This window comes from Capsicum annuum, chromosome 11, assembly GCF_002878395.1.
Source record: "Capsicum annuum cultivar UCD-10X-F1 chromosome 11, UCD10Xv1.1, whole genome shotgun sequence".
In the NCBI taxonomy this organism is placed as follows: Eukaryota; Viridiplantae; Streptophyta; class Magnoliopsida; order Solanales; family Solanaceae; genus Capsicum; species Capsicum annuum.
Window position 1 is genome coordinate 232,546,474 of NC_061121.1, and position 70,605 is coordinate 232,617,078.

At 34.8% G+C, this 70,605-nt stretch overlaps 8 protein-coding genes across 11 annotated transcripts in view; 4 read left to right on the forward strand and 4 right to left on the reverse strand.

Moving 5' to 3' along the window:
* The window catches only part of LOC107848567 (vacuolar protein sorting-associated protein 24 homolog 1), a 9,936-nt gene extending 5,263 nt beyond the window's left edge, over nt 1-4,673 (forward strand). The window contains exons 3-6 of the mRNA XM_016693358.2: nt 203-305; nt 3,023-3,144; nt 4,132-4,323; nt 4,412-4,673. Of these exons, the coding sequence (XP_016548844.1) occupies nt 203-305; nt 3,023-3,144; nt 4,132-4,323; nt 4,412-4,468 (474 nt within the window). The 3' untranslated portion in view covers nt 4,469-4,673. The remainder of the gene's footprint in view (nt 1-202; nt 306-3,022; nt 3,145-4,131; nt 4,324-4,411) is intronic.
* Nucleotides 4,674-15,655: 10,982 nt separating this feature from the next.
* LOC107847728 (serine carboxypeptidase-like) lies at nt 15,656-19,802 on the forward strand. Its single transcript, XM_047399936.1, has 8 exons — nt 15,656-16,149; nt 16,858-17,026; nt 17,750-17,869; nt 17,970-18,113; nt 18,562-18,712; nt 18,844-18,932; nt 19,043-19,304; nt 19,407-19,802. The coding sequence occupies exons 1-8, from the start codon at nt 15,791-15,793 to the stop codon at nt 19,628-19,630; spliced, it is 1,518 nt and encodes a 505-aa protein (XP_047255892.1). The 5' UTR covers nt 15,656-15,790; the 3' UTR covers nt 19,631-19,802.
* Nucleotides 19,803-19,953: 151 nt separating this feature from the next.
* LOC107848066 lies at nt 19,954-25,323 on the reverse strand. The gene is made up of 3 exons (XM_016692724.2): nt 24,828-25,323; nt 21,730-21,850; nt 19,954-20,369 (listed from the first exon to the last, which is right to left on the reverse strand). Exons 1-3 carry the CDS (start codon nt 25,299-25,301, stop codon nt 20,197-20,199), a joined length of 768 nt encoding a protein of 255 aa, XP_016548210.2. The 5' UTR covers nt 25,302-25,323; the 3' UTR covers nt 19,954-20,196.
* A 1,656-nt stretch (nt 25,324-26,979) lies between these two features.
* Nucleotides 26,980-32,963, forward strand: LOC107848399 (protein N-lysine methyltransferase METTL21A). Its single transcript, XM_016693164.2, has 11 exons — nt 26,980-27,125; nt 27,281-27,311; nt 28,937-29,003; nt 29,578-29,643; nt 30,065-30,158; nt 30,250-30,366; nt 30,540-30,640; nt 31,319-31,393; nt 31,474-31,566; nt 31,892-32,212; nt 32,598-32,963. The coding sequence occupies exons 2-10, from the start codon at nt 27,298-27,300 to the stop codon at nt 32,201-32,203; spliced, it is 939 nt and encodes a 312-aa protein (XP_016548650.1). The 5' UTR covers nt 26,980-27,125; nt 27,281-27,297; the 3' UTR covers nt 32,204-32,212; nt 32,598-32,963.
* A 368-nt stretch (nt 32,964-33,331) lies between these two features.
* Nucleotides 33,332-41,432, reverse strand: LOC107847488 (T-complex protein 1 subunit beta). Its single transcript, XM_016691769.2, has 11 exons — nt 41,255-41,432; nt 41,088-41,144; nt 39,533-39,598; nt 39,324-39,435; nt 38,780-38,908; nt 38,196-38,267; nt 37,846-37,961; nt 37,366-37,442; nt 36,203-36,688; nt 34,608-34,923; nt 33,332-33,711 (listed from the first exon to the last, which is right to left on the reverse strand). The coding sequence occupies exons 1-11, from the start codon at nt 41,258-41,260 to the stop codon at nt 33,568-33,570; spliced, it is 1,581 nt and encodes a 526-aa protein (XP_016547255.1). The 5' UTR covers nt 41,261-41,432; the 3' UTR covers nt 33,332-33,567.
* Nucleotides 41,433-43,022: 1,590 nt separating this feature from the next.
* Nucleotides 43,023-48,438, reverse strand: LOC107847487 (alpha-L-fucosidase 1). 2 transcript variants are annotated; one of them, XM_016691767.2, is made up of 3 exons: nt 47,726-48,438; nt 45,502-45,786; nt 43,023-43,965 (listed from the first exon to the last, which is right to left on the reverse strand). In XM_016691767.2, exons 1-3 carry the CDS (start codon nt 48,289-48,291, stop codon nt 43,197-43,199), a joined length of 1,620 nt encoding a protein of 539 aa, XP_016547253.1. In that variant the 5' UTR covers nt 48,292-48,438; the 3' UTR covers nt 43,023-43,196. The 2 variants fall into 2 exon arrangements, with proteins under 2 accessions (XP_016547253.1, XP_016547254.1); XM_016691768.2 differs by having other exon boundaries at nt 45,502-45,741; nt 47,726-48,436.
* Nucleotides 48,439-51,827: 3,389 nt separating this feature from the next.
* LOC107846087 (putative late blight resistance protein homolog R1B-16) lies at nt 51,828-56,318 on the forward strand. Of its 2 annotated transcripts, none has more exons than XM_047399937.1 (2): nt 51,828-54,925; nt 56,204-56,318. In XM_047399937.1, exon 1 carries the CDS (start codon nt 51,958-51,960, stop codon nt 54,592-54,594), a length of 2,637 nt encoding a protein of 878 aa, XP_047255893.1. In that variant the 5' UTR covers nt 51,828-51,957; the 3' UTR covers nt 54,595-54,925; nt 56,204-56,318. The 2 variants fall into 2 exon arrangements, with proteins under 2 accessions (XP_047255893.1, XP_047255894.1); XM_047399938.1 differs by lacking the exon at nt 56,204-56,318 and having other exon boundaries at nt 51,830-52,071; nt 52,633-55,253.
* Nucleotides 56,319-57,997: 1,679 nt separating this feature from the next.
* On the reverse strand, nt 57,998-63,624 carry LOC107847846 (protein RDM16). 2 transcript variants are annotated; one of them, XM_016692390.2, is made up of 6 exons: nt 63,070-63,624; nt 61,024-61,302; nt 60,342-60,803; nt 60,067-60,261; nt 59,703-59,863; nt 57,998-59,026 (listed from the first exon to the last, which is right to left on the reverse strand). In XM_016692390.2, exons 1-6 carry the CDS (start codon nt 63,454-63,456, stop codon nt 58,135-58,137), a joined length of 2,376 nt encoding a protein of 791 aa, XP_016547876.2. In that variant the 5' UTR covers nt 63,457-63,624; the 3' UTR covers nt 57,998-58,134. The 2 variants fall into 2 exon arrangements, with proteins under 2 accessions (XP_016547876.2, XP_047255895.1); XM_047399939.1 differs by lacking the exon at nt 63,070-63,624 and having other exon boundaries at nt 61,024-61,142; nt 61,219-61,302.
* Between the last annotated feature and the right edge of the window lie 6,981 nt (nt 63,625-70,605).

Below are 70,605 nucleotides of genomic sequence, written 5' to 3' on the forward strand. Positions count from 1 at the left end.
GGTGGTTAAGAAACCAATATGCTTTTTCAGAAACTTCTAAGGAATGCTTATTTTAATAGTTAGGTTAGTACTCATCCAATATTTTCTTTTCAAGTGTGTGTGTTGAATTCAACTTGATACTATATATTGTTATGAGACATAATTCATTGTTTTTGTCATCCCATTGCTTATTCTTATCGGAGTGTTGATGTTTTTGCTACAGTCGCTTGCTAAAGAGATTGTGAGATCTCAAAGAACTGTGAACCGATTATACGAGAACAAGGCGCAGTTGAATTCAATATCCATGCACCTTGGAGAAAGTGTCGGTATGATCAAAGTCTTGACTCACCTTTTGTATTTATGTATATATCCTTGCATATTCAGTAGTTTGCATTTGGTCCTCTAAGTTCTTGTTTATGAGCAAGCTGTCTCAAGAGCAATATGCATCCATCGAGAACGTAGCACCATTAATTCTTGACAGGGATGAAGGGATATCTATTTTATGTTGAACAATGAATAATTTGAAAAGTTTTCTTATTGCCCAGTGTCTCAGTTGCTGGCTTGAAAATGCAATAGCTTACTTAAGGGAGTTTAAAACGTGTCGTCATATACAAGCTCAATCTTAATTTAATGTCTTACTGACTTTGTTCTATTTTTAAATAGGGAGTTTGAAGAGGCATAATGTATGTGTAATTATATAGATGTCCAAAATCCAGAAGTTTTTGTCTTTATGATATTAGTTTTTTTTAGTAAGAGGTGAAAGTTATCACTTATCACTCTATGCTGGTCAACTGGATGTTATTGTGGCGAAACCGACGAAATTCTGCCCTTTATTATGACCGAAAAATCTGTATGGAGCCAACCTTCTGAACCAACAACAGCCTCTGGAACTCGGGATGATGGCCCGCCCCTCTACCCTTCTCCACTCAAATACTGAACTTAGTTCGCTGGTCACAAGGTTCGAATTTGTAACCTAAAATACAAGTGCCCCAACCTTTGCCAACTGACCTAATCCTTGAGGGCAACATATTCTTCCTTTTGAATTGATTATGTGAAATAGTGCGTTCTGCATTTTTCTGGCTGTCTCAAAGACATTGGCATCTGAACTTGTAACGAACCTCCTTCTAATAATAATCTGGTACAAACCCAAGGGTGTGGCCTAGTGTCAATTAAGTGGGAGGAGAACCATGAGGTCCCAGATTCAAATCCCAGCGGAATAAAAAACACTAGGTGATTTCTTCCCATCTGTCTAGCCTTGATGGAGGTAGCAGGTATCCCGTGAAATTAGTCAAGTTGCATGGATGCTGCTCCGGATGCCACAATTATCAAAATGAAAAAAAATTAAAAATTTGGTATCTTACTTGGTTCCTGATCTCCATGAGCTGCCATTACCTTGAATTCAATGATGGATGGCGACTGTAGCAATCTTGATCTTAGTGGAACTGGATCTTGTGTTTAGTCTAGCAGTTGGATATACTGATTGGCAAGGAATTCTAAAGAAGAAAAAGAAAAAGGAGTCATTCTTGTCTTTTCATAGAGGAGACTTCTTCTACCAGTGTAGTTGCTCAACTGATATAGGCCCTCTATGCTTAGAAAATACGTATTCTGAATAAAAAGAGTGCTTATCATCTAATAGTTTCTAACGACTAATTAGTTATGAACTTTTAGCCTCAAGAAATGGAGGCTGCGTTCGGTGTTTTATGTGATAAGAATGTGTTGCCTATAATTAAAGGTAAGTTCTAGTATTCTACAGAGTGGTGGTTAGACCGACTATGTTATGTAGGGTAGAGTGTTGACCAGTCAAGAACTCCCATACCCTGAAAATGAGAGTAGCAGAGATGGGGATGATGAGATGGATGTCTGGGCATATTAGGAGAGATAAGAATATGAATAGAGAGGAGATGTGCGGATGCCCCTGTGAGGATTTACGAGAGGTTAGCCACAAAGGGATTGAGGAGGGATAGCAGTAGAAAAATAAAATTTATTGGGATGAGGTGATTAAGCAGGACGTGACGCGACTTTAGCTCATCGAGGATAGAACCCTTAATAGGAGGTGTACAGGCCGAGGATTAGGATAGAAGGTTAGTAGGTAGTCGAGTGCTTTGCTTTCCCATTCCCAGAGTATATTTGTCTTGTATTTTCTTTTTCTTAGATTTCTATTACCTTCCGTTGTTTTGTTAGCCTTGATTATTAAATTTTCTTCTTGTTGTTCTTGCTTGTTGCTGCTGTTGTCTTTTTCATCTGTTTTTGTGTCGAGGGTCTATTGGGAACAACCTTTCTACCTTCTCAAGGTAGGAGTAAGGTCTGCGTGCACACTACCCTCCCCAAACCCCACCTGTGGGGATTATTACTGAGTTTGTTGTTGTTGCTGTTGATGTTGGCATGTAAACTGCTTTATACAGGAGAACTGTAGCACTGATTTTTCTTTCTAGGAAAATAAACTGTATTTTATTCCTGACGAGATGAAAAACTTCTCAGTTAATTTTGTTAAAGAGAAAACTTCTCTTAACATATGTTGGTTTCGTCAGTGCTGGTAAATCAGGGAGCTTAGTAAAGGCTTGGAATTTTTATAATTTAAGTCCTTTTAGTGGAACGTTTGTCTATTATCATAGTTAATTAAATTTACCAAACAAATAAAAATTGATCAGATTTTCATTTTCTGTTGAGTCGATTAAATTAAATTACTCATGTCCCAGAAGAGAAGAAGTCTCCCTCTTATCCAGCTCATGCTTATCCTTTTTTTTTTAAATAACCATGGCGTACAGTTTAATAAATGAGTAAACGTTGGAGCTTTTAGGTATACATATAACTTAGAATCTTCTATTTGAAACATCGATTGAATTGGTACCTTTCTGTATTCTATCCTGAGGTCGTTAGCAGCAACTAGGAAAGTCACACCTGTTAGAATTTCTGCAGCTAGACATCCTGATATTGATGCTGCTTGGACAAAAAACTGAAGCCGACCCTCTTACTTTCTACTTCAATGTTAGATTATGTGTTGGCTTCTTCAAGTATCCCATTGAACTTCTAATTGGTTTTGCAGCCATTGCTCGCACAGTGGGACATTTGTCTAAGAGTGCTGAAGTCATGAAGCTCGTCAATAATCTTATGAAGGCTCCTGAAGTGGCAATTACAATGCAGGAGTTTAGTAAAGAAATGACCAAGGTATATCAATTTGACTTTAGCTTTTTGAGCTTCAATGATTCTTGAGCTTTCCTCCTGGTCGGAGAATCACCTCTAAACCAGTATTCTGATTCTTGAATAGTGTATTATGCTAGATGATGTGAAAGGGTTATTATTTCTCTTCTTGCTACGGCTCTCTTCTGCATTTGACTATATTTTATCCAAAGTGATTGCGAAGTTTGATCTAAGTAATAAGGTTTCTGACCTACAAAATTATTTTTCAATCTCAAAATATGTAAGAACTTCTCTTAACAAAAGAGCTCGACCACATATAGTTAATTACTAAGCCTGAGAAAACAAAAATTGCGGACAAAAAATCCTCTCCTTCTGGCAGGCTAGCGCTGTGTGCTGTGCCAAATGCTCAAGCTCAGTGCTTGTGCTGTGTCGGTGTTGCTAGCAGACTTTGATTTCTTGTGTTTGAGCGTGTTGTATTGCCTCAGAAGCCTCACCAGCTTGTTGCACCTATGTCCAACGCAGCATGTTCGACATTATTTTCCAGCTTGTCTTTCTCTGAGTTGTTCCACAATCCTTGATCTTCCAAATCTGGTATTCTTTGCATGCATCTTAGAATAACTCTTTTACCTTCTAATTATATCTAATCGTGAAGCTTCTTGACTTGGAATCCTTGGATGCTCTTAGTCTTTAAATGAGTTACCAGTGCTTTGGACTCTTCAAATTCTTCCCTAACTAGTCCTGTGGTATGAGTGTTGCATGTGTAACCCCATGTTGGTTAGTACACAATTTTAAAAAATCACATGAAAGTATTTTTCAATATGTTTGACTTAGTCCCAAAAAGAATGACATCTTTCTATATAACTTTTTAAGTTTAAAATACCTAATTTACGGTTAATAATATGATTTATAGCCACACAAATATATATGACTTATTTAGACCACAATTCAAAAGTCTCTCTCTCTCCTTCCCCCCCTCCTTTTACCTGAAAATTAGTCTATCTTTTGTCATTGCAGGCTGGTGTCATGGAAGAAATGGTAAATGATGCAGTAGACAGTGCCCTGGATTCAGAAGACATGGAAGAGGAGATTGAAGAAGAAGTTGACAAGGTCTTGACTACAATTGCTGGTGAGACTACTGCACAACTTCCTCAAGCAGTCCGAAAGGAGAAGTTAAAGCAACCAGCACAGGCAGTGGAGGATGCAGAGGTATGTCCTCTCATCTATTGTGTAGAACGATCTTTTCTATGATCACGCAAACTAAATTGATTAACCATTGATTTGTTATGTCTTGCAGGACGACGAGGAGGATTTAGAAGAACTAAGGGCACGTCTTGCTAAAGTTAGATCCTAACTGATTTTTAAATTGACTTGCACTGCCACTAAGGCTTCAATGTAAAATATGTTAGCGTGTGAAACTCAAACCTCTTATATGGTCTGCCGAGCTGCATCTTCTATCTGGAAGAGAGGATAGTAGAGTACCTTCTGTATCTTAGAATCGATACTCGTGACATCTTGTATTGATTATCAATGTGAGTTCTAATCTTTTTCTCTTTGCCCACGCTTTTCACTGTATGGAAAATGAAAATCTATGCTAATAACATTTCTTGCTATTTAGTATGATTTGGCTGTTCAATGTATCTGTGTGGGATGCTCTCTTTCTCTCTGGTGCTTCAAATTTTGCATAATAATTTGTGTCCTAGCATGCTTCAGAAGTTTCCTCGTTAATTGCGTATGCAAAAGGACTTGGAATGTTCAATTTCTTTCCGCTCTCTTTTCATACCGCGACTCCATGATGTTGCAGATTTCTTGTTACTGTTCCCAGCTGACTTTTAATAATGCAACGAAGAGCTTCCTCTTGTGAATTAGAGTAGTTTTACACACTTTGTTGCTAATGAACACTTGTGATTTATCATTCATCATCCATGGAGTGTAATCTTAGATTCCTAATAATTGCATTTACTGTTGTTGATGTATTTGTAGTCAAAATATCTTTATGTCCAACTAGAATTTCTGGACAGGTAGATCCAATATAAGGGGCAGCACACGGTGCACTAAAGCTCCCGTTATTCGGCCACAAGGGTCTATTTTTCTCAGCCTTACCTTACATTTCTGCAAGAGGCTGTTTCCACGTTCTGGACAGATAGATCCAATATCCAAATGATAAACTGGTCTAAAGTTGATAAGAGAGTTTGACTTGCTCTCCGGTGTCACATAATTGAAATCGTTACTCCTTCTTGATTGCTAAGTGGATTAGTTTTGAGGCTTTTTGCTGCCCTAGATCTTGTTTTTTCTAGTGGATTGCTGCAGGTGAATGGCTTGAAATTTGACTTCAGATTCTGCGGTGAAGGTAGAGATGCTGGGACTTTGTAAGCTTCTGGCTTGTGAAGAGTCTTTCTTTAGATATAACTTATAGCAAGTTGCTTGGACTCTCCAAATGTTGCCGCGCCCGTTTCAGATTCTCCAAAAATCCAAAAATGGATTACTTTTGGAGGATTCAACACAAGCGGCACTTTTGAAGAGTCCGAACAACATAGACTTATAGGACTTCGTAAGCTTCTGGCTTTCGAAGAGTCTTTCTCTATGGACTCCTGTTCTAAGTGATTATAGAGTGCTTGTCATCTTTGAATTTGTAGAAACCTGTTGTGTCTTTATTCATACATGCTGTTTAAATTCAAAAAGATTGTCACAAGCTCTCTGGAGCAAGAGCTCACGGATTCAAGCCACGGAAACAGCTTCTTGCATAAATGCAGGGTAAGGTTGCATACAATAGATCCTTGTGGTCTGGTCCTTCCCCGGACCACCTGCATAGCGGAAGCTTTAGTGCAGCGGGCTGCCCTTTTTTTTATCTTATACAAGCTCTCCCCTTAATCAATTTAGTTAAGTTAGTATTTGTATCAGTAGTGTAGAAATATGCAAATGTGGCTGTATCTTATCTAGTGCTGCTTTGTAAATGATGTTTTTGGTTTAGCATATGCTGCTGCTGCTGTTATAATAATCAGTGACCTATGTGGCTATGTTGTTCGGACTCTTCAAAAATGTCGCGGAGTGTGTGTCACTTCAAAAGTGGTGTATCTTTTGAGGATCTAACACGGATGCGGCAACATGTTTGGAGAGTCCGAGCAAACATAGATAAACACCAGTTCAACACTATCAACAGCACCACTTACACTCCATATATATATATATATATATATATAATACGATATGTCTAACCAACTCAATAGACAATAGTATTAGTCAATCCCAAAGAATCTCTTGGACCTTGGTAATATATTCGTAAAAAGCAATAAAAGTAATACTAAATAGGGTTTCTATTAAATATACTCTTTGAAGTTTAAACGTACATTTGAACATTTCCTACTTTAATATGGTATTACCAAAAGTCGTACCGAAGTTTAATTTAGCGATTACTGAATTACCGAACCGATGTTTATAAGTATGGTATGTGGTATCTACTTTCAAATATCGATTACCGAATTACCAAACCTGAAATTTGAAAATATCGAATTGAATACCGAACGCTCACTCCATATAATGCTGTTGTGTGAGGGCTTGCTGCAAGGGGTGTCACAGGTTTAAAAAATGAAAAATAACATACACATACACCTTAACTTACCATATTAATACAAATACCCACCCTTACCAAGTAACTACAAAAATTTCAACTAATTATATCTTCGTTGGATTTATTGGAAGCTAATTGTATATCACGATAGACCCAAAGTCGGAAAAATATAGCGAGGGTTAATTATGTATCTTTAAAAAGGAAAAAATATATCTCCGTTGGACAAAGGAAAAAATGTATCTTTGTTGGATGTATCAGGAGCTAATTATGTATCTTGAAAGAACAAAATTGAAAATTTCAATAATTATACAAAATATCAAAATTTTTTGTAATTAAACTCCAAACTATCGGAATTTATGTCATTTGCCCTTAACAAAAAAGGGAATTTCCATGCACATATTTGGGTTGTCCTTTGTTCCATGGGTTACTTGTTTGTTTGCACCCAAAGACGTGGTTTAGTGGTCGATCAATGAGAACTATGAGGTGTCACGATAAAATTTCAGCTGAGGCAAAAACAACATCTCAGTGTAATCCCACCAGGTGGGATTTTGGTTGGTCGAGTGTATGCAAATTTTACGTTCTATCTCGTGGAGGAGGTAGAGAAGCTGTTTTCGAAAACACTGAAAACAACATCATCCAGTGTAATCCCACAAGGTTGGGATCTGGGTCGATAGGGTGTATGCAAATCTTACCTTCTATATCGTAGAGGTATAGAGGCTGGTTTAGGTCGGCAGGGTGTATGCAAACCTTACCTTCTATCTCGTAGAGGTAGAGAGGTTGTTTTCGAAAACACTGAAACAACATCATCCCAATGTAATCCCACAAGGAGGTGGTGTTTGTGACTGTAGGGTGTATGCAAATCTTACCTTCTATCTCGTGGAGGTAGAGAGGTTGTTTTCGAAAACACTGAAAACAACATCATCCCAATGTAATCCCACAAGGAGGTGGTGTTTGGGTCTGTAGGGTGTATGCAAATCTTACTTTCTATCTCGTGGAGGTAGAGATGTTGTTTTCGAAAACACTGAAAACAACATTATCCTAGTGCAATCCCACAAGGTTGGGGTTTGGATCAATAGAGTGTATGCTAATCTTACCTTCTATATTGTGGAGGCAGAGAGACTGGTTTAGTCGGCAGGGTGTATGCAAACCCTACCTTCTATCTCGTGGGGGTAGAGAGGTTGTTTTCGAAAACACTAAAAACAACATCATCCCAGTGTAATCCCACAAGTGGTGTCTGGTCTGGTCTGGGTCGGTAGGGTGCATATGCAAACCTTACCTTCCATCTCGTGGAGGTAGAGAGACTAATTTCAAAAACGCTGAACAATATCATCCTAGTGTAATCCCACAAGGTGGGGTCCGAGTTGTTAGGGTGTATGCAAAGCTTACCTTCTATCTCGTGGAGGTAGAGAGGCTGGTCCCGCCCGGTAGGGTGTTTGCAAACCTTATCTTCTATCTCGTGGAGGTAGAGAGGCTGTTTTCAAAAACACTGAAAAACAACATCATCCTAGTGTAATCCCACCCACAAGGTGGGGTCTGGGTCGGTAGGCTGTATGCAAATCTTACCTTCTATCTCATGGAGGTAGAGAGGCTAGTCCGGGCCGGTAGGGTGTTTGCAAACCTTACCTTCTATCTCGTGGAGGTAGAGAGACTGTTTTCGAAAACACTGAAACAAACATCATCCCAGTGTAATCCCACAAGGTGGAGTCTGGGTTGATAGGGTGTATGCAAACATTACCTTCTATCTCGTGCACGTAGAAAGACTGTTTTCGAAACACTTTTGAGTACTTTATTGCATTCGTGATGATTTGATGGATAAATTAAAATTATTTTAGATTAAACTTTACTAGGTGATTTGAATTCACACGTATCCTTGTGTTATGGACATTAAATTATTTATGTTTACTAGTGGAATTATGAAAATTAGCCTAACACATTTTTGGTCCATGATTAATTAATATATTTGGTGGTTCAATAGTTGTAAGCAACTGAAAAACATTATCTCACAAAGTCAAATACATTACACACCACTAATTAAATTATTTTTGGACAGCCATAATTTGTCTTGAAACCTTAGGATAATGCACTATCTTTGGTATATAATAACTCGTAAATCACACAGAAAATATAAAACATATTAAATAAATTCGATATGACAAACTCAATTGAAAAGGAGTACATTGGCAGGAAAATCGATCCTTATTAGCCTTTAAATCTTATTATTTTAATCTTACGTTTCATGAATTTATAATTTATTAGTCTTAAAATTTAAATTTTGATTCCGCCTTTAAATTTATTTATAGTTGACCTATATATATAAATTCATGCATGCACATGCTAGATTTCCACTAATTACTGCTCCACTATCATAATATCAACCCCCTCCCCCAATCCCATGCCACCCCAGGGGCGGACCTAAGTTCAAGTACGTGTTAAACTCGATACAGAATAGTATAATTATATAGAAAAATGTATAAAAATTGATATAAGACGAAAAAAAGCATGCTCGAAATAAAAAAGATAGTTGGGTACTTTGATTTTCATGCGGAATTTTAAAACTTTGAATGTCAATACGTGTGCCCCAACCTCCTGAAACACCCATGATGCCTAAATTTTGGGTCCGCCACTGCCCCACTCCGACCCTCAAACATATGATAATATGAAAGAAAACTATATGTTAAATTTTTCTTTTTGTAGGATTTATTTATAGTTGGCAGAATAGATACAACAATAACATACTCAGTAAAATCTCATAAGTAGAATCTGGAGAGAGTAGATCGAGCGTACACAAATCATATTACTATCTCGTAGAAGTAGAAACGTTACGTTGTTTTTGATAGACCCTCGATTCAAGTTCAGTATATCCAAGCACAAAGAATTAAGAAACAACAAATACAAAAAAGACAATAAAAATAACAATAAAATAATGCGATAATAAAAATATCGTAAACAATGAAATTGGCAGAGTAGATATTTTCCAATTGTATTTGGAATTTGGCAATATGAATTTATTAAAAAATAAGAAACAATTTTAGAAAATAATAAGGTGGGGCATCCAATAATCAACTTAAGACAACATAACATTCCATGTGCTCAAACATACATACAAAAAAAATATTCCAAATTCGAATTAGTATAAAACATAACTTAACAAAGTAATAAAAACAAATATTGTTAGGTGACTGGTTCAAGTCGTGATCAAATTTTTATGACAAATAAATATTTTTAAATAATAAATAGCAACAAAAAATACTTTTTAAAAAGTTGAAAATAATATATTTTTCAATAAACACTTTTAGAATTTTGATTACGCATCAATATATTGAAAAGAAACATATTTCCAAGTACTAAGCAAATTTTGAAATTTAGCTAAATAAGATATATAGGTTTGATATTTACCTGGAGAAAAATAGAAAATTCGATTTATTATTATTATTGAGTTTATTATTAGACGAATTTCTCAATCATTAGAACCAAAAAACAAGTATTGATAAATCAGTCAAGGGATATTTTATATTTTATATAGAAAAAAACAAAAATCTTTGGGTTTTCCTTCTTGAGATCATTGTAGGCTTCATCAAAATAATAATAAAAAAAAGATATAATGTTTATTTTTTTCTTAATTTCTTTCTTTCTTTCTTTCTTTTTTTTTGGATGGACCACGTTGACGTTTCAAAGAATATTGATTGTAGGGGTAAAGTAGATTTTTTGTAATTAATTAATTTTATCTTGATTTAGTAAGTAGATAAATAATCTGATATATATATATGACAAAATGATCAACTTCGTTTGATTGGGAAAAAAGTTATTCCAGGATCAGTTATCTCACTCTCAGATGGAATAAAAATAACACTATAATTTTGAGAGAATTAATTTCAAGAAAAATTATCTCATACATTATATACTAATAAATTATGAAATAAGTTCGTTCTAAAATTAATTAGTGATGATATCTTGTCCCAAAGACACGTTAATGCATTAGACAAATTAAAGATCAAAGAATCAAAAAAAGAAAATTATCATTTACGTCATATGAAACCAAAATTTCTAATCTCAAGTCAAGCACCATGTGATATTAATAACTATATATAGTTATAATATTATTTTATTAGTATTTAAAATATTATTATAATTTTAAAAAGCATATAATATGGTTCTTTACCTACTTTAAATTAGTGGAGACTCTAATTAAGAAGTGATCATACAAAGCTAACAAGTTGAAATTTGGATAAGAATGTTGATAAATAACATATTAGAAAAAAAAATTAAAAATATTTTTTTTTATTTAAATTGTAAGTGATCACGAGATATTATTTTCCGGTAATAAAAAATAGACAAACAATATTTTTCTTAGGTTTTCCATTCGGTGTTCGGTATCCGCATTGGAGCCTGACTAATCTGGATTGGCGCCGGGTAAGGCTCCATTCGGGGGTAGCGCTCCCAACAAAGTTTTTTCCATGCCCAGGATCGAACCCTCGATCTCTGGTTAAAGTGGAGAAGCCCCATCCGCTGCACCACAACCCATGTTGGTAGACAGGCAATATATTAGTTAGGGAAGGTCAAGTCAATTTTCCCCATCTTATAAGTGTTCATAATTGACAATCCTACCTAGAGAAATAAAGAAAATAAATAAAAGGGACATCTAAATGACAAAGTTAAAATAATTTATTATTACCTCATTTATAGAATAATCCGTCAAATTACAAAATTCATCGTTAAATAACTTTAATAAACAAGATTTTTTAATAATTCGTTCGTTAAATAAGATTAGCAATAATTTTCTTTTAATTTAGAGACAAAAGATATTTATTCACTAAATTCTTTTCTATTATAGTACTATTAGTTTTTCATCCGATGTCTATTACCACTTTAAAGTCAGATTAATTTATCTTTACGTCAGAAAATTTTCTTTGACAATAACAAATTGAGATTATGAGATTTTCTATGTGAATATGAATTAGTCAGGTTTTAAAGTAGGACTGTTAGACACAAATTTAGATTAGTTAAACCCAAAATAATATAAATTTTCAGTATGAATTCATATTAGTCGAGTCCTAAAGTGAATTTTCGTCTAAATAAATTGAGGCTTTATGTATATTTCAAATAATAAAGCCTCAAAGCAGATATTAAATACAATGAACGAAAATAAAATATAATTGAAAGAGTTATGCACTTTTACTTTCATTTATTTTTTCGGAAGAATATTGAAAATTGATTGATGGCTATGTTTAACACTAGATACTGTAGCTCGTGGCAGCACGGGCCCAACATATGTTATTTACGTTATCTCAATTTATATAGCACAAATAACAGTTGGAGTGTCAATCAAATTTTTATTACTAAATTTTTTTAAATAATTTAAGTTGTTAATCATTGTGATTTATAGTAATTACTATCTTTTATGTAATATAGTAATTTATATTACTCGCTTTGTCCCAATTTTAGAATTTAGTGAGTCAGTCAAATTTTTTTTACTAATATATTTTTAAAAATATTTTAAGTTGTTAATTTTTGTGATTTTAGTATCTTTTAATGTAATTTCAAATCATTTATGTTACTTGCTTTATCGCAACTTATGTGACACTATTAAAGTTTCAAAAGTCAATCATATTTTTTACTATATGTTTTAAAAATATTATAAGATGTTAATAGTTATGAGTTATAATTATTTTTTTGCATAATTTTTAATTATATAATATTTTACCAAAATAAAGTAAATAAATTAAAATAAACAAAGTACTAAATTTTTAAAACAAGTTAAATTCAAAAACATTATTTGGATCAACAAATTAATAAATTAAAACAATAAAACATGCAAATTATAAAATGTCAAAACTATCCCAAATTTACGTGACACAAATATAATTTAGATAATCAATTATATTCTTAATATGTTTTTAAATATTTTAAATTGTTAGCTATTGTAATTTATAATATTTTTTATGTAATTTTTAAATAATATATGTTACGCTCCTTATCCAAATTTTTGTGGCATTGATTTTCAATTATATTCTTAAAATAATTTAAGTTTTAATTATTATGATTTATAATACTTTTTCTTCTATTCCAATTTAAGTAGCACTGAAATAAATTCGAGAGTCAACCAAATTTTATGATTGAAGCAGCGAAGTGGATATGTCCTGAATGACTTATAATACCTAATTAGAAGTGACATAACAAAATTACTATGAGAAAATATTTGTAATTTTTTTTTAAAATGAGTCTCATATAAGATGTCATGTTAATTTAAAACATCAAGAATTAATTTATCATTTTATGTCAATTTTATTTATATTAAATATTATTAAATTTTTAATACCTAAATGACTTATAATAATTAATTAGGGGTGATATAATAAAATTACGGTTGAAGTAGCTGAAGTAGACATGTCATAAATGTCTATTTTACCTTTCTTTTATTAAATATGAGTATTAATTTTCTAATATGTAAATGTCTTACAATAATTAATTAGGGATAATATAGTAAAATCATGAAGCAAACATAAGATGTCCTATTAATTTAAAATATCAAAAATTGATTTATCATTTATATCTATTTTATTATTTATTAAATATTATTAATTTTTTAATACTTAGGTGACTTATAATAATTAATTTGAGGTGATATAATAAAACTATGATTGAAGTAGTTGAAACAGATATGTCGTAAATGTCTATTTTATCTTTTTTTAATTAAGTATTATTAATTTTCTTATATATAAATGACTTAAAATAATTAATTAGGGATAATATAGTAAAATCACGAAGCAGCTGAAGGAAGCAAACATGTTTACAAAGAGTTGTCTGCTTCTTCACTTAATACTTTAATTAAATGAAATCAATTATATGACGATACAATTACTTTAACTATATTGGATTCACTTAAACTACATACTTAAATTGTTAATTATAGTATTAATTTTCACAATTAATGGGATTGATTATTGACAGGTCTTAATTTAAGAAATTGTGTACACATTGCCCTTCAATATTCAAAGTTTTTAAATATTATAAGGATATATCTATTTAAATATTTATTTACTCCTTGCGTTCCATATTTATTGGTCATTTTATTAAAAATAGTTGTCCAATATTAGTTGATCGCCTTATGAAATTAAAAAGGCATTAATTAATTTTTTTCTTATTACACTTGCAATTAATTTTTTTTAAAAGTATTCACACTTGTTTGTAAAATTCTCAAAAAATTTTTAAGGGATACATTAGTAAAATTATCTTCTTATTTATGAGATGAAGGGAGTAACATCCTTAATTATTGGCTTATCGCTAATTAAATTATCTAGAACGTACTCTCTTGGTTCAACAATATTTGTTCACTATACTGTTAATAATAATGGCTAAATTTGGAAAATCAACGGATAATTTAATTTTTTAAACCCATTTTCCCCTTGTTATTAAATATTATTCCTAATTCAATGCATTTCTCAAGACATTAAATTTATTATATTATATATTACCTCTCTTATATATTATTTCATAATATATGTGTCAAGTGATTAGCGAACAAATATCATTGGACACAGAGAGTAGTTATTAGTCAAATCAAATCGTAATTAAATTTTTATTTATTCCTCCATATCTTCAATGCTAACTAAAAAAAACTCTCTAATTTAGGATATTTTTTCCTTAAACATAAACTCTTTCTAAGATAAAAGCAATGGTTATTTGGAGTTAATTTTGAAGCTTTTAGATAATCCTAGTATGACAATCCATTTTGCTCTCCAACTTTACTACTTTCCTCGTTCTAAAATAGTTGATCCTCGTTGATTTGATATATATCTCTTAATAAAATATTTATTAGAAGTTTATTTTATCAAATTAGTCTTATTAATTATGCTTTGAAAACGTAAATTTAAGTATATACATTTTATGTAGTCATTTAATTATAGGAGTGAACTGGAAGAACATAATAAAATTCTCTTAATTTTATAAATAAGCAACTAAATTAAAATAAATATTTTTAACAAGAGAATTAACTAAAATAAAATTAGGAAATATTTCAACTAATTTAAATTAGCATCAAGTAAAAATTATTTTTAGAACAAAAATGCATTAGTATATGTGGCTTATAATATATGTAAAGGGAAAAAAAAAGATTATATAATCCAACAAAAAGAAAAAGGACAAAGATAGATAATGAATCATTCCCTTTTTTCTTGTAACAAATTCCTTACCAAAGAATTAGTAATTGTCCAAATTAGTAGCATTGTTACAATGTTGCCAAATTTTATTTTATTTTAAAAAAAATAAAAGTAGGGTAAATATCACTTTTGGTCCTTTTATTATTGATAAATTCTGATTTTATTCCTATAATATCTGATTTAGCTCATTAAGACCTTCGATTATTAACTGTGAATATTCACAAATTTATCATAATTATTAACTGTCTCACCACTATATTATTTACGTGTTATGATATATTTGTATTGTTGCTTCATAATTAACGGTATAATATAGTTCTATAAAATAGTCAAAACACTATATATATATCTCATTTTTTTCCAGTCTCAACTTGTGTGATTATAATAATGTATATATAAGCTCAAGTGACTCTTTTTAATTTTTTTAGCTGACGTGGAACCTTTAACCTGGGTCTTATTTTATGTAATAAAGGTGTCACGTCAGTATAAAATGGTGACAAAAATATGTTAAAATTGAGTTCAGGAGGATAATAGAACCCCTGTGAAATTGCAGTATGTTGTAGAAATTTTGGACATAGTTTGAGAGGATACTGAATACTTATCTTTTATTGTTATTATAAATATCTAACAAATATAGAACTCTATGTAATATGTAATAAAGAAAAATAGATAAAACCCAAAAGGATGTGAATAGAAAATATATATCATTCCCTTTTTCATGCACCTATTTTTATTTTCCCACCAAGAATTGATAATTGTCCAAATTAATAGCATTATAAAACAAACCATTAAATCCCATATATTTCTTCCCCACTTTCTTCCCTCTCACTTTCACAAACACTTATAATAAAAAAATAAATAAATAAATAACAAAAATCCATTTCACACTCACATTCCCTCCTTATAAATATATCTCAAAAACTTTCAAATATTCTTCATTCAAATAAACAAAATGTCTTCGTCTTCATTCTCTCTTCTCTTTATTGCTATATTTCTTGTTTCATTTTCACAAATATCTCTTTCATTATCATCCAAATTTTTCTTACCTTCTCATAATGATAATGTTGAACATGTCATTAGTCCAAAAAAATTTCCAATTACTATGGCTGAAAAATTCATTAGGCAACTTAATTTATTCCCTAAACATGATATTAATATTGTTTCTTCAAAGGAAAATATTTTCAATAATTATGAGGAGAAATTATTCGAGAAGAAATTGAATTTATCTTATATTGGTGATTCTGGTTCTACTGTTCAAGATTTAGGTCATCATGCTGGTTATTTTCCCCTTGTACATACTAAATCTGCAAGGTAATTTGATTTTTTTTATTATTTTCATTGCCATCATTAAGTTTCTTTTTATTTTTTTCGGAGTGAGCCTTGAAACAACGGTAAAATTCTCTTCATGTGACGTTTTATAGTTACGGATTTGAGCCATGAAAATTAGCTTGACTAATGTTCGCATCAGAGTAGACTAATTAAATGAACCTATTCAATACTGATGTTTGCGTCAGGATAGACTCATTAAATAACATCCTCTTGGGGTGCATGCAAGAGTAACTGTTAAAGTTGCTGCCATGTGATCAGGAGATCACGGTTTCAACCCTTGGAAACTGCCTCTGACAGAAATGCAAGGTAAGACTGCGTACAATATATACACCCTTGTGGTGGGCAGTGGCGGAGCCAGGATATTCACTGAGGGTTTCATAAGTGAACATACGAATTAACCGAAGGGGGTTCAACATCTAGTATATATACATAAAATATAATTCTAACCATATATATATAGCATAATTTTTCGCCGAAGGGGTTCGGATGAACCCTCGGCAAAGGGTAGATCCGCCACTGGTGGTAGGGCCCTTCCCAAAAACCTCGCATAGCGATAGCTTTAGTGCATCGAGCTGCTTGTTTTTTTTGGGTGCATGCAATATTATATTCCTTACCCTGACCCTTTATGATTGATCATCATAGGATGTTTTTTTTATTAATGTATATTTTTTGTTTTTTGTTTTGTTCTAGGATGTTTTATTTTTTCTTTGAATCAAGGAGCAACAAGAATGATCCAGTAGTAATATGGTTAACAGGAGGGCCAGGATGTAGCAGTGAATTGGCTTTGTTTTATGAAAATGGACCTTTCAAAATTTCAGACAACATGTCTCTTGTCTGGAATGATTATGGCTGGGACAAGGTTCTTCTTCTTTCCTCTTTCTTTTTTCCGTAATCGATAAAGTTGCTATCATGCTTACTATTCTTTGTTCACTATTCCCTATACGTGGCGTATTTATTGCCTTGTCATCTTGTTCCATGCCTTTTGTAAGGATTTCATTACTATTCCTTATCTTGAGCCGGGGGTCTATCGGAAACAGCCTTGCTACTTCTCCGGAGGTAGTGGTATGAACTGCGTACATCTTACCCTTCCCAGGCCTCACGATGTGGGAATACACTGGGTTTATTGTTGTTGATAAAGTTGCTATCATGTAAACTGACTGTAACGTAACGAACGCTACGTGCATTGTGATCGATCTTTGTACCTCACGTATAACGAAAGCTTAATGCATCGACCTGCCCTTTTGTTTTAAGAAACAAACTTTGGGTTTGTCTTTATTTAATAGTATAAACAAGTTCCTTTCAAGAAAAGTTGGTTAGATATTTTTTTTGATATATGATATTATTATATTAGCAAGTTGTTAATTTTGACTGAATTTTTTTCTTTCATGCAAAGTTTCTTTTCACCAACTAATTAATCATCTTTGACTGTTGGCTATTCATTTGTTGTGACTTAAATTAGTAGAAAATAAGAAGTATTTTCACTAGTAGAAAATAGTAGTATAAATAATTTTTATACTATGGTGTGCAGTAGTTAAATTTGAAAAAATAATATATATTACCATAACTTATTGCGAATCGACAGGTGTCAAACCTTATATACGTTGATCAACCAACAGGAACTGGTTTTAGTTATACTTCTGATGAAAGTGACATTCGTCATGATGAAACTGGTGTAAGCAATGACCTTTATGATTTCTTACAGGTTTGTTCACCTTTCTTCTTTCCTAAATTACATTGGATATGTTGTTGTCATCTCGATTAGTACTAATTCGAAATATACGATGTATTTTACGATATGATAGGCCTTCTTCAAAGCTCATCCTGAGTATGTAAAGAATGATTTCTACATTACTGGAGAATCATATGCTGGGCATTATATTCCTGCATTTGCTTCTTGTGTTCATCAAGGAAATAAAAACAAAGAAGGAATTTACATAAACCTCAAGGTATTTTTATTTTATTTTTTTGAATAACAAGTAAATATTGCTGACATGTGACCACGAGGTCACGGGTTCAAGCCTCGAAAACAGCCTCTGACAGAAATGCAAGATAAGGCTGCGTACAATACACCCTTGTGGTGGGACCCTTCCCCGGACACCGCACATAGCGGTAGCTTTAGTGCACCGGACTGCCCATTTTAGAATAACAAGTTGCTGACATGTGACCAGGAGGTCACGGGTTCAAGCCTCGGAAACAACCTCTGGCAAAAATGCAAGATAAGGCTGCGTACAATACACCCTTGTGGTGGGGCCATTCCCCGGACACCGCGCATAGCGGTAGCTTTAGTGCACCGGGCTGCCCCTTTTTTTTTGTATAACAAGTGGTTTTTTTTCGCGATTTTTCGACTTGTGTTGGTTGGACTTCTTGATGTATTTACATGCCTATTTTGATCAGGGATTTGCCATTGGTAATGGACTCACCAACCCAGAAATTCAGTACAAAGCTTACACAGACTATGCTTTGGATATGAAATTGATCAATCAAGACGATTACGATGATATAAACCAACTATATCCAAAATGTCAACAGGAAATTAAGCTTTGTGGTAAGTATTTATCCCACTCAACATGTAAGTTAAATTCGAAAAAGAAAAAGAAAGAAAGAACCTTCATTCAGTGTAGACCTTGCCCTTACCTCGTAGAGTGAGTTGACATCATGCCGTGTGAATATTGGCAGCAAATGGTAGTGAAGATGCTTGTTCGAGGGGATTTAGAGATTGCATAAGCATTTTCAACAATATAACGGATATTGCAGGCAATATAAATGTAAGAACGCGGAACTTCTTTCATTTTTTTCTCTCTAACGAGACAACGGTGTCATATAAACTACAAGCATGTATGTTTTTTCTAAAGATTTGTGGCTGTTTTACATGCAGTACTATGATATCCGGAAGACTTGTGAGGGTAGCCATTGCTATGATTTCTCGCGAATGGAAACTTACCTCAATGATGCCCGAGTTAAGAAAGCTCTAGGTGTTCCCAGTGTTATTGATTTTGTCTCGTGTAGTTCTTCAGTTTATCGAGCGCTGAAGACAGACTGGATGAAGAATCCTGAAGTCGGTATTCCTTCACTTCTTGAGGATGGTATCAATCTACTCGTTTATGCTGGAGAGTATGACCTTATCTGCAACTGGCTCGGTAAGCTTCATTCACCTGTAACAGAAGAGAATTCGTTCGTGTAATATATAGACAATGTCAATCGACGACTAAACTATTGTTTCTTGAAATGGAACGGAACAGGGAACTCAAATTGGGTGCATGCCGTAGAATGGTCTGGACAGAAAGGCTTTGGGGCTGCACCATCGGTTTCTTTCTCAGTAGACGATGAGGAGAAAGGCGTTCTAAAGAACTTTGGACCTCTGACTTTCCTCAAGGTCTACGATGCAGGTCATATGGTGCCGATGGACCAACCTAAGGCAGCACTCGAAATGCTTCAGAGGTGGACTCAAGGCAAATTGTCCTAGACAAGTCATCAGGAACCACACTTACTGAACAGCTTAACGATATTCCAGCAATATAATACCAGCAAAACATAGAAAATCATGTCGATACATTTCACCTTTTCCGGTGAATGTTAAATCTTCTAAGATATTGGAATAATGTTACAAGATATAGTGAAGCATACTGTTTACTCTACGATTTGTTAGTCATCTTGCATTATGTTCGCCACATAATGCACTGTGGCGTGTCATCCAAAGCAAAAAAGTCTGTTGCGGCTTTAAGCTCAAAGCGCAAATAAAAGGTGCAAAGGAAGAAAAAGTACAAATATATATGTTTAGTCCAAGACTAATAATTATAAGCATGAACGATAAATATATGAATAAAGGAATACAATAAAGATTCACAAGAAAGACACGCTTAATATAAGAAGCGTGCCCATGGTCTGCTAAGCCCGCAATGGGGTTTAGAGGAGAAACTAATGTTTAACGAAAGATGTATTCATGTTCTTTTTGCCAATGGAATAATGGAGACGTACACAGACACATTAAGGCTGCTCAAGAACATCGACACAAACACCTTAACTCAATAGCTATGAACCACCTCTTGCTCGATATAGTTCCCTCAAGGTCTCAATCACAGGCCGAAAACCTGTCCGCAATGGCAAAACTGATACCACCCGGAGATGTCGTGCATTACCATTCTTTGGCTGGGACACGGTGACTTTCAACATCTCTCCCTCCAAAGCTTTACCAGCAGCTGCAGCTGCATAAAAGCATTCTTAAATCAGTCAGCAAAACATTGTAAAATGCAATTATGAAAATTCCTGGACAATCTTTTATGGACCATAACCAAATACTCTCCCCGTTCCGGTTTAAATAACACGTTTTGAATGGATACGGAATTTAAGATATTAATTTAACTTACATATTACATCTAACAATGGTAGCAGAAAATACTGAAGTAGCAGTTAAAGTTTAGTTCAACGGAGAAACATTTCAAAAAATATATGAAATATGAACAAGATTAAACATTGAATTCTATTGCAGTCCAACTCTCTATAGCAGGCAATACTCTATAACGATATTTCACTATAACGGCTGCGTTTTCTTTGGAGCCAGCTTTCATACTATGTTATATTATACGTTCTCTATAACGACATCTGACTATAGCCGCCAAAAATATCCTGCAAACAACATTGTTTACTTATTTCAAGTATAAATGAAATTGCCATTGTAACCTGCAAATTGGAATTCAATTGCAAAAGGTACAACAACAGCAACATACCAGTGTAATCTTACAAGTGAAGTTTGGGGAGGGCAAGTGAGATCACTCCTAGTCTCTAATGATTTACGGTAGTAGTTAAGAGTTGCAGTAGACTAGTAGTTATTTCAGCAGTTATTTGCAGTGCGGACTGTAACAGTAGGATGTACGTAGACCTTACCCCTACCTTGTGAGGTCTATAGATAGACCCTCTGCTCAGAAGAAGTGAAACCAAAACCGGATAGAAAAGAAAATAACGACATGTGTCGACAGCGAAATAACAAACTGAACAATGCAAAAGAAGTAATAGGCAGTAGTAGAAATCGAAGAATATGATAGTCTGTGAATACTAACTAATACTACTAAATAACGAGAAAATGAACACGGGAGACTAGCTCCCGTCTCTCCCACATAAAAGTACGACAACACTCAACTACTTAATACTCTTCTACCTTAATCCACGACTTCCACAGCTTCCTATCTAGGGCAATGTGTCTCTCCCACAAAAAGTATGACAACGCTCGACTGCTTACTACCCTTCTACCCTCATCCTCTACTACCATATCTTCCTATCTAGAGTAATGTGACTCTCCCACATAAAAGTACCACAACACTCGACTACTTACTACCCTTCTATCCTAATCTTCGACCTCCATACCTCCCGATCTAGAGTCATGTCCTCAGTAAACTGAAAATGCATCATGTTCTGGCGTCTAATCACCACCCAAATTCTTCTTCCGCCTAGCTCTACCTCTCCTAAAAACCGTTATCGTCAACCTCTCCCACCTACTCAATGGTGCAATCATAAACTATCTTAAAAAAAATGAAATTAAAAGGAAAAGGGGAAATCAATTTAAGTTACCAGCACAAGGATGAGTTTTGGCAAAATCAAAGAATTCATCAGCAGAACAACCAAACAAAACCCTAGCCACCCTATCAAACATTATCACTACCACCACTCTTTTCTCGGTAGCTATAGACACCTGCAAAAAACCAACATTACCCACAAAAAGAAAATCAAATCTTTAACAAGAACCAATTAAAACAAAAATCAAATCTTTGACAAAACAAATTAAAACTATCAAATTAATCCCACAAGGTGGGGTATGGGGAGGATAAGGTGTAAGCAAACCTATCCTCTCTACCTTAGAGGTAGAGCGGCTATTTCCGATAGACACTCGGCTGCAAAATAAAAACAGTCTATACAAGAAGTACTGGAAATAAAAGAAACAACAAACCATACCAAAAACAACAGATAATAGTAGAACAAGACTACAACAAAATACTACTACAATCAAACTACATGAAACAACAAATAGTGGCAGAAATCGAAGAACAAGAAACAAGAATAATAATACAACTACTAGAATGGACAGTCAGATAATATACGCCTACCCACAAGTATGGACACAATCCTACCTACTACCCTAATCAATTCACTGACAAGAACCAACAAAAAACATGAAATTGTAGATATAGCCACAAAAGAAAATAGAAAAATTTACATACATGGATATGAAAGAGACGTTTGGAACTAGAAGAAGCAGGGTTAAAGTTGCAAGATTTGCAAAAGGGCAAATGTGTATTTAGAGAAGGGTCAGGTAGAGTTTGTTCACAAATAGAACAGACAGTGTAAAAAGGTTGATGTGATCAATGGCAACAATTATGGTATTTAGTGTGGTTGATTGTTTGCCATTGTTAGGTTGTTCTAGTAATGGTCTTCTTTTGGGTTTTGATTGGTTGTAAATGTTGGAGCATAGCAATTAATAAAGGAACAGTAGCAATATCGAAATAACGTGATAATTGACACACAATGAACAACATGTGACGACAGATATCAAAATCAACGACTACAATATACGACTAGTACTACGACAAACACCAACAAGCCTAAACCTTCGACGAGAACCCAAAAAAAAAAAAAATCAATTTTTTGACAAGAACCAATAAAGTGGAAGTACAAGAGATAGTAAATGAAAACAACCAATAGCTGCAGAACAACACTACAACGAAATATTACTAAGACGAAGCTACATGAAACACTAGATAGCATCAAAAATTGAAGAACAAGAAATTACAAGAGTAGTTTTTGGACAAGAACCAACAAAAGAACATGAAATTGCAAATATAGCCACAAAAAAAAGGAAAAATTACATACAAGGACACAAGAGGCGTTTGGAAGGAGAAGAAGCAGGGTTGAAGTTGCAACAACAACAAAAAACCCAGTGTATTCCAACAAAGTGAGGTCTGGGGAGGGTAAGATGTACGCTGTCCATACCGCTACCTCCGAAGAAGTAAATAGGTAAAGGGTAAATAGGTATTCGGTAAAGGGCCAGGCAGATTTTTTTCACATGTAGAACAACAACAACAATAACAAACCCAGTGTATTCCCACAGCGTGGGGTCTGGGGAGGGTAAGATGTACGCAGTCCATACCGCTACCTCCGAAGAAGTAGAGATGTTGTTTCTGATAGACCCCCGGCTCAAGATAAGGGATAATAAATAAGGGGATGGATGACATAACCGAAATAAAGAATAGGAAATAATAGAATAAAATCACAGAAATATGAAATATGGGAAATAAGAGCAACACGGAATAAGAAAATAGGAACTAAGCAATAGAAAATAGGACACCCACCTAGTAGTGACATACACTCCATACCAAAGACACCTATGTACACTGTCCTATGATTACTAAATCCGGCTACACAAGAACTCTCCTGATGCTAGCTACAACCCACACACTTAACACTAGTCTTCTACCCTAATCCTCGACCTCCACGCCTTCCTATCTAGGGTCATGTCCTTAGTGAGCTGAAGCTGCTCCATGTCATGTCTAATCACCTCCCTCCAGTATTTCTTCGGCCTACTTCTTCTCCTCCTGAAGCCAGCCAACGCTAGCCTCTCACACCTCCGAACCGGGGCATCCGCGCCCCTCCTCATCACATACCTATCTCAGCCTTCCATCCCGCATCTTGTCCTCCACCAAAGCCACTCCCACCTTATCCCGGATAATCTCATTCCTAACTCTGTCCCCTTTAGTAAGCCCACACATCCAACGCAACCTTCTCATTTCCGCCACCTTCAATTTTTGGATGTGAACGTGCTTAACTGGTCAACACTCCGCCCCATACAACATGGCCGGACGAACTGCCACTCTATAGAATTTGCCTTTAAGCTTAAGGAGCACCTTCTTATCGCACAACACTCCCAAGGCGAGCCTCCACTTCATCCAACCTGCTCCAATACGGTTAGAAACATCCTCACCAATCTCACCATCCCCCTAGATCATAGACCCAAGGTACTTAAAACTATCCCTCTTACACACATCCTGGGAGTCCAACCTCACCACCACTTTGTCCTCCTGCTTCGAGTCACTAAACTTGCATTCCAAATACTCCGTCTTGGCCCTACTCAACCTAAACCCCCTTAGACTCAAGGGTTTACCTCCAAACCTTCAATTTATCATTCACAACCCCCCCCCCACCCCCCGCGTTTCATCAATCAACACTATATCATCCGCAAATAACATACACCAAGGCACCTCGCCTTGGATACTCTGCGTCAACACGTCCATCACCAACGCTACAACCATGCAATTTAGTGTTTTTGGCTGGTTGTCTTTGGTAGGTTCTAGTTCTAGTAATGGAAGTACAATAGATAATAGATAGTAAACGAAAACAACAGATAGCAACAGAACAATACTACGACAAAAATAATACTACAATGGAACTACATGAAACACTAGATAGCATCAGAAATCTAAGAAGAAGAAACTAAAAAAATCAAATCTTTGACAAGAACCAATGAAAAAGAAAACAAAACATAGTCGTCGAACAATACTACAACAAAATAATACTACAATAGAACTACACGAAACACTAGATAGCTACAAGAACCAATAAAAAAAAACATGAAATTGCAAACATAGACACATAAAGAAAAGGCAGAATCTACATACAAGGACACGAAAGAGGCGTTTGGAGCCAGAAGAAGCAGGGTTAAAGTTGCAATTTTTACAAAGGGGTATTGAAGAAGATGAAGAATTTGGTAAAGGGTCAGGTAGATTTGCTTCACATGTAGAACAAACAGTGTAAAAAAGGCTGTTGTGATCAATGGCTACCAACATGGTATTTAGTGTTACTGGTTGTTTTTCATTGTTAGGTTCTTGTTCTTGAAATGGTCTTTTCCTGGGGTTTGTTTGGTTGTTGTTGTTGTTGGAAGTTTGTGGATTCATTGTTGGAATTTTTCTTGATTCGAGAAATTGTATGGCAATAGTAGAAGGTGAAAAATTGATGCTGGAAGGGGTACTGTGTTGGGTAAGGAAGATGAGTAAAATTGTACTTCCTAATTTGCCTATGGTGTACGCTTTGTATTGGATTTCGACTAATTTGAATTCGTATCGGATGGAGCTTCGTTCCGGAGGTAGTCTCATTCACTACAGTAGATCTGTCAATACGGGTCGATCAAGCCTATTTGGGCTAATTTATACAGGCTTTGAGTTTGATGTGTCAGGCCGGGCTGGCCCATTATTTTGATGGGCCGGTCAAAAAACACCAAGTCCACAGCATTATTCTGTGGACTGCAGGCCTCGTGGGTCAGACCATTTTAAAAAAAATAATATTCTATAATTTAATTTTAGAATGTTAACAAATATAAATATTATCGGATAATATTACATAATGTTAATACTTGTTAATCAAGTTTCCAACACCCTAAAAAATACTCTTAATAGCGAAATTAAATAACTTTTGACATGATCCTTCAAACCAAATAAAAATATTAATAAGAAATCTGAATAGTTCCATATATTTGACTTACGGGCTAGCCCAATCCACATTACTCGAGCCCAATTAGCCACGAGCTTATTCGGGTTGGACTAAAAAGCTCTGTTCTTAAATGGATTGCAAAAACTAAAGTCCAACTCCATTAAATTATAGGTCGAGTTGGGTCAGCCCAACAGGCCTGACCCATATTAACGGCTCTACACCATACCACATACTTTGTGATTTTTTACAAGATACTCTCTCCGTCTCAAATTATTCATCTCAAATTAAGATAACACATTAATTAAGAAAAATAATTAATAACATGACTAGTTTACCATAATATCCCTATTAAATGATATTTACATTTTAATTTGAAGAAAAATAATTAATGCAAAAGGTAAAATATGGAAAAAAAATTGTTTCTTCTTGATTAATGAAAAAAAACAAGTAAAATATGAAATCAAATTAGAAAATTTGGGACGGAGAGAGTACTAGGTTAATGGCAAAAAATTTTTTTGCTATTATAAAATTAAAAATAATTTTAGCAATATATTTTAAAATAAATTTTATATTTCTTTTTAAATTAATCGCGATTATATTTATTGAACAAAGACATAATAAAAAATTAATTGTGATTATATTTATTGAACAAAAATATAATAGAAAGATTTTGTTCAAATTATTTTTAAAATTAAAGAAGCAAGTATTTAGGAATATAACACAATTCATATGAAGCCAATAAAAAATACTGAAGGGGGCATTATATAGTACTTATTATTTTAAAATAATTTATTAAGAGTAATAGTTAATTACAATTTAATTAAATTATCTTTTAATTAATGCTTTTCCTTAACCAATGCGTAAACCAAAAAAAAACAAAAACCATTAGTATAATTGAAATATATTATATTACTCCCTTTGTGTTACTTAAAATAAAATAGAAAAAGTTTTTAACGTATTTAATAAATGTAATTTTTGAAATAGTTTGAATGCACCTTATTCATTTTACAAATATCAAAATTATTAATGTTTCGAATATCAAAATTTTATTTCTGTTGAAATTTGAATATGAAATTTTATTGTGTTCCATCTAATTCATTGACCAACTAAACACACTTTGATAAAAAGGACTAAAATACTAAAGAAGTAAAAAGCACTCTGTTCAATAATACTTATCTAATTTATGAAATTAATATATAATTTATCTATTTTTATTTATTTTATTTTAATATTAAATATAATTTATTATCTAATAGATTTTTTAGAGCATTAAATTTATTATATTTAAGAGTACTGTGATAAAATTACTCATAGTAACATTTACTACTATTTTTTAATTTTTGTGTCTTTTATTATTTTTTAATTTTTGTGTCAATAAAAAAAAGTGGTACAACAACAGCTAAAATATAAAAAGAAAAAAAAATAAGTCCATATTAACTCCGCCACCCCACGGCGAATTAGAAGCTTAGATTAATTCACAATTCAATCAAGTATGCCATATTTAATTTGAGCTCATTAATTATTATTATTATTATTATTATTATTGTTATTATTATTTGCTGATGAACTGATTTTACAAAATTTTCAGCTAGTAAAAAGACAAAAAATCAATTACTGTTTTTTTTTTTTTTTTCCTTTTTGACAGACTGTGCATGGTTCTCTATGGAGGCAGATAGGTATGTAATTGTTCTTATCATTATTTTGATTATTTTTAAATTTATTTGTTGTAGATTTATTTTTTTTTACATATTTTTATTGACATTCTCATTTGATAAATTGTAATAGTACACACTAAAGGTGTGTTCTTTAGTGTGTGTGGTATATAGAAAAATGTTTTCTTGAATATAAGTACTCGCTTTGTTTCAATTTGATTATCTGGTTTTGACTTGGTACAGAGTTTAAGAAAGCAAGAAAGACTATTAAATTTTGTGGGCTTAAACTAAAGATAGGTGAATATGATAGGTGGAAAGTTGGAATGAAAGAGTTGTCTATAAAGAAAAGATACATTTTGTTTTAAACGGACTAAATAGAAATGTAAGACAAACAAAATTGAACGGAGGGAGTAGTTTTCTTCTTTAGTATGTATGGTATATGGAAAATGTTTTCTTGAATATAAGTACTCGATATGTTTCAATTTGATTGTCTGATTTTGACTTGGTACAGAGTTTAAAAAAGCACGAAAGACTTTTGAATTTTGTGGGCTTAAACTAAAGATAGGTAGAATGTACCATAATATTGTTTAATCTTGAATATGATAGGTGGAAAGTTGGAATGAAAGAGTTGTCGATAAAGAAAAGGACGTTTATGTTTTAAACGGATGAAAAAGAAAAGTAAGACAGACAAAATTGAACGGAGGGAGTAGTTTTCTTGCTTATTGTCTGGTGTTTGGTAAGTAAGTCAGAGTAATATCATCGCAAGAACATTTATATGTACTCTAGGAAGATATTATGGGGGCTGGGTGGGTCGGTTGGGAATTGGAGGCTTAGGGAGGGAGGTGAGGAGGGGGGTGGGGGTGGGGGTGGGTGTGTGGGTGGGGGGGGGGTGGGGGGGGGGGGGGGGGGGGACGGGGGACAGTGGGGACGTTGTTGTTGATCGCTCTTACTTAGATACCCAATTTGATAAACTGCAATGCACCTCTCGTTTTCCATGTACCAAACAACTAAAGAGTACACCTTTTGTGTGTATGAAGCTTATCAAATGAGTGGTGGGAAAGACATGATGAACTTGGAATGCCACTTATGAAATGAAGGGAAATGTAAAATTGTTTTTAGAATCAATCTCTCTTGCTTAGACTTGTTTAGAACTGAGGCGTTGTTGTTGATTTCTTTGCTTATATACCGCCATTCAGAAATGCAGTCAATCTGATCACTTAGCCTGTATAGAATTAATCGATAGAACCAAATATAATGACATTACAACAGGCTTATTTGCGCTTACATTTTTATCTTTTTGTTGGTAGAATACACACTATTTTGCTATGGCGATTAGCCAAAACAAATCTTAGCATGACTACAAAATTATGAAGAAATTATGTGTTATCATCACTTAGTTTGTGCTATCTGTAAAAAGAACGTATGCATATTTTTATATTTCCTCAAAATGATTATACCTAAATACAACAACAAGATAAGCAACATAATCTCACAAGTGCGGCCTGGGTAGGATGGTTTGTACAGAATCCTAGTACTTTTTGCTTAAAACTATACCTATATCTGTACATACATACAGATAGTGATCTTTTCTTGCTCATGATTTCTTGTGTTTATGTCATTTGGTGGTCTAAAGTGTAAATTCATGCCAGGTTAAATTCTCCACACACTTCTGCAATTTTCATCGATGTTCTAGGTCATCAACTTCAGTTTTGCCAGGTACTTAGCCTTTGAATATAGTATGTATCCTTTCTTTTCATTTGGATATGTTAGTGACTCCTTGACCCACGGTGATTTCCGTATCTTCATGCCATTTGACTTTGGCATGTCCACTGAGACAATGAATAACATGTTCTCTTGATAGATAAAGAATATGAGAATCATGATTTTCATTTTATTTGACTTGAAGAACGATAATTATGCAGTGAGAATGCAATAAAGAATGAAAGTTATGCAGTGGACATCCATAGACTACAAATAAAGTAGTTAGCTTTCGCTGAAAGTGAAACTTGGCAGTATTAACCGACAGTGAAACTAGTTAACATCTTTCACTGACGGTGATACTTACCAACATTTATTCAGTTTCTCAAGGCATTTTGCGATAACTTGGACAATCTAGAAAAGTTTTGGTTTTACAACTAGTTTGTGGATATAAGTTTTCATAACTTGCTGTTTCTTGTCATGATACTTGTCTTTACTACCTTCTTTGCCTCTGTTTGAAGGTAAGGCTCCACCTTCTTTCCAATATAGTAGCTTGAATTATTGCCTTCTTTTTCTCTTTATGTAATGACAGGATCCTAATTCGAAGCATTTAGGCACAACTGTTTGGGATGCATCTATGGTTTTAGTAAAATTTCTGGTAAGGTCTAAACTCCCCTCGGGTATGCTTCAACTTCAATTTCTTCAACACCGCTTTGGTTTGATCTGCTACACACAAAAATAATATGAGTTTCTATTTTACTGCAAATGTGGGGATACACTGGGTTTGTTGTTGTTGTTGTTGTTGTATTTTACTGCAAACATGAATAACAATACTGTATTCCTTCTCTTTTCTGTTTTTCTTAAACCTAACAGTGATTTTTTATTTGCCTTTTTCGTTTTTGTTTTCCTTTTCTGAGTTGTGGCCGGAATACCGTGATCATTGGCCTTAAAGATTGAGTCTTTTTTCTTCAGTTATGCAAGCTTATATATCTAAATGTACATGTATATGCTTTATTGAGCATTCTTACTCCTTCAGTTTCGACGTTACTTAGCTGGAATCTTTTGATTTGAATTTATAGGAAAGAAATTGTCGAAAAGGGAGGTTTTCTCCATCTAAATTGAGAGGAAAGCGTGTGGTTGAACTTGGGGCAGGTTGTGGCGTAGCAGGATTTGGTAGGTCGCCTTTACTTTGTTAGACTGGTTTCTTTAAGATGCCATCTACAGTTAAATGGTTCTTTGTCTGAGATGGAACAAATCTCCACAGGCATGGCATTGCTTGGATGTGATGTAGTTTCAACTGACCAAACTGAGGTTTTGCCGTTGCTAATGAGAAACGTGGAGCGTAATACTTCGAGGATAATGCAGACAATCTCAGATCCAGGTTTCAAATTAATGTGCCATTTGGATCTTTTTAGCTATTTGAACTGTATATTCTTCATCAGTTGTCGTACTTATTTATGAAAACTGATCTGTCCTGATGATTTCTTCGAATTTAATTTTGAGAGGATGTGGTTGTATTTACTATGATCTAACTAAAAGCTTTATTCCTTGTAGATTCATTTGGTTCCATACAGGCTGCCGAGTTGGACTGGGGTAATGAAACTCATATAAAGGCTGTTGGCCCTCCATTTGACTTTATCATTGGGACTGACGTTGTAAGTTTTATAATCTATAGGGTAGTCGAATTCTACTTGCTCATTTCCGGGCCTTTGCTTTGCACTGAGAAGAAATATTTTTGTTCTGCTAAGAGAAGCCATACATACAGTTTCTGGAACCAATGATCGTACGCACATTGCAGTGCTAGTAAAAAGTATTAAGGAATAAATATCCATGATGATTTTCCATAGGGCATAGTACATCCTTTCTCATTTGGTTTCGGTGGTGTATGGTATTCCGTGCCACAGTATTAAATTCTACCATGATTTTTCAGAGTGGACGGTGAAGGGATTTTCATAGATGAGAACATGATAAAGTAAGGCGTTGGTTTCTTCAGCACACCAGCTATCTTTTATGAAATATTAATTTGTGCACATGTGACGAGGAGGTCACGGGTTCAAGCCTTGGAAACAGCCTCCGGTAGAAATGCAAAGCAAGGCTGCGTACAATACACCCTTGTGGTGGGTCCCTTCCCCGGACACCGCTCATAGCGGTAGCTTTAGTGCACCGGGCTGCCCTTTTTTCCTTTAATTTGTGCACAAGCTGTTATCAGCGTCGTCTCCAGAAATTATCCTAGGCCTTTTTTTTTAATCTCGAAGTGATCTAGTGCTCTGAGACATGCCTTCTTATTTCTCTGATGTAGTTTGTCTACACTAACAATGACCTATCTTTACTAGGTTTATGCGGAGCATCTCTTGGAACCACTTTTGCAGACAATAATCGCACTGTCTGGACCGAAGACAACAATTTTGGTGCTGTATCCTGTAAAATTTTATAGAACTTACAAAATTTATTCTCTTTTTCGTTATTGTTAATGAACTTTCATTTATAGTTGGGTTATGAAATCCGATCAACAAATGTCCATGAAAAGATGCTTGAGATGTGGAAGAGAAATTTTGAGGTCAAAACTGTTCCAAAAGCAAAGGTAATTTCCAGTGCATCCTGCTGACATCTCATGCTAGCGTCAAATAGGCTGTATATTCCTACCATCAGTTATATGTATATTGTGGAACTTACTTACGGTATTTTTTACTTGAGGTAGTCGAAGTAAATTTTGCATTTGCAAATGGTTTTGTTGATTTTGTCGACCATGGATGTCTAGCCGCGTTTTAAGTTCTTGGTTCTGAATTCTCCGACCATTGAGCTGGTTTATTGCATCTCCGATATGTCCTATATCCAGAGTTTATGGTTATAGATCAGTTGAGATGTCTGGACGTTTCTTTCGTTCATTTGAACCTACTTCTGTGCAGATGGATAGCACCTACCAACACCCAAGCATCCAGTTATACATAATGAACTCTAAGCCACAAGGTAGTACCTCGGAAATTGTAACACCGATGGCTCAGCAGCAGAATGATGAGGTTACGGAAACAGAAACTAACCATGGATCAGATGAAGATGAAAGTAAACACGGGTTTAATCAAGATGACGTGACTGACAATGAGGGAAAGGTAGACAATAGTCTGGTTATGGATCTAGAGAACAGAAAACTTAGTGATTGGGAAGCTAGAAGATGTGGCGCGATGGCTGCTAGACTTCTTCGCGATGTCAAGATAACATAAATTATAGAGGTCAGCAGATTTCTTGCTTCATTGCAGATATTTTTTAAGTTTGCACTGTACTATACTTGTTTACATGCGTGCGTATCGTGCAAAGCAACCATCTTAGAATCAACCCCTTTCCAAGTCTGCAACAACAACAAAACACCCAGTGTAATACCACAAGTGAGGTCCGGGAAGGTTAAGAGTGTACAAAGACCTTACCGTTACCTCCATCTGCACAAGGCAAACATAAACACAACATATATGGAAACAACAGCACTAAGAAAACCGAAGCATAAAATCTTTCTGCATGCTTAATTTTTTCAGATTCAGGAAAATGATTGACATATACTTTCCGCGATTTAGTTTTCCTTAGAGAACTATTTTCAAGTCTCTACGGCATTGTGTTTGGCAGGTCTTAAAATGGCATTACCGCTACCAAGATTGTTGCACACTGTGCTACAAGTTCAGGACATTGACGCAAGATTGTCTTTTCGATAGAAGATGTACACTGGTCTTTGAAGATACATCAAAAGAACCATGTATTCTGCTTGTATGAAGTTGGACGGGAGCTTTTATCAGCTTTCCACCAGTTGCAGCGCGGAGGTGTACGATCACTAGATGCAAATTACTAGCATGTTAGACCTCAGTTTTTGGTAGCTTGATTGAGTTATTTGAAGATGTGTCAAGAAAGATCATTTCTAAAACTTGCTACTTTGATGTTCAGTTTAGACGTTGATAATGTTTTTACTAATATAACAAGACAGATGATTATTCTTCAGTTTTAGTGTAGCATATATTATTTAAAGCTCAAAAACAAAGAAACCAAAAGACCCTCTTAATGTATTGTTGTCGTTTCCTATGTTGCTCGAATTCTTCAAAAATGCTGGTGAGTGCATGTTGAATTCTCCAAAAGTAGTACTATATTTTTAGAGAATCCGACATAGGTGCAACATCAAAATTGATGTGAATTCTTTTTGAAGAATTCAACACGAATGCGACATCAAAAGTGACGAATCTGCACAATTGTCCTCAATATTAAAGTAACATAGTAGGAAGTGTAGGACCATTTTAGGGGTGTTAATGGTGAGGTACGATTTTGAGAACTTTGGTTTGATAATTTTGCACCTGAGTTAAAAGTTAATAAGCTGAACTCAAAATCTAGAAACATGCATTTGCTGAAAACTTACATGATGAAACAGAACAAAACATTTCTTCAAATCAAAAGCAAAAACTACTCAGCGTAGTACATTTTAGCATGGTTCCAATAGCAATCTATCGTTTGGCTCGTTTACAATTGTCACACCTACCACCTCAAATTCTCAAACCATAATAGAACACGAGTGTCATCTCAACTGCGTAAACATGACCGATATAGTCTTTTTTTACATTCCCTCCCTCCTCCGTGGAGCGCAAGTGATGATTTCGTCAACCCTTAAGATCATCTCAGCAGCCTCAGTAGCAGAGAGCAATACTGCCTGTTTGACTTTGAACGACTCAGATATTCCTAGCACGGACATATCTCCAACCTGTCAAAGATAAGATGCCGATTTGGATAAGTAAAGTTAGACAAGTACTACTCTCGTCAAGCAAGCAAGAGTTTGATTGTCTGACATGATTATGAATAGTGCTATGGAACAACGGAAACAAGATAAAGAACAAGAAAGTTCCTCCTGAGTCGGAAGAGAAAAGGAATGTTCAGATTTGCTTCTCGCTTTTCATTCAAGCCACACGAGACTATTTCCCTTCCATCTCTTCTATTTCGGTTAATGTCAATTAACTCACATACGTCTTATTTCTATAGTTTAAAAACAACCTTATAGGCATGAAAAAATGAGGCTGGAGTAAGGCCACCAAAAGCTTCTGCTTTGCTATTAAAAGTGTCAATAATAGAACTATTGTCAAACTACTAAAACGAAGGAACACTTGTGCAAGAGAAAGGAAAATAATGACTATCCACGAGAGGGGACAGGAGACAAACATTGCCTTTCTCAAACATCGAGCTGTAAGCAAATGAAGCACAAACTATTTAAATTCTAATAGTGTTACGGTGAAATCTCCTGAGAAGGAAAACAGCTTGGACTAAAGATATACTTTTGTATTTTTGGGTTGATGCATGTGCTTTCATTAGTTTTTGCTTGAGAAACAAAAGCTGACCATAATGTGAAATGTGCTTCATAACAATATAAGACATCTCATTTGAAAGTATTGGCATGATCAAGCATGAAGCATGAACTTTAGAATGTTGCATCAGTTTTAGCTTTTGGCATTTCCATTGTAGCACTTATTTTAATGCAGAAACTAAGGCAAATTCAAGAAAAATGAAAGCAGAGACAACAAGCTCAGAGCAGCTTCATACTCAATTGTTATGAACTCACAGCGCGACAACAAAGTTCATTTCAAAAATCTTAAATCAGTTACTCACAGATCCAGTGATGACATCAATTCCTGCATTGCTTTCCTCCTTGTGGTGTTCAGCACGAAGCTGAGCAATCAGCTCAGCACTGTCTAACCCGGCATTGTCGGCAATGGTGGTTGGAATTGCCAAAAGTGCACGGGTAAAAGCCTCAATTGCATGAGATCTTTTACCTGGAGTCTTCTTAGCTAGTTCATCAACCGCCTTAGCCATCACCATCTCAGGCCATCCACCTCCAAGAAGAACCCTGCTGTCATTTACTGTCTGAGATAGCACGCACAATGCATCGTGCAAAGATCTTTCAGCTTCATCCAGTACATGGGGGCTGAAAATAGGAACGAAGGGAGATGTTAACCAGAGAACACATCACAGGTAGAACATATCTACATAGTTAAGACCCAAAAGGGAAAACACAAAAATCTCCAGAAGCAATGCAATATTATCAATACCATTTTCAGATAACACAAACGTTGAGGAGTAAAGCAGGTCATCTAGGAAAAGTACAAATAAACAGCTGAACAATGCTGCATCAAAACTACGTCCATTGTCGGGTCTTGGGTGGAAGTCGAAGCTTGTCAAGTGACATCATATCTTTACTTTTCCAGTCTTTCTGATTTGTTAGGCTGTTTTGCAGAACATCAATAAATCAAAAACTTATCTTTGCTTTGTTAGAATCCTTTACTTTCTGTTCACTGTCTTCCGCTCCTGTGGCACTGGAAGGGTTTGAGTGAATGAAATGTGTGTTTGAGTGGGTGAACAAGTAGGAATAGATACACATAGTTAGGATTAGTCCTGGGCTTTTAATTGGAAATCGACGTTTTGGGTCACTTTTTAAGATCTTTGCAATATCTGGACTGGTCTTCTATAAACTTGCACCAAGACGGTGCAGTACTGTGTGCATGGCAACCACCCAAAAATTCAGTTCCTTTCTGCATATTTAAGGAACTGAGTGAAAGCCACGCTATATTGTTCACATCCTTTGATTTGCACCAAAAAGCTAAGCTATAAATGCACTTGTATTCGATTTTTCTCATCCTCTCCTTTTTTCAGTTCAAAGATTTTCTGATTCTTTTCTCTCCAAATTCCTACCATATAGCTGCAGGGACACTATTCCAAATTGTTCTTGTATCCTTGTGTTTAGTCCTTCCCAGTTCCAGCTGTGTAGCAGTTCTTTTTGTGTTTCCCGGCAAACACCTTCACCTCCAGAAGGTTCAAAAGCACACTGAATCTCGTATTATATCCTAGTTTAGTTACTGTCGTCTTATTATATCTTATCTCCTTTTCTTTATTGTATATTATTCACTAAAACTTCATTTATTAAACCTAAAACTAAGACCTTTAAAGTTTATAATATTAAAGAAGAGCGGGGGCGCATACATATAATATATCTTATATTTTTGTTTACATAAAAAGTAACCATCCCTAGACTTCTAAAACAAAATTAAATGTTCAAACAATCTAAAAGAGGGGGAGGGTAAAAATTAGGCTTCTACAATGTCTTGGTTTAACATTCATGCATGGGACATCATAGTAATGCACAACAAGCTTGAACAAGCAAGTGAAAGAAATAAAAATAAAAGGCAGACACTATAAGACCAACGCACCTTGCACCTCTCAGAACAATTGTACATGCCTGACCCATTTCAACCCCAGAGAAGTGAATCAGTTTATCTTCACCAATCATGATCTCCTCAATAAGTTTGCAGTGGCCAAGCTTGACAGACTCTGGGTTATCAAAGGTTGACGCAATTTCTCCCCCAGTAACTAAACCCAACCGCTCAATACCATCAAAGTCGGCATGTTCTATTGCAAGTACCCCTGCATCGGCAAATAGTTCCTCTGGGAAATTGTAGATCAGCTGTCGGTTAACAAAGCAATTTATTCCATGACTAATGATCTTTTGCACCTTCTCTCTCATTTTTTCCTTTTCAGCTGCTTCTAGATCAGCAACCTTGGCCATTGAGTCAACTCGAACACGTGCACCATATATCTTCACTTTATCTGTATCCATAGCAGTATTTGCCACCAAAATCTTAGCATTTTCGATGCGTTTTGGTTGGCCAACCCCAATTTTCTTGTCCAAAATAAACCTACATAAAAGAAACGTTACACAGAATACATAAAGAAACGCTTATTGTAGACACATAGCTTGGTCTTTCAACGAGGAAAAGGAACTGCACAAACTTATGCTCCATTGAAGTGACTGGGGTAACTGGAAAAACTTATTACTTGTATATAACACCAGAAATTTATTCTAAATCATGTTTGGCTTATAAGGTTTGGAATCACTAAATGTAGACTGAGCGCTTTCAGCTACTCCAATCTATGAGGGTGCTGGAAGAAACAAGCACCAATCTAGCTAATTACTGGAACAAGGTCGACTGAGCATCGTGGAAGGATTCTGTCCATCCTATATGGCCGACTTATAAGAGAATAACCTAGGCTCATAAGGGCTCAAGGCAGACTCTTCTATAATTAGCTAAGGCCCAAGAAAATCATCTATATGAACATCAGGTTCATCAACTGAAGGATAGAATAACATATGCAGTAGAATCACGTTGGATAAACAGGCTGTTTCAACTAATGTAAACAAAGAACACAAATTGAAGGAGCAATAAAGCACTTTAGTTCTATATCTTAACCAGAAATTACCATGTTTGAGAATGAAGAATAAATAATTAATCAAAGAAGAGCTAGACATGCAAAAACAATGCAGGTAGTAGCAAATAGTTCAAACCAAAAAGATTTCCTGAGCTCATTTACTCACCCTTCATCTAAAAATGAATCCTTCAATGAACCTCCAGGTTTCTTAATTATCTGGATTGACTCAAGATTGGTACTGCCCTGTAATTAAGATCAATTTAGAATAAGATTGAAAACACAATATATGAATGAAACTAACAAACGGAACGGGAGAATGAGAGAACACAAATCTTTTTACCAATACATAAGAGACAGACTTATTTGCATGTGAATTTTTCACATTTGATAGTATAAAGAAGTTCGTGGATTTATTCGCTGAATAGAAGTGAAGAAGTCCTAATCGGACGAAATCAAATCTCAAACCCTTTGAAGAAAATACTTAGTGTCTGACCAAGGAAAAAGGAAAGACTGTTTATTTATAGATAAGAGGAAACTAAGATTCACTCGCATAAAAAGAATTTGAATAATGCAGACAGCCCATAGATCACATGATTAAAAGAAAAATATGTCCTTCATAAGCTGTAAAGGCAGATGAAATATTGACCTTTAACCTCATAACCGCATCAACAGCCAGTTTTGCAAAATGCTCCTTGTCTTGAGACAAGATTTTTGAGCTCAAAGTAGTCCTTGCAATATTCATCAAGTCTGATCTAAACTTTTCTGCAACACAAAAAGGAAATGACCATATTACAATGAGAAAATTAAGATAAATAAATAACCCTTGGACTCATTAGGTTCTGATTATCAGCTGCTAGTATCCAGAAAAAGTTATCTTGGCATAGTTCAGAGAGAAAGTGGTACACCAGTCCAAAGAAAATCAAAATCAATATATGTCATTGAATGTAGGTTCTCTGCTAAGATGTTACATACAACTAACAACTCAAGCAAAAATACCTGAATCCTGCTTGTTATCCACAACCTTCTGCTCCAGAACACTGCGTGCACACTCAGATGCCATCCGGAAACCTGATATAAAGAAACAAATAAAACATTGAAAGGTATATTAAGCATGAAACCAGATTAGGTGCCTTAGATACTATTAACTAGTAGCATATTACTAAAAATAGGAACTTGCAACTTTTTGGCTAGATAAGAAGAAAAGAAAAAGATTTTAACAGTTGTTGGATGGAAATGCCCAGGTGTGAAAGTAATGATGTCGTCTCATGGCAATATCTCATTTATAGTAGTTGAAGTTTTCAAAAATAGGTGTCCAACCAGCTCGCATCACACCTCGACTACCCGACTGGATACCTTCTTACCTCCGTACAGGGCACTCTCTGCCCATCAAGATCGATAGACAGGATACCAGATGCTTCAATAGATAAAGAAAAGATCCCTAATTAAAGACAAAATAGCAAGCAAGCACTGCAGTATTGGTACACAAGCAAATTCGATAAAGCAGATTGTACTCTACTATTCACATAGGAAGCTTGAAGAAAACCGCAATATGTTTAAGGCATCAGATCATCAGAACAAACCTGCTATAATTGTCATTGGATGAATTTTTGCATTTACCAGCTTCTCTGCCTCTCTCAAAAGTTCTCCAGCCAAAACGACTACTGAAGTTGTCCCATCACCAACTTCATCATCCTGTACCTTGGAGATATCTTACAAAGGTCAAGGTATAACATTGCATTAAAATCACATCATTTTGTGCCACAGGATCTTTCTTGTGATGAAATTTCACTATCTATCTCCTTCAACTATCTGCAAAAGGTCTTAACTAAGTTGTACATATCTGGCGTTTCTTTTAAACGACAACTTAAACCAAAAAAACAAAGAGGAAGTAAGTTGTGACTTGTGAGTAATCTTCCTCTGAACCCCTATTACCTGTTTACCCATTTGTCCAAATGAACCTATTAAACACTATGCTCAGTGGATTCATTTTGGGGTACGATCCAACTTTACCTTCAGCACTAGTATCCATTAATTTCAACAACCAACTAGTGACATTATTATTTCAAAGGAGAGCAGAACTATCTGACGCCCTTAAGAAAAACGATACACAGATATCAAGGATACCCACAAGGACCTTGGCAGCTGGATTATCAATATGGAGGGACTTCAAAATTGTTGCACCGTCATTGGTAACTGTAACACTGTGACCTCTGCCTGTTGATTGCAGAATTTTATCCTGCAAGTTTTGAAACAAAATGCAGTATTGGTCAAAACCACCACAATCCTAACTCTTCTAAATACCGGCAAAATACATAATCGAAGACTGAGCTCACCATTCCCTTAGGTCCTAAGGTTGTTTTTACCAAGTCAGCAATTGCCATTGCTCCAATAAACGATGCCTGAAATTTGAAACACTCAAATGTTATCAGAAAATCGAAAAAATAATACTCGTAAGCTGCTATAAGAAAGGGATGTTTGGTACGGAGGAAAGCATTTTCCAAAAAACATTACATCATCCAATTTTCTCATGTTCAAGGAAAATATTTTCTCTAGGAATATAAGTTGCTTTAAAAAAATGAAAATGTCTTCCATTAAGTAGGGAAAACAAGGTCTACAAGTGCCATTCGACATTGCCTGTGTTCTTCCAACCCACCCTCCAAGAAACCTCATCTTCACCCCCACCCATAGCCCCCATCCCCACCACCCCGCCAGCGGCAACTTTATAGCTTAAATTATGGTGCACGTGACCCGTGGTCTCTCCATAAAACTAGGTCTTTTATGTATATTTTTTAAAAAACTAATATAATATGCACCCAAGGGTGTGGCCTAGTGGTTCAATGAAGTGGGTTTGAGTACCATGAGATCTCAGCCTCAATCCTCAATTCCAAACAGAGACAAAACACTAGGTTATTTCTTCCCATCTGTTCTAGCCTTAGTGGACCGAGTTACCTGGTAACTGTTGTTGGTGGGAGGTGGCAGGTATCACGTGGAATTAGTCGAGAATCATGCAAGTTGGCCCGGACACCATGGTTATAAAAAAAAATATATAATATTATTTGCTAGCACCCATGCTATAAGAAAGTTAAATGGTACACTTGGTTGAAGGCTGAGTTTTTTGTCTAGAGAACTAGGTATCAATTTCCATTAAAACATTATTTTCATTTTTTTCTGGTGCACCCATGTTCTAGAAATCCTCTCATAACCCCAATCCTCTCATAGTATTTGTCTAGATTATACATAATGACGTTATGATAGGTTTCATCCTATGACCCGTGTCTGTTGTCGATCCGGAGCTGGTGAAACAACAGACACAACAGCTCCTGAACAGCATTAGGACCACTCGTGGGGGATGATTAGATGGACTAGCTTCATTTCCCCACGGATCTACTTGAATAGCAGGCGGCACATATCCTAGTTATAGTTTCACGTGATCCACTGATGTACCCATTTCCGTTTCTCCGGGGAGTGATACAAAAGGCCCAAAAGCTTATTTAGTATCCACTCGACGCCATTGACATAGAAAAAAGCTTTCCTTTCCTTACTTAGCTCTATAAAAGAATCGAATCTCACTCATTTTCAGGTAAGATTTACTTAGCTCGCTCCTTGCTCCCGGAGCGGCATACAATAAAAACATGTTAACTAATCGATTATGATAAATTGAATTGGATTTTTCTATAATATTCTTTCCATTCATATCAAACACAATAAAATAAGTATGCAACCCACTTATTTTCCTAAAAAAACATTTTTTTCATACTAAACACACCCAAAATGTAGCCTAATTTCACATAATATAACATTTCAATACAATTATACAACTACCAAACTTTGTATTTTTCATCTCACATAATAATGCTTCGATATTTCAGTAACAAAAATGTAACTTACCATTCTAGCTCTCTCACCCTTTTCTTCAGTAGCTTCATCTTTGAAAAGCTTGTCAATCTGAACAACATAGTAAAATATTAGATAAATACAATCCACAAGCTAACCAATACTTTAAAAAAAATTGCAAAAATATTTTTAAAATACAAAAAAAAAAAAAAATAACGTACCGCCATTAGAGAGAAATTGGAGATGTAAATCTGAAACCCAAAAGCTGAAACTTAACACTGAAGAGTGTAATTATTATCGAAGAGAAAACCTATTGAGCTTTTTGAGTTTGAAGTATAAACCCTACTAATTTACAATATGAATAGTCGGGTAAAGTAGGCCCAAAAAGCGGGTACGGCAGGCCCAAAATATGAACTACTAGAATAAATAAAAGTATAAATAACATAAATACTAATCTTTTAGAAGTAATTACACTCTTTCCTACTTTTTTTAATTAGTTTACTCTTTCTCCCTATTAATATACATATTATAGCCGACATATACATAACATTCTGTGCATATGTTGGAATTTTCGTAATATGTTTAGAGAGTTGAGATTTTTTGTAATATTGAAAACATAAATTGTGTATTTTTTAGTAAATAAAAACTACTAAAACTTAAGTAAATCCCAACTAGTTTACTCCTAATTACTTTCTAGTTCTATTCTTTTGTTAGATACAAATAGCCCCTTATTTTTCAATTTTCGGATATATATTTAACATTTGAATACATAATTTTGAACTTAAGAATGTAACAGTTAATTGCTCAATTTTTGTTTGAATACATAATTTTGAAGTTGAGATACATAATTTTAATTACTGAGATACATTTATTTCTGAAATTATTTGGTCGAGATACATAATACATTAACTTAACTAAAGAGAATACATAATTAAAATTATCTATCCGAAAATTTATGTATTTGTGGATGTATCTGACTATTTTAAAAATAAAATAAAATAAAGGGAGGGGGGAGTTAGTTAATTAATAAAAATGATAAGAATTTTATGTAGTTTAATAAAAATAAATATGATGTTATATAATTCCGGCTAAAAACTAGTAATAAAAGTTTCACATGTTATGTAGTAGTATTTTTAAAAGAATTTGTTAAGAGGTATGAGTAGTTAGTATGTAGTAAAAAGAAAAATTCACTGATGTATTTGATTGAAAATATGCTTAAAAAAATATATATCAAATTTTTTTTTTGTGTGTTATTGATACATAAAACTTATATATCGGAATGAAATTTGAATTACTTATGAATCGAAATGAGATCTCTGTTACTGATACATAAATTTGATTGATTAATTATATATTGGAAAGTAATGTATTCGATCCTCAATAATGTATCCGGATCTTCAAAATTTAAGATTTTATGTAATTTTGAAAAAGTTGGTATAAGATATAATTAAGTACTAAATAATTGAGATTTATGTTGTTTGTCCTAAAAAAAAAAAAAAAAACTATTTCTTCTAATAAACATTTTACTTATATTTGTGATAGTATATTAGGATGACTGATACATTAAGAGATTCTATAGACACTTGCTCCATAAATGTCGATCGGATGTGCATTCAGATTCATAGCGTAAATTAACTTAAATTAAATATGCTAAGATGTCTTGAGGTCATTTACTTAACATTAACAAAAAGACGGTACGATGCACTAAACTTCCACTTTGCGCGAAACGGATTGGACCACATTGGGTTTTATGGGACTTTTTGGTGCTCCGACATTCCTTAAATCCAACGCAGATTAGGTATAATTATAAGATTTAGAAAAGCACCCGGTAAGCTAAGAAGATAGATGGGTGTTTTACTTTTCAGGCGAAACCTTAAAACTTTAGGCATCAATATGCATGTTCGAACCTTTCGAGCACCCACGATCTACAAATCCTGAATCCGCCACTGACCCTAGTAGTGGGGGATTCGAATCCAGTGAATGATGAACTTCATACTTGAACGCCGCCTGAAATAAGGCGGAAAATCACTAGATCAAGGTTCATGTCCGGTACATTATGTTACAACACCAGAAGTCGAAGAAAAATCAATGCGCAAAAGCATCAGAAAAACAAACAAAACAAAAAAGGAGATAATTTGTACACTTAAAGCTGCTCGATGAAGCTTAGATGGAAGCAGATCGAGACTGGTTGTATGCAGTTCTCCGGAAAACAAAGTTGTCGATGAACTTTGATTTGTTGTGTGTATCGGAGACATGTTGAGTAACAGAATAGGAATCCATGTAAATTCCGATGTGTGAGATTAGAGGGCACGCCCTGGACTTGTCGATAACCAACCTTAGCAGGTGGGATTTCACTGTCGGAAAGAGTAACAGTCTTCGGTATCCTATTGTCGTTCCACTTACCACGTGTTGCCATTTCCCATTTTCATCTAACATATCGAGATGAAACTCGCTAATCCGCTGCCCCATTTGAATTGGTTCTTGAAGTCCCAAGACATTGAAAGTTATAGCCTGTTGAAATTCTAAATAGAGTGTCCAGTCTGATTGTTGTTCCTGATCTGGTGTCCAATACGTATATAATCCTTCCTCGATTACATTCATGGGCGCAAACTGAGAATCACTCGAATCTCCTCGTGTACTGCTGGCAGAAACAAGAGCAGATTCCGCAAAATTATGGGAGAATATAGAATTACGAAGCTTGGAGAACTCTTCGAGGACTTGTATATCTTCGTCTGATATGAGACCGGATGAGTTTGGGGGTACATTTAACAACAACGGACAGTTTCTACCGACTGATTTGTAATACAAATCCAGAAGAGTCATTGCACTTTTTGGCTTTTCGGATTCATGCCAAAACCAACCAGTTCGGATGGACACATCACACACGGCAGGCATCCAGTCTTGGCCAAAGGCATCCCCCTCCGACGTATATCTGTTGAATACATGAAAAATAACGAGGATAAAAGGAAGCTCAGTGTGCCGAGAAGGAGTAGTTTACTAATGCAGGAAAGACATTGCGATGCATATGTGAAGGCACTTCATTCACATAGGTTTCTCGTCTCAATTAACGGACTTTAAGAGTGATAGAGGCCTTTAATTTTTTTTTTTTGAACGTGTTATTATTAGCGATTAGTTGGCCTAGTTTGTGCACAAAAAGACCTGATGAAAGTCATACTCTTACCACATTGCGACAATCTCCATCTAGGTAGGTAGCGTATGCTAAAGCAAAAATCTTGCCAACTTAAGCAGTAGGGTCCTAGCTTCTTAACGAAGTTCCAGTGTAAGAAACGGAATAGGTTTATTTACTCTGTTGAGTTCCACATAGATGGGTATTAGGGTCCTTGGTCTCCTCTCCTTATATGGTCTTAAGCAATGCTCCCTTCACGAGCTAGCTTTTGGGATTGAGTTAGGCCCAACGTTCATTTCTTAATCATGGTATCAGAGTGGGACCCGTCCAATTCTCATTTTCGATGTTGACGTCCATATTAAAAAGAGGGATGTGGTATGGGTGTGTGGGTGTGGTGGTGGTGGGGGGGCTTATATGGTCTTGGGCAATCTTCCTCTCACGAACTAGTTTTTGAGATTGAGTTAGGCCCGAGGTCCATTTCTTTATCATACTCCATGTGATATGTCAAACTGGATAAGTTTGACAAATCTATGCAGCGAGTGATATTCAGTACAGAACTCACCTAACGAATACATATTGATCACAAACGAAAAATCGTAGGAGTTTTCTGCAAATTTGTATAACTGAGCCAGGTCAAGTATTAAATTTTTTTGATACTAGCGAATAGAGTGATCCTTTTTTTTAAAGAAAAAAAATTATAATCGAGAAATCCATGTGCGTTAGCTAGCCCAAACCACAGTTGCCCGACAGGTTCAAACCGTAGGAGTTAATGGGCATGCCACTCTACCCTAGTCCCGCTTAACTACCTGGTTTCTTTGTCGGTAGTAGGCTTCGACTCATGATGTGCTGCGCCCAATCCACTATTCACCTTTTTTCTTAATTATAGAATTGAGGTTATACAAAAAATGAACTGACAAAGCGTCCGTCACGGCGATTATTGCAGTTTCCGTAGTTGCAAGAATGTCTCACGGTTGGGTTGGTGTGAAGTGTACCGCTTGTCTAGCCTATGCTTTGTATGAACATCTAAATGTCCAAGATAGAAAGAACGAGGGCAAGAATCGACGAGGCAAGTCTTCTCGAAGAGAAAATCGTGATGGAAAAGCTCGAGGAGGATAAAAAAAGCTTACGATGAGCGTCTATTTGAGTTGATCATTTCCAAGATCTAATTCCAGTTTTTTCTTATGTAGTCGAAACACCTTACAATCTGAAGTTAAACGCTTAGCCAAACCTCTGAGGACGTGAAGGATATGAATCATTATAACAGCAAACAATGAGGGGAGAAGTTCCGCGGAAAGCAAAATAAGAATATGATGAAAATGAAACTAATAAAGCAAGACTTACATGCGATCATTATCACCACCAATCGTGACAGCACTCCCGTTGAAAAGGGACCAGCAAGTGGTTCCAGCTACACCATTCTCGTTCCCGACCCACCTCGTATCGGGACCAGCATCAGTGAAAATCGAAGCTCCAGGTTGGAGTTGATGAATAAGGCTAAACCAATCATCAAAGAAATACTCCATATCCTTCTCGCCTTCACCTTTTGCGCCATCTAAAAAAACATATGTAACCTCTCCATATCTGCTCAACAGTGTTTTTTGGCACCGTGGAGATCGGAAGTGATTGCTGTTAGAAGTTTATGTAATCATTGAAACGCAGCACGAAAAAGAAAGCAGTTAATTTCATAAATTCTGCCTATATGTCCTGTATAATCAAGTTTCACATATTTCTTTGTCTAAATGTGCGTGCATTTTTTGATAACAACGCCTTTTACGTTAAGGAAAGTGAGTGGATGATACTTCATCGCACTCAAAACAAGTTAATTTCCTCAACACAAAAAAGAGTTCATGAGTACACGAGATAATAAAGAAATGGTAAGCGATAGTTTTCACTGTGATTTGCTTTGCTTGATGAGCACCAAGCTAAGCTGCTCGGACTCTTTAAAAGTATTGCCGCACCTGTGTTGGACCCTTAAAGAATACACTATTCTTGGAGGATCCAACACGCACCCATCAACAGTTTTGACGAGTCTGAGCAACATAGGCACAACGCATATCAAATTGGTCCAAGGTGTGAAATGCTCTTCTATCACTTCTCCTTTATACTTACCTTTAATAAAAGCATAACTAACGAAAACCCTTAAAATTCATAATCAAGGAGTTCTCTTTTTTCTTTTTTCAACAGGACGTTGAAATTCTTCTGATCTAACCAAATGATAACTTAGAAACTGATGAAACAACTCTTATACTAATCAACTTTATATTATAATGACAAGAAATAGCGAACTAAACAATCAAAATACGTACAAACTTATACTTGGTGGGAGTCGGATCCTCTGCTATTTTGGTAACATGACCTGAAGTATCACAACTCGAGTCTCGTGTCTATAGTTAAATTTGGCTGTTCTAGGGAAAAAAGTAGTATTTTCCATTTGAATAAGGTTTATTGATTATTCCTAGAACTAAATTAGGAATATATCATACAGATCTAAGTTGCTCAGACTCTTCAAAAATGTCTACGGGTGCATGTCGGATCCTCAAAAAATAGTGTATTTCTGAAGGATCCGACACGGGTGCGGCAACATTTTTGGAGAGTCTGAGCAACTTAGATTCAGATAAGCCGCACAAAGTTCATGTTACAGCTAGCTTTGAGATATGGAAGCCAACAGAATATACTTTAAAGCTTCTAAAATACTACGACGTTCATAAACGTGCAGTCTGGCACAAACAATTAAACTGTGATATGTTGATATTTGTGTTGCTTCAAAACCATTAGCACCAAATAAGACCAAAAAGGAGCGAATTGAATAGGATCCACGAAGCCGACCCCGTCAAGCTTGGAATTGAAGTGGAGTACTAGTAGTAGTTGTTGTTTGAAGTCATTAGTAAGTATAACGACTCGCAAATCCTTGTCATCCTAGAACTCATACTTAAAGAATCATTCTAAATTAGTCCTTTCATAACTTCTCCTGATCAAAAATGAATCATTCTAGATTGGCACCGTAAAGTCATAATCCAAATTCCCTAATAAAGGTTGTAACTACTATCTTACTAACTATGAAAACTATGCGTACCACCGCATCTAAAATCTTACATATTTTGCTATGTTTCACTTCAGCCGATGGTCTATCGGAAACAACCTCTCTACCTTCACAAGGTAGGGGTAAGGCCGCGTACACGCTGCCCTCCCCAGACCTCAGTTGTGAGATTACACTGGTAAATTGTTGTTGTCTATGGTCTATCGGAAACAACCTCTCTACCATCACAGCTCATGTCTATCCTAGGAGAAAGATACAACCCCAATTCCAGCCCACCATTTCTTGCAGCTTTAGCTAATTCATCTACAATATCACTAGACCCATTTCTCCAAGAACTTGAGATAGAGATAGAAATACTATTTTTGATAGACCCTTAGCTCAAATAAAGCTTCTCAAGTAGCGACGACAAATAACACTGATAACTAAAGCAAAGGAAGCAACATGTACAACTAAAATCGACAACAAACATAATATTGATAAGGAAACTAGACAACGCTCGACTACAGAACAAAAAGTTGCAAACTTTACCTAGTAAGCAACTCAGTCATTTGTCCCATATAATATTCATTATACTCAAGAGTCTCCCCATAACAATGTTCATGTCTATCCCATGGAGAAAGATACAACCCCAATTCCAATCCACTCTTTCTTGCAGCATCAGCCAATTCACCAACAACATCACCATACCCATTTCTCCAAGAACTTGACTTAACAGAATAATCAGTATACTTTGAAGGCCAAAGACAAAAACCATCATGATGCTTAGCAGTTAAAAGTACTCTCTTAAAACCAAAATCTTTAGCTACAGTTACCCATTGTGTTGCATTTAACAAAGTGGGGTTAAATATTAATGGATCAACATCACCTTTACCCCATTCTTTACCTGTAAAAGTGTTCATACCAAAGTGTAAAAAAATTGCCATTTCTGCAATATTCCATGAAATTTGGCGGGATTTTGGGATTGGTAAAACTGGAATTGGTGGTGGCTTTGGAAGTGAAGATTCTGAAGTTGTTGAAAATTGAAATAAAACAATAAAACATATTTTTATGATTATTTTGAGGAATTGTTTAATGGGGTTGTTGTTCTTTATCATCTTTGTAAATGTAAATGTTGTTGACTGGCTTACTGCACTTTGCTGGAATTGTACTTCAAGATTGTAAGCCTAGTGAAACATCATCATGATTATTTTGAGGTTTTTCTATACCTTTTTTTTTTTCTAAGTCAAAGCTACTCAATTAACAATTTTTTATATTGTGCCAATTATTTATTTTTAATGTCCCATTCGCATTGGATTCAACACCCAATAACATTTTGACCAGTCTCAGCAACATAAATGAATTTATTAACATGGCACTCCTATTAATACAGACACACAATTTTCACTAAAAGCATTCAAAATAAAAAAAAATTAGCAGACAAATTACATAAAAATAATTGTAATCATATATAAATGAGAAAATGATCAAAAGCCTCCAAACCTTTACTTCAAATTTCAACTACACACATATACTTTGTGGAGATTCTATGACCCCTGAACTATTTTAAAATAAAATTATTACCAAAAAAGCTGACATGGCGAAAGAGTGCGTTTCACTCTCTATTAAAAATTTATTTTTAATATTTCTTTATTTATTTTTAATTATACTTTTTCTTTATTCGTTTTCTTTCTTCTTCTTCTTCTTTTCTTTCTCACAAACAAAAAACTTTTAGAATTCATTAATGGCATTCAAAATTAATTTATCATTTTTCTTATCTCCAAGTACAAAATCGATTGGTTCCGACTTCAAGCTCGTTGGAAATTTCAAAATGGGTATTGCTCCTTATTTTCAACTTCAAGATCGTCGAAAATTTCAAAATCGATATTGTCTATTATTTCAGACTTCAATGTCGTCGAAAATTTCAAAATTCTCTATTGTTTTCGATTTTAAGGTCATCAAAAAATTTAAATTTGGTATTGTTCATTGTTTCCGGCTTCAAGGTCATCGAAAAATTTGAAATTGATATTGTTCGTTGTTTTCGGATTTAAGATCGTCGAAAATTTAATAATTAATATTGTTCATTGTTTCCCACTTTAAGGTTGTCGGAAATTTTAAATTCAATGTCGTTTATTATTTTCGACCTCAATATCGTCGGAATTTTCAAAATCAATATTGTCCATTATTTCCGATTTCAAGGTCGATGTAAATTTAAAAATTAGTATTGCCCATTGTTTCCGACTTTAAGGTCATCGAAAATTTTAAATTCGGTATTGTTCATTGTATTCGGCTTCAAGGTCGTCGAAAATTTTAAAATTGGTATTGTTCGTTGTTTCCGGATTTAAGAACTCGGAAATTTAATAATGATATTGTTCATTGTTTTCCACTTCAAGATTGTCGAAAATTTCAAATTCGATGTTGTTTATTATTTTCGACTACAAAGTCAATGAAAATTTTAAATTCAGTATTGTCCATTATTTTCCACTTAAAGTTCATCTAAAAATTATTTAAGTTTGAAAAGGAAAAGAAATGAAAAGTAATGGTGAAAAAATGATAAAAAGTGCTAAAAATGAAGAATAAAGTAAATAAAAACTAATTTTAAATTAAAAAACACGTGTAAAAAGGATGTTGGCGCGTACATCACACAACATTTTAAATGATTGGTTGTTAGTTTTTGGATAATAATTTCACTTTACAATAATTTAGGGGAGGCTTTTGGCCGTTCTCTCTGTATAAATAGTACAGTAATATTTTTCACCAAAGGAAACTCGTGTGAACCCCTAGCCATAAGGTGGCTCCTTTTGTGCTTATTATTTGATGTTTAGTATTTTCTTTGACTATCTTTATCTGTTTACAGTTTATAAAATAAATAGATAATTTATCTATTTCTACCCATTTTATCCTTAGCATTAAATATAGCTTATTATTTAATATATTTTTAAAAGTATTAAATTTATTATAATCAAAATATAATATGATAAAATTATTCCTATCATTTACTGTTTTTTAATCTATGCGTCAATAGGAAACTAGAAAGATACAGATGGACGGAGGAAATAATATGTATTTAATACTGAATACTGAAGTTTTAGAAGTTTAAGGCTAGAGTTTGTAGTCTTTGTTGAGTTATCAGTTGGAGTAAATTGATGAGTTTTAAATCCGTAATAGGATAGATTCTGAGTTGTAATCTTTTCTATTATTGAACATTGTGAGTGTGAGTAACAAGAAGCGGGTTTGACTTCTTGTTTGTGAGGTGTTGTAACAAGAAGCGGGTTTGACTTCTTGGAGTGCTCATATATTGGGTAGAACAATTAGAGTAAACGGTAGAGTTGTGAGTTAAGAGTTAAGTTTTAGGATTGCGGGGTTGTAATCTTGAACCAAGCTCTTTGAAATTAGTGGAGATTGGTGGTGAAATCCTAAGCAGTGTAGGTCATGGTTTTTTACTCCCTTGAGCAAGGAGTTTTCCACGGTAAATTTGTGTTGCAGTTTATTTTCCTGTTTGTTGTTTGCTGCAATTTTCGAGACCAGGTTCCTGATACGTGTGGTGGGATTAGTTAATTTGTACAGTGACAATCTTGAAGCCACATTCCTGAGTAAAAATCTGATCCTCCATAGCAAAGTGAAGCATGTTGCAGCGAACTTTCACTTTGTTCGCCACCATGTCGACATCAAAAAGGTTCGAGTTGTTCACATCCATGTCGCCGATCAAATCGCTGACACCCTCACCAAGGCACTGCCTAAGCTTGCTTTTGAGAAGAATCTATTCAAGTTAGGCTTAGTGACTCATCGCGTAACTTGAGGGGGCGTATTGAAGCATCACGTGTCAAATCAGTTAGTAGTTAGAAGTGTCAAATCAGTTAGTAGTTAGAAGTGTAATCAGAATTTATGTTTCAGCATTTCTGTTTATTTAGGACTAGTCTAGTTTAGTTAGTTTAGGGCTTGTCTTAGTTTATCTATAAGTCTATTTAATATGCTTCCTACTTCATTAATAAAACATCTTCTTCTTTCCGGCACTTGCTCTGTGTTTACACAACTACCTATTTTCTATCCTAATCCATGATCTCCACGCCCTCATATCTAAGATCATGTCCTCTGTTAGCTGAAGTTACATCACGTTCTTTATAATCAGTTCTCCCGAATATACATTTGCGACCTACCTCTACCTTACGTCATGCCCCACCCTCTCACACCTCTTTACTCGAGCATATGTGCATCTCCTCTTAAACAAAGTTAGTAAGATAATAGTAGCAAATTTCTTTTTAATCTGTCTAGAAAATGATTTTTTTCCTTCTTTGCCAAGTCTTGAATTCTAATTTTTCACGTGTCACGTTTAAGACCACAAGATTAAAAAGCATTTCAGTACATTCCATATATCTCTAGTTTCGGACACAAGATTCAAAAGTCTCAATGCTCGGTTAAAATCAAACAAACAAATTGTAACGGAGGAAGTATATTTTTCCTTATTGTTGTAATAAAAATAATAGCAACAAAGAAGTTTGACTAGTTAATAAATTAATAGATGCACTAGTCCGTTTTGGAGTGCCAAATTATTAGAATTCAAATATCTTCTCCTTCAATTTTATATGTCATATTGCACCTACACTTCAATAATTCCATGTGGGACATAAAAATGGATGTAAAGACAATGGACATCATCACTTGTAAAGTCTTGGTCTTCTTATCTTACTTTAAAATAGTAGTCTATATCTTCTTAGTCTCTACAATTCAAGAAAGATCAGAAAATGCGTTTTACTATATGATATAAATTTATCTATTGTATGTAGATGGCTTATACTGAAGTCACATCTTTAATGCAAACATTACAAAGTCTCATCCAACTTCATCCATGTCCAATAAAACCAAAAGGAAGAAAGAAAATTGAATGTTTACTACAAAAGGTTAGTTTATTACAAGGCTTTTTTGATGGCAATGGAAAAGATAATGTGGCTATTAAGTATTTAGAAGGTATTATTAGAGATGTTTCATGTAAAGCAGAAGATTTAGTTGAAGAAATTATGTTTGAGTATTCATCTAGTTCAAGTTTAAAGAAGGTTGGATTTAAGTTTCTTGGTAATAATAGAAAGATTAACCTTATTGAAGCTGCAATTAGTAGAGTTTATGATGATATTTCTGCTACTAAAGTAGGTTCAACACCAGGTTCATCTTGTTATAGGGGTTCACATGATGATATCGAACAACCTTTGAGTTCGAAAAAGGATGTTGTAGTTGGTTTAGATGATGATTTTTTAAGTATTGCAGATAAACTAACAGGATATCCTAGTAAGTTAGATGTTGTGGTGATTATCGGTATGGGGGGTATTGGTAAAACTACTCTTGCTAAGAGAATTTATCATGATAAGTTGATAGAGTATCACTTTTATGTTCGTGGATGGATAACTATATCGCAGAGATATAAGTTGAGGAATTTGTTGTTGGATCTTCTGGATTGTACCTCTCAGGTTCCGGCTTTTAGACTTGACGAAATGGAGAATGAAGAGTTGGCTGAACAGTTGTATAAAAGCTTGAAAGGAAGGAGGTATTTGATCGTCATGGATGATGTTTGGAATGCTGAGGCGTGGAATGATGTTAGAAGATGTTTTCCAAATGACAACAATGGAAGTAGAGTAATGGTGACTAGTCGAATCTTGAAAGTTGCGCGGTTTATCAGCCCCCTTAACGCTCCTCATGTAATGCGTTTCTTGACTGTCGATGAAAGTTGGAAGCTGTTGCAAGAGAAGCTTTGTGGATTAGATTCACGCTTGTGCTGTGATGACGAAATGGGATGGATTGGAAAGCAAATCGCAGAAAAATGCAAGGGATTACCATTAGCGATTGTTATGGTAGCAGGAATTCTTTCTAAAGTAAGCGCGACAGCAAGTAGATGGAGATATGTTGCGAAAAGTATTCACTCTTCGTTTGTAAAACAGGAGTACTCGCGGCAATGCTTGGATATACTAGCATTGAGTTACAAGCATTTGCCTCATCATTTGAAAGCTTGTTTTCTTTACATGGGCGCTTTCCCTGAAGATGTTGAGATCCCGGTGTGGAGGCTCATCAGGTTATGGACTGCTGAAGGTTTTATTAAGTTGGAATCGCCGAAGACTTTGGAATGGATAGCACGAGAATATTTGCAGGATCTCATCGACAGAAGCCTAATTTTAGTCGGCAAGAGATCCTTTGGTAGAATCAAAACATGTAGCATTCATGATGTGTTGCGAAACTTTTGCCTAGAAGAAGCTCAACGCGAAAAACTTTTGCATGTTGTGAGAAGGTTCGAACCACATCTTCCTCCAGGCGTTCACAGGCGCCTACATTTCCATTCGGACATTTTTGCCTACTCCTCCTACACGTATTCTAATCCATACCTTAGATCTTTCTTGTCGTCAAAAGCATGCTCGGTTTTAGAGGATTCCTACTTCGTTTGTATGGGCTTCAAATTGCTTCGCGTGTTGGATGTAGTTAACTATTCCTTTTATAGTTTCCCCATTCAGGTCGTAAAACTAGTTAACTTGAGGTACCTTGCACTCACCGTCAATTCTGAGCTTCCTAGATCGATATCCAAGCTCAAGAATCTACAAACTTTAATCATCTATTGGGCGACCAAGGAGACGCGCACTCTTCCATTGGAAATTCTGAAGATGCCTATACTAAGGCACATCCATGTGAAAGGAGATGTTTTGTTATTTGAACTCCTCATCGGCGATCAATCTAAAAAGAGCTTTCAAGTCTCGAAGAATCTTCAAACACTTTGCACTATAACTATTAGCACAATCACCTTATCCCATGGACTCGTTGCTGCATTACCTAACCTAAAGACATTGGCATCCAATCTAGTAACCTGTCGAAACCATGATCCATTCGATGCGGATTGGCTTGGCAGTTGTCTCAACAACCTAGTGCAGATGCACTCACTTGAAACTCTGAAGTTGCTGTTCAACTTGTCAATGAAAAATCCTCGTCCGCGTAACTCTATCCAACTCTGGAATGCATTCCCTCCGAATCTCAAGAAGTTGACTTTGAGCCGCAGCCTTCTGCTATGGGAAGATGCTAAAGTTCTCGCGAAGCTACCAAATCTTGAAGTTCTCAAACTGAGAGATTTTTCGTTTCAAGGTCCAGAATGGGAAACCGACGAAGAGGGGTTTCATCAACTCAAATATCTGTTGGTTGAGAGCAGAGATTTGGTTCTCTGGAAGCAAGCCAGTACAGGTGGTTATCCATTTCCAGCACTTCAACATTTAGTCTTGAGGTTTTGCTACAAGCTAAAAGAAATCCCTTGTGAAATCGGAGATATCCCAACGTTGCAAGTCATCGAGTTGCATTCTTGTAGCCCTTACGCCTCGAAGCTTGCTAGAATGATTCAAGAAGAGCAAATTGAACTGGGCAACAGTTGCCTTGAAGTTTTCATTCATCCAGCTAGATAGGTATGAGCGACTTTAGTCGTATGGTGCAACCGCAGTATTTACACAGATTCAGCGTATGGCATGCAGGATCAAAGGGATCATACTAAGGCGTGGAAAAGACTAAATATCTTCTATGTGAGGTTCATCGACTGTCTTTGAGAAAATGAATATGCTCGAGCAGCAACAACACGCCCAGTGTAGTCCCACAAGTGTGATCGATCTGTGGAGGGTGGTGTATCTGCAGCCTTATCCCTATCTCGTGCAGGTAGAGTGACTGTTTCAGAAGGACCCTCGACTCAAGGAATATGGTCTAGTGGCTCACTGAAATAATTTTCTTATGACTCAAACACTGGTACGTTTACTAAAATACGCAGTCATGTTTTTTTACTTCTTCTTCTCCGTCCAGGAGACGCTCTCTCTAGTATGATCGACAACCTTGCCTGACATAAGAAGGGTGCTTGCTAACAAGGTGGCAGTTTGAGGTTGCGCCTTCTCTAATCGTGAGCTCTTTTTCATCGGATGAAGTAGCCTAAAGCAGAACTGTTAGTCGTAGTACTACTCTTGTACTTCCTTGTTCAATTTTTTGTTATTATCTGTTGTCCTTATACTTCGATTATCATAGTATTTTTGACGGCTTTGTCATGCTCTCTATAGTATTGTGCCTTGGCTTCTCCGCTTCTTCATTTCTTTTCGCGATTTGCTTTGAATTGCTTTTCCTTGAGCCGAGGATCTTACCGGAAACAACCTCTCTACCTCACAAAGTTAGGGCTTGAGATTACGTCTGCTCTAAACGTGAGTTCGTTTTCATCAGATGAAGTAGCCTAAAGCAGAACTATTTTCCTAACATACTAGTTAGTCGTAGTATTACTCTTGTAGTTACTGTTACTTTTTTTACTATCTGTCATTCTTATGTACTTCAATTATCGCAGTATTTTCTTGTAGTTACTGTTCCCTTTTTCAGACTAATTTATCATGCTCTCTGTAGTATTTTGCCTTGGCTTCTCCACTTCGTTGTTTCTTTTTTGATTTGCTTTTAATTGCTTTTCCTTGAGCCGAGGGTCGATCGAAAACCACCTCTCTACCTCCCACGGTAGGGGTAATTAAGGTTTGCGTATACTCTACCTCCCTATACTCCACTCGTGGAATTACACTGATCTTGATATTTTTGACCCTTATCCCACATTCCTACAAGAGGTTGTTTCCACAGCTTGAATTGGGGACCTTCAGGTTACCTGACAATAACTTTACCAGTTACTTCAAGGTCACCTACCCGGCGCGAAGCTGAATCAGTCGAGCTCCAATGCGGGTATCGAATCTCCAACTAATTTCGACTCAAGCTGTGTAAAGTTCATTAAAAAAGTAAAGCGTTCGAATTTTCCTCTTCCCTCAAATTTGAAACTTATAATTAAGGATATAAATGAATCCTATGTATCACTTTTTTTTTTGCTCTTTATATTTTCATATATACATCCAATAGAGTGTGCTTTACACTTACATTAATTTTCGATACAAATTCGAATTAATTGAATTTATAGTCCATAGTTTCGTATAGCTCAAAAGCAATTTTTAACCTTTACACGTTAAATAAATTCAATTTAATTGTTAATAACGTATGCAATTATCTTTGCAGGTGGTCAGTCTTAGCATCTCAATTACCAGGAAGAACTGATGATGATATCAAGAATTACTGGAACACGAAGCTCAAAAAAAGAAAAAAAAAAACACATGGGATTACTAATACCTTATAATAATTTTTCTAATATTTACCAAAAAAAAAAATCAACCTATTTTCCATCTACTATTACTCTTCAACCCCAATAATCCCAAATAATTTCATCATATTATTACACCCCAAATCAATATTCCATTTTTTCTTCCCAGGAAAATCTATTGTACACCAATATGACCAACTTTCCTAATAATTTGGGTGGTACAAATTATAATTTGCAAAATTATCCATAATTAAAAGATAATACTAGTAATAATTTAATTATAGGTGGTCAAATTTTTTCAAATTATGGCAAAAACTATTATTAATCATGTTTTTTCAAAAACAATTTTTAGAATTATAATGGATATATTATTATATAATCATGTAATAAGCACTTTGGTTGATCATAATTTTTATGCAAGTACTTAGAATTTCATTAACTTGTCAATATTTTTGTGTTATTATATAATCCGTAGAACTTGTATAATCATGTGAAGCTCATGACGAAGGGCAAGCCTCTGAAGAAGAGATGGACATAATATCGTCGGCAAATCTCACATCAAATCAAAGTAAATGACAGAAGGAAGTTAGAGACCTTATAAAAATAACATCAGAATAAACTGTTGAGACGCCTGTACGTTAAAATCCAAGAGACAAATTCGTGCGAATCTAGCTAGGTCCAACGAGAATAATACCTTGACAGTTGGATCAGAATCATTATAAATAATCTTTATCTAAAAACTCAAGTGGTTAACAAGAAACTTCTTTATTTACTAATTATTCCTGTAGTCAAAGCAGCCTCAATTTTCAAAGAAAACCAAAAATGTACACCAACTAGAACACGAGACCATGATGGGATTTGAAAAATTGACACTAAATTGATGTGATTGATTTGATTCATTCATTTCAACAATTCATCTATCCCCCACCCCCTACATTTTATGAGAGATAAAATTACGTATCGAGAAAGATAAAATTGTTGTTTAGTAGAATTATTAACAGTTATAGTCCTTTTGAGAGAGGGATATCTCAATACGAGCCTCGCTCAAAAAAAGATATGGTGTGTGATGTAGGGTTCAGTTTGTCTTGTAACATCATTTCATTAAGGATAGATAAATTGTCTTCCTAGTGCCGCTACCTACAAGTTGCACAATAATATTGTAGTCCGGGATGCATTTTCTTCTCGAAGAAAATAAGGATAGGATTTGCGTACAATCTACCTTCTTTAAATTCTATCCATTAGATACACTAGATTATTGTTGTTGTTATTGGATCAAAATTTAGTGTCTTTTTGAAACCCCGAGATAAGAGTTCGAGTGAGCAATGGATAAACCCTAGTTGTATAAAAAGAGGAAAGTGGTTAGGTACTTTTATGACGACTTTGATGTCACGTTTTAAGAATTTTGTGGGATGAGAAATGTACACCTCTTTTAACTTAAAAAGTAACTAGTACGAAGCAATGGTTAATTTCATGGGCATTCTATTGTCGTCCATTTTCACTTATCATTTCGAAGAACAAGGTCAATGTTATGATGGGGACGCCTACTCTACTTCAACGTTCAGAACCTCCAAAGCTCACTCAAATGAAATTCATGACGACGCGCTGAGCCCAATTACACCCGACAAAAAGGTAGATGGGCCATCGCTAAAAATATTGTTGGGCCCAGCACGGGACCAAGCCCAGTAAAAAAATTGGACCGTAAGAAGATGAAATTTCAAATGTCTCCAAGTTTTCACTTTTCTTCTCCTCCAACAACATACAAGATTCCACAATAGGAGCAATCCAAATACAAAAGAACAGCATTGATGGCTAGAAAATCAGGTTTAGCAGACACAGGACGACGCTAAAATTAAAATTCGTCATCTTTGAAGTTTTCAGCGAGATCCCAGTAATGAGGAACCCCAGCGTCAGCGAAAACTTTACGAGCAGCAGCCTCAGTTCTGCAGTCATGAACAAAAAACCTGTTGAAGCTCGACTTAGCAACGCTCCCTTGCCAGACCAACACACACTTGTTGAGAGGCTTATCATCGTCTTCATCTTCACCTTCACCTTCATCGTCTTCTTTCTTGCTGGCAGCTGCCCAATCGATTCTCCGAAGCATAAGTTTCCCATATCGCTTGATTGATTTTTTCCCACCTTCAACAACAACAACACTAATACCTTCTGAGATGACTGCACACCCGGTCAAGTGGTTCTCCTGAGCATTAACATCAACTTTGAAGCGAGTTTGGGGGTGGGAGAGGTCATTAATTTTGTATACAGAAACAATAGTCTCCGGAGCGATGTTTGGGTCATCAAAAAGTTTCCTCTCTTTTTTCTCACGACGCTCATCAGGAGTAAGCTTACGAGCAATATTCCTGTCTACATGAGCCTGCTCACGCTCAGCAGCAGCACTTCTAATCTCCATTTCAAGCTTTGTAGGATCCTGTGTAGCTTCTGAGCCAAGAACTTTCATTAGATTGCTCATTTTAACTTTCGGCTTTGGTGGTTCTACCAGGCCTTGTCGTATCATTTCTTGTCTTTCTTTCTCCCTTGCCAGTCTTCGCTGGGTTCGAAGTTTCTTTTGCTCCTTCTTGGTTAGTTTCAATGGTTGGGGAGGAGGTGGAGTTGGTTCAGCGGGAGGCTCAATAGGGCGAGGGTGTTCAACATATATGGTGATCTTTTCAAACTTCAACTGTTCGTTGGTTACGATGCCATCAACTACATCCCCATAAGTACCAGTTCGTAACAAAGGAGCATCCCTGGAAGGTCAAGGCAAGAAAATAAGGGCAAGCACAAACGAAACATTAATTTCAAGGAAAACAGACTGCTACAAGACAAAAAAACTTAACCTCTAGTCAATACTTCATTATTTTCAAGCTCCAGAAATTTATCAGGAAAGAAAACAAGATCCCCACAGAACCCCATATTTCCTCAAACATCATCATCTTGACAAGAACAACACTCTTAAAAAAAGTAGACCAAGTACCAAATATCAAGAAATCTCAACAGAATTAGCAGCTAAGACCCAAAATTCACGGATTATCTTGTATTCTCTTGAATATTCATCTATCGAGATCAACTAGATTACACGAAATTTGTGATCCTGCAAATATATTTAAAGGGAAAACAAGAAAATCTCTTTCAAAAATTCAAGAAATGAATGATAGAAAACTGTTGGCATGTGAATATCTCAACACATAAGCAGTTCAACTAAAAGCTAAAAGGGGAGAAAAAAGGTGGCTTTTTGATGTACAGATCACAGAAGCACATCGGGATCTACCACCTACCAAGATGCTCTCATTTTACAGTTAAAATCAAGACCAGTTCAAGCTCCCAAGCTTTACTATGGCCCCAAGAATGAGAACTAAGGACATAAACAAAAGGGTACCAGAAAGCAAAACATATTGACATTGGAATATATTTAGATCAACTAACCACCACTCAACTTCAGGAATAGGTTCCTTCTGTTTTTCCTTGGTGATAACCCTTTCCGATACCTCAATGAGATTCGGATTTATGTCAGGCTCTGCTTTAGCCTTGGTCAACTGTGCTTGCTTTGCCTTTAGCTCTCTTTCTCTTGCTTCACCAAATTGGCTCTAAAGACAAATGTTGCAACAAGATCAAAACTAGTTTAGGAAGCAACAAGAACAGAGAAGGGAGTACTGAAGGAAAACAAACAGCAGTAGCATCAACCATAAAAAACGGCAGCCCAATGCAGGAAGCATCCCGTGGTCACACAGGACCCAAGGAAGGGCCGCACCCCAACAGCATCAACTGCCATAACAAGAAAATTAAGTACCTTTAACTTGATTATTTCTGCATCTCTGGACCATTTGCCTTCCTCCACAAACTGAAACGTCATCCTCTTGGGCCTCAAAATTTTGTTCTTGTCAATGCCCATGGCTGGATCAAAATGAGGATTTTTCTCAGGATCAACCTCAAATTCAGGTTTGAGAATTTGAAATGCTTCTTGTTTCTTTTTATTGATGTTCACCTGCACATATGCTCCAGGTTAAACACAGAAATTCAAAACAAAATATAACAAATAATTTTTTTTTAAAAAAAGAACCATACCTTAAGGGTGCTAGATGGCTTAGGCATATTGACAATATTTCCCTGTTCATCGATTTCCCTGCCTAGGGCATCCAATCGAAGAACAGGGGCTTTTGCAGGTTTTGACTGAAGGGTAGCCTCTGGTGCCATTTGCCCAGGAAACATGTTTATGAGTGGAGCAAACTCTGGGTCCTGCCGGAATCCCATTTTAGCAGCAAGCTCCTGTGCACGTTTTACCGCTTCATATTTTTGTGCTGTCAGCCCCACAAGATGAGGCAAACCACTGGGTGGTTGATTTGTAGAAGCTGCAGTAGCCAAAATTGATGTGCCTGGTGCTGAACCAGGAGTTGGCAATACCCCTGCATCCGAAGATGCAACTGGAGTGGGAAAAATTCCTGCATTAGCCGAAGGTTGAAGCCTCTCCTTGGGTCCCACCTGTGGAAGTTCCTCTCCAGTAAAGCTGGGACCCTTGTTCTTGTTCAACTACATGATAAAAATGAGCTCTGTTACAAAGACTATGAGAGGTTTCCCAAATAACAATGTGGAAAATCTTATCTTCCATTTATATCTTTTTGCTCTCCCGCCTCCCAATCCATCCCCAGACAAAGGAACCGGGATGGGAGCAAAAGAGATCCAACAATCAACAAAAAAAAAAAAACATGCAAAACGGAAATGTGCTAGATTTTCATATGTAGCAACTTACTGCAGGTATCTTCTTAAGCTTCTCAGCCAACTCCTTTCGCATTTGTAAAGCTCTCTTCGCTTTTGCTAAAGCATCAAGGGATAAGCTCCCACTCTTGCCAGCACCAGAAGCTGTCCCATCTGTACTAGATTTCTCAGGAACCTGATGAGATCCGTTAATATTAACTCCCTTATTTTCAGTAGAAAGCAAAGATACCTTGGTAACTGGAGAATCACCATGACCCAAGCTGTTATCAGACAAAGTCCTTGGTGTCACATTGTATGATTCCATTGTCACACCCTGAAAAGTACACAGACGCCAGAAAAAAATCAGAACAAATATCCCAGTGCTTAAGTGTCAAACGTAGAGAAAGTATAGAAAAAAGGTATCCATCTCAAGATACAATAAATAAAATGCAAAGCACTTGTCAATCAGAAGGAAAAAACACACACACACAAAACAGCAAAGACATGGGCAGGTTGATGAGCTAATCTAAATCTTCCAAGGTTTAAAACTCGGCTCCAAGCAGAACATTACAATAATTCCATGTGACAACATGACGAAAGAATTCGATCGACCAAATTTCTTAAATTGAAGCGAACCTTTAGAACAATCGTGTTTTTGAGAGCGCCAAGTGCAAAAAAGAGACTGGGTTCCACTTTGCTTAAAGAGTAAAGTCTGAAGCGAATAGCTCGCTTCACTGCCATTTTGAAAAATAAAATAAACTTTGCACAATCACAATATATATAATCATAATTTAAAAATTAAAAAGTAGTGGAAAAAAGTTCTCCACAGGACAAGCAAATCAAAACCAAAATACAAATGGATCAACATCCCTACTCTAGTACAAGATTGTCAAAATCAATTAGAGAAGACTTGTAGCAAATATTTTTCCCCTTCCTATCTATGTCCCCTTAAACCATAAATGTTCTCCTCAACTCATCCTGTCTCCACAACCCCAAGTGAAATCAGATTCTCTACCAAATACTTGTTTATCTTGATGATTTTCGGGGACTCCACTTAGCCATAAATTAGCCTCATCAATAATATCCAAAGAAATTTGATCCTTTATAATGGCGCCTCAATATTTTATTGTAGTTAACAAACACTAAATCATTGATACGCTTTAGGGTTGTGGCAAATAATAATGTAAAATCCCGACCACTCGTTTTGAATAATCAATCGCATCCTGTTCCACGCTTTAGGTTTCTGGACTTGTTGGGATGGTTTTGGTTGGGCAAGAAACTACACTTGACCATTATGTTGTAGATTTTATTATGTATGTATGGTGCAACCGCAATTGCACTAGCCACACAATAACTAATGGGTTGCAATTGCAGAAATAACCACGCAAATTGCGAGCTAACCACCGCAAGTGCAGAAATGGGGTTGTTTGTTTCCGAAATTTCTAACATACCAACAAAGGCATTTTCCCAGGAGACACTAAATCATTGAGACGCTTTAGGGTTGTGGCAAGTGCGAATGTAAAATCCCGACCACTTGTTTTGAATAATCGCATCCTGTTCCTTGATTTGGGACTTCTTGTAGGTTCATATATGGGCAAGAAATTACACTTGAACATGTCGTGGATTTTATTATGTATGGTGCAAGCAACCGCAACTGCAGAAGTCGCACAATAACGGGTTGCAATTGCAGAAATAACCACTATCGCAAATGCGAGGCCAGCGATATTGTGGCATGTCGCATTGCACCACAAGTGCATAAATGGGGTTGTAATACAAAAGGGACTGGCTGTTTCCGAAATTTTAACATTCCAACAAAGGGAAAGGTGAACCATGGGTTGTCGTTTTTCACTTAAATGAACCTTACATGATGCAGATTGATTATTTAGATCAGTGAATTTCGAACATCAGATAATTAACCCCTCCCCCCCCACCCCACCCCTCCGCCCCAAAAAAAGAAAGAGAACAAAACTTGAATTACTAATAGTTACGCTTCTATGATGTTCAATTGAAGGGAATACATATACTGTGTGCAAGTACCATGGTTGAAGTGAACACCAAAGATATCAAAAACACACATGGCAGCAAGAAATAATACACAGACCTTAGCAATGGAACCAAAAGGAGCATCATCAGCAGTTGGGTCACCTTCCTTAGCTGCTGCTTTATCCTCAAACCTCCTTCTCCTCTCTCTTCTACTCCCCTCATCCTCCTTATCCCTCCTCCGATCTCCATCATCAGAAACCCTAGGTCTCTTCTTCTCATCCCCATTACTACTTCTATCCTCCACACTTACTGACCGCTCTTTCCTCTTCCTATCGTGATAATCACGACCTCTGTCTCGGCTTCCCTCTCTTTCGGATCTATGTTTGGAACTACGATGCCGATGGTCATGGTCATCTTCATAGTGCTTCTTATCCTTCGAGCTGCTATGGTGGTATTTGTCTCCGTAATCCCTCCTTGATTTCTCTTTCGATTTCTCTTTCTCCATGTCGACCTCTCCGATTTTCCCTCTTACAGATGACTGATTGCAGGAGAATGAGATATTCGTTGCGATTAGGGCTCCGACCCGACCCGGATGAGATTAGGGCTCCGACCCGACCCGACCCGACTTACAGTTTTATCTTAAAAGATAAGTCACCTATTATGGTATTGGTGCACGCTAAATGAAATAGAGGTTTGTTCGTTTGATATAGGGTCGTTTGGTTGGGAAAAAAGTTATTTTGGGAGTAGTTATAACTTTATCTCAATACTATAGTATAAATGGTAGGATAAATAATTCTGACTATAACTAATACTTTAAACCAAACATGGGATAAAATAATATTTTATTTTATTCCGGGACTATTTATCCTTATACCTCACACCAAACGACCCCTTAAGAGTTTTGTGCGATGAGAATGTACCTCTAAGGGGTTGTTTGGTTTGAAAATAATCTCGGAATAAAATAATAATTTCGGGATAAAAAGTTTTATTCGTCATTTGGTTGTAAATATTTTGGATAACTTATCCCGGGACTAATAATTAGTCCCGGGATAAGTTCCACCCAAATGGTGGGATAACAATCCCGGGATTATTTTTCTTTGGTATAAAATTATACAAGGATAAAAATACCCTCTTGGGATTGTTATGTATAATTAAATTATATATAATTAAACAAAATTCAATATAATATATTATAATTAAACATAATTAACGTGTATATATTCATAATATATTCATAATATTATATGTTTGGTTGTAATATATTTATATATATATATTTATAAGTAATAAATTATGCTTAATTAACGTATAATATATTCATTAATTATGAATATAATATATTACGTAATATATAACGTATAATATTATGAATATATATACGTTAATTATGTTTAATTATATATAATTTAATTATATATAACATAATATATAACGTAATATATTCTCACACACATAAATTATGTTTAATTAACGTATAATATATTCATAAATAAATAAATTTTGAACAGTTTACCGTTCAAAATGGTTGTAAAATAAATAAATTATGTTTATTTATATATTTAAATTTATCTAAAAAATAATTAAAAAAATTAAGAATGAATATTTAAAGTTTAAAAAGAAATATATATATAAAAAAATTTAAAAACGATGGTGGGTATTTTGGTAATCAATCAATTTATTCCTATAAATTATACCATGCATATTACTTTGAATACAACAAACCAAACACTCAATAAAAAATAATCTCAGCATAACTAATCTAGTATAATTTATCCCATCATAACTTATCCTAGCATAACTAATCCCGGTATAACTTGTTTTCAAACCAAACGACCCCTAAGACTTAAGGAGTCATTTGGTATGATGTATAAATTATAATAAAGTTATTTTATTTCATATTTGGTTAAAGGTATTAGTTAGCCAAGGAATTATTTATCCCACCATTTATACTTTAGTGATAGGATAAGTTATTCATGTATATGATGGGATAACTAGTCATGAGATAGCTAATCCCGAGATTAATTATTCTAGGATAACTTCACGTGGATTCTATTACTGCCTTGAACTCAATTTAGCGTATTTTTGTCACCTTTTTGTACTGACATGACATCTTTATTACATAAAAATGAGGCTCACGTTAAATGTGTCACGTTAGCTAAAAAGATGTCACATCAACTAAAAAGAGTGACAAAAATACACTAAAATTGAGTTAAAGAGACAATAGGACCCCTATGAAGTTGCAGTAGGTGGTAGCAAATATTGGAGATTGCATGAGAAAAGAAAGAGATGCATGATTTGATTATTATTCATAATTAATTAATGGATCACACTATTTAATCTACTAATTTTACTTGTTTATCAATTTTAGACTTTTTAGTTTAATAATACCCAATGGACCTTGAAATCATATTATTCATTATATGTTGATCCAAGAAGGTAAAACATAACATCAAATATATTAGGACTTAAAAAGTAGACAATTTAAAAATAATTATAAAATTGTAAATACATTATTAATGAAAATAGGGGAAATGGAGAGATATAAATTAATTATTCAAAATAGAATATCAGTCAAGAAAGATAGTCCTGGATTTTTTGTTTTCCTTCATCTATGTTGTTATTTATACTGTATGATTATAATTTAAATAATTTTGTTCAAGTATATATGCGACAGTGTAATTATCTCATCTAAAATTTAAATTGTTAGAAATAACAGATTTCTATCTACTTAATTATATTTCAAACAAGCCTAAGTGTGGGCTTGATTTATTCCATGAATCAAGCATGCGAAAATCTCTTTTTCATAATGAGTGATGGTGAAACTCAAACCGAGCATGTGTCTGTTGTCGTGCCAATTTGTTTTTTGAAAGATTCTGACTTTTTTTATTTTGGTAGGTCTTGAAGATTCTTTTGCTCACCTATATTGAAGGGATATATGATCTATTTAATCCAATCGATTATGTAAATTAAGTCGTCCATCTAATCTCAAAATTTAAACAATGAGAGAGGAGACATTACAATTTGCACTTGAGTCGAGGGTCTTTCGAAAGTAACCTCTCTGCCTATATAAGTTAGTGATAAGATCTTTTTACACTCTATCCTTCGTAGATTTTACTCGTTAGATTTTACGGAATATATGTGTTGCTGTTGATGATGATGTGCTCATTTTGAACACACACATTCATTCTAGGTGTTAGGTTAAGATGGAGAAATATCCTACAAAGTCTTGATGGAGTGTGGGGGGCAAAAAGCTAACAGTTTTATAATGAATGAGATTAGAGGCGGAGCCAGCCTAGTAATACGAGGTTCGTCCAAATACTTTTTGACGAAAAATGATATTATTAATTTGTGATTAAAATGATTTTTATGTATATATATTGTAGACGTTGAACCCTCTTCGATGAATTTTTCTTCATATTTTGAATTTTCTCAACAGAAATCCTGATTCCGCTTCTGAATGAGACAATTAGAGTGAAACAATGATTGCAACATTATATATAATTTAAAATGGACAGGTCAAAGGAGAAAGAGTAAAAGCAAAATAAATTAATCATTTGAGATTGAATGAAAGATGCATGAACATACAGAAACAAAACAACATTTTCCTACTAACAATCAGTATTAAAAAAAATTATATCTTAAACATTTTTAATCAATAATATACTCAATGTATTTTCACACAATATGGTGCAGAGAGCATAGCGGATATGCCCGCGGTTCGTCTATATCACTACCTCAGAGGTAGATCAAGAGATTGTTTCTGATAGACTCTCAGCTCAAGATAAAAAATACAGTTCAAAAAAAGATATAAAAGGGGCACAAAGAGAATAAAGAGTAATGCAACAACAAATAGTAACAGAACAATATACTGCGGTCAGTTTCCTACCGCTTAGTGCGCTGACAGTAGGAACGGAGGATTAGTCTCACGACTGTCGACTGTGGGGATACCTTGGGAAACTAAAAAAAAAAAAAATACCATCACAAAATTATACGATCTACTCGAACATGTATCTTAAAAAGTTCAAGAACAAAAAACTACAAGAAGTTAACATTTTTAATCAGTTAGCTAAAAATATATAACACCCTCAGGTCGTCAGTAATATATAATTTCCACGCTTAGATTTGCACGACTTTAAAACACATTACTAGATATAGCCTGTGTACTTTTATATATAGTATATAATCAGTATAGATGTAATATAGTAGTAATTATACATTATCATGTATACCAACAAGTATTATAAGAACATAAAGATTAATTAATTAAGGTTATTAGTAATGATCACTCACTATGAAAAAAATAATATGCATGATTTACATCATGATCACTAATTTAAAACCACACAGTTCACATGCATAGAAAGATATTAAGGATACGATTTCCAACAATTTATTTAATCAAATATAAATTATATGACCCCGATCACACATATATCCCAGTTATAACAACTCTGATCTAACTGTTAAGCGTCTCAACAGTTGATTTTGAACTCATTTTTATAAATTTCTTAACCAATTTTTATTTCGATATAAAATTTGCATACACTCTTTTAAAGACTTATACTCCATCATTAACATCACATAATCTTCGTCACTGCTTCTTTTTCATATTTTTAATTCTTTAATTTAGATAACGAACTTCTACCAAACATATAGCATTTTCACAACAAGGGTCAACAAAAGGCAAGGAAAATCCTTTTAAAAAAACTAATGATGATTTTGTTGTTACCATCTTTATCTCGTTCATTCTAGTTATTGTTTTTATTTGAAATTAATAATAATAATAAGTCTCGTGTAATTCTATAATTAGAGTCGGTATACATATAAACCTTACCTCTACTTCAGTTAGTATATTATTTATTTTTAATATTGTTATTTTCTCATTTTTTATAACTTCTTCACTATTGTATTAATTTCTTTCCAAACCTAAAAAATAATTATTCCAAAATAATGAAAAAGAGTTTAGTATTAAGTCGAGATCAAAGAATGAACAAGATAACTTAGTCAAATTATATATATATAAATTCGAACTTCATTATTTTTGTGCTTATTAATCAATATTTACACACATTTCTCACCTCTTATATTTTTAGATAATTATTCATCTTTCAACATCTCATTAAAAAATCTTTTTGATGAGGGAAAAGCTTGTACATTTTAGATTATAGTTTCAACATCAACAATATTGAATGAGACACTTAAATTGAACCAATAATTGCCACGTTATAAATTAAATTGGCCTAACTAGGTCAAATAAAAAAGGTTTACGCAAAATAATTAAATCATTATTTGAGATTGATTAATAAATCATGAAGTTTTATGAATAGTAAATAAAAAAAAAATATTTTCCTGGTTGGTGCTAATCAAGAAATCATTATAAAAGAATTGAAATTTACTACAAGCTTTGTGGTTAATTTATATTTAGAAACATAATTTTCTGATAATTTATCGCTAATATATTGCTAAATAGGATTAGCAATGAATTTATGATTTAGATATATGATTTTACAATTGCGATTTTTTATTTTTTCACAGGTAGTCTGGAAGCTACTAAAGAGGTAACTTAATATACATAAATTATATAATGTTTGTACCTAGCTAGTTAGGAAGTAAGTTATTCGTGTATAAAATTAAAACGACATTTGGTTGCAATTTTAAAATCCTCTAACATTATATTATTTCCCAATTGGTGGGAGTATTTAAATTAATTAAAATATCTCTAATTTTTCTAGTTACATTTGTAAGAAGAAAAATCAAGGCTGCTAGAGATTAATACAATTAATAATGATAAGAAGAAAATCTTATAATAAGAAAAAAAATTGCAAATCATGTGTGTCAACTTAATTAATGCACAATCACCAACTTGGCCATATTTTCTAATCATAATTAGTTACATTAAGAGACTTATACAAATCTATTTAATTAGGTGTGCATGTTGAATTAAGATCTTACATTTCTAAAATCAATGTTATGTCATCTTCTATGAATTGTCTAGGTACATTAATGTAATAACTTATTATATGAAAGAAGAATTTTCAAATTTATAGTATTATATATCAAAGAAAAAAGTTCGAAATATATCTAAACTTTGGCGAAATATTTGTTGTAACACGCCTCAACTTTGCGGGGGTCCTATGGTCCCCCTAGATTATTTTTTTACTGTATTTCCGTGGCATATATTTGTCAGTTGGACAACTGCGTGAATACACAAACACTGAGTGCGTGAGGATCTGAGGTGGTCCAACTAAGCAAATACATGCCATAGAAATATGGTAATAAATAATCTAGGGGGGTCATAGGACCCCCCACAAAGTTAAGACGTGTCACAACAAATTTTATCAAAATTTAGGTATATTTCAAACTTTCCCCCCTATATATTAATGCTCTTAGTATAATGTTTTTACCTACTTAACCAAATAAATAACCATCTTTTAAAAAAGAATATAGTTTTTTTAAGAAAACATTTTGATTCCTATCCAACACCCTTAATTACAACAAAACATAATATATCAAATATGAGTTGTAGTGCAGTGGTGGAACTGTTTTATCCTTAATCAGAAATCTCGAGTTTGAGCATCGAGTGTGAAAAAAATTGTTGGAAGAATCACTCCCAAAATGAGCCATACAGTGTGTGATTTTAATTAGTTGAGACTTTAATACCGATAAGACTAGGAGGAGAAAAGTGGGCCCACGAGAGGAGGGATGGTGGCTAAATTCATGTAACTAATTTTATAACTATATGGTCTTTGCCTAATTAAAGGTTCCTTAGTAGAATAATTATTCTTCTAGAAAAAGTTATATTATTAATTTAATGTTAATTTAAACTAAGTGATAATTGAGACTCTTTCTAGAGGTGCATTTTGTTGTAAAATATGTATTTGTTAAAATTGTGATCCCTTCTAATTAAATTCTTAAGACTTAAAAGGTACATTTAGACACGTAATTTTTTCTGTCTTAATTTATCTGGCATCATTTTCTTATTTTTTAAAAAAAAAATAATCAAAGATTCAAATTTTAGTATTAACAATCATGTAATTTTTTAAAAAAATGACATTTCTTCTTTGATATTAATGTCCTCCTATTGAATATAACACACCACTGAATAATAATATTGTTATTTTTGACTAATTACCTTTCATTGGTTATTAGTTAATCTTTTAGACCAATTATAAAATTGAATATTCTTATTGGACAATTAATAATGTTAGTAATATAATTAAGTATGAAGCCATCGAAGAGTATAAAATAAGTACCAATACGATATGCGACATCGTCATTGATGAAATTTAGAATATATTAAATGCATTTTAAGTATTTTATTTCCATCCAATATATAAATAAATAAAGGTTCATGACTAAGTCACTATGAGTTTCATTTATTTTCGATCATGTGTTAAATAATTGCCAACTAATTCAAATTTATGTCGTGTAAAATTTATTAAACGCAGGTGAGCAATTTCTAATAAGAATTTTCGCGTAAGTATCTAAAGCGTAAGCTTGAGATTACGGTTTAAGGGCGGAGGAATTCTATCCACGAACCACAACTTTTACAACTTAAACTACCGAGGACATAAACAGTGGCGGACCCAGGATTTAAGGATAGTGGATGCTTAAAAAATTTTAAAAATTGAAAAAAGTAAAAAATCACTTCAAT

Excerpts from the sequence above, each read along its gene's own strand:
- LOC107847728 (XM_047399936.1), top strand. The coding sequence starts at position 15,791 with ATGTCTTCGTCTTCATTCTCTCTTCTCTTTATTGCTATATTTCTTGTT. Across the intron at positions 18,713-18,843 it reads ACAGGAAATTAAGCTTTGTG|CAAATGGTAGTGAAGATGCT; the intron begins GTAAGTATTTAT and ends GAATATTGGCAG. Across the intron at positions 19,305-19,406 it reads CCTTATCTGCAACTGGCTCG|GGAACTCAAATTGGGTGCAT; the intron begins GTAAGCTTCATT and ends GGAACGGAACAG.
- LOC107848066 (XM_016692724.2), bottom strand. The coding sequence starts at position 25,301 with ATGAGACTACCTCCGGAACGAAGCTCCATCCGATACGAATTCAAATTA. Across the intron at positions 21,851-24,827 it reads AACGCCTCTTTCGTGTCCTT|GTGTCTATAGCTACCGAGAA; the intron begins GTATGTAGATTC and ends GGTTTTTTGCAG. Across the intron at positions 20,370-21,729 it reads CAAAACTCATCCTTGTGCTG|CTGCAGCTGCTGGTAAAGCT; the intron begins GTAACTTAAATT and ends GCTTTTATGCAG.
- LOC107848399 (XM_016693164.2), top strand. Across the intron at positions 30,641-31,318 it reads TTATCATTGGGACTGACGTT|GTTTATGCGGAGCATCTCTT; the intron begins GTAAGTTTTATA and ends TATCTTTACTAG. Across the intron at positions 31,394-31,473 it reads GACCGAAGACAACAATTTTG|TTGGGTTATGAAATCCGATC; the intron begins GTGCTGTATCCT and ends TTTCATTTATAG.
- LOC107847488 (XM_016691769.2), bottom strand. Across the intron at positions 39,436-39,532 it reads CCTTAGGACCTAAGGGAATG|GATAAAATTCTGCAATCAAC; the intron begins GTGAGCTCAGTC and ends CAAAACTTGCAG. Across the intron at positions 38,909-39,323 it reads AGCTGCCAAGGTCCTTGTGG|ATATCTCCAAGGTACAGGAT; the intron begins GTATCCTTGATA and ends GACCTTTGTAAG.
- LOC107847487 (XM_016691767.2), bottom strand. The coding sequence starts at position 48,291 with ATGATAAAGAACAACAACCCCATTAAACAATTCCTCAAAATAATCATA. Across the intron at positions 45,787-47,725 it reads ATGACTGAGTTGCTTACTAG|CAATCACTTCCGATCTCCAC; the intron begins GTAAAGTTTGCA and ends AACTTCTAACAG. Across the intron at positions 43,966-45,501 it reads GGTGGTGATAATGATCGCAT|ATATACGTCGGAGGGGGATG; the intron begins GTAAGTCTTGCT and ends TGTATTCAACAG.
- LOC107846087 (XM_047399937.1), top strand. The coding sequence starts at position 51,958 with ATGGCTTATACTGAAGTCACATCTTTAATGCAAACATTACAAAGTCTC.
- LOC107847846 (XM_016692390.2), bottom strand. The coding sequence starts at position 63,456 with ATGGAGAAAGAGAAATCGAAAGAGAAATCAAGGAGGGATTACGGAGAC. Across the intron at positions 60,804-61,023 it reads AGCTTAAGAAGATACCTGCA|TTGAACAAGAACAAGGGTCC; the intron begins GTAAGTTGCTAC and ends TTTATCATGTAG. Across the intron at positions 59,027-59,702 it reads ATTCCTGAAGTTGAGTGGTG|GGATGCTCCTTTGTTACGAA; the intron begins GTTAGTTGATCT and ends TTGACCTTCCAG.